Consider the following 72089-nt stretch of genomic DNA (forward strand, 5'->3'; position numbering starts at 1 on the left):
CCTGCAGCTTACCTGAGGAGGTTCAAATTATGAATTAGTATAAGCACATAACAACAAAGTGTATTGAACGAGTGAGCCATTTAAAGAATTTAGGACAATTTTGACTAGGCAGAATGCTTCTGCACCTTTTGCTTTTGGACAGTTTCTTCGACTGTATGGTTTGGTGCCACATGACTGAATAAATCTCAAACTGAATTTACCAGGGCATGGAATTATGACCTGACTGTGAATAATACAAAAGCCCCTAGTTCTTGCAACTTCCTATAATATTGATTTCTAACCAATTAAAACCATAATACCTTCATATTATTTCTAGTAACTTATTAAATCATATGGTAATGCTGAATAGATTTTATATACATCAATTTTAGCTCCCTATTTATTTCTTCATTATATACTTTGAAAAAAAAAATCCAATTTACATAATATAACTCCTCTAAACTCTCATTATTAAGGACTTGTGTATGATTTAAAATTCTAGTTTTATTTTAGTTTTCACTTATCAGTGATGAACTCATGAATTAGATCAAATAAAGGAATAATGCAATTTAATTGGAGAAAAGCTTCCCTCACACCTTCTGTGATCTCAGATTAAGTTCATTTTATTACACTCATTAAAAACTGAGTACAAACTCAGTTAAGATTATCAAGCTATTTAAACTCCTGGATCAATAAACTTTGCAGAAGTACACATCTAAACCTATGTTTCAGTTTGAACTAGCTGAGAGGGAAAGAAATCTGAGGTTTCAGTTTTTTCTCTCATTTCTACTGCTTTTTTTTCCCTGTCTGAAGTGATCAAAACATGCAGCCATCCTAGGAAGAGAGATTATGCATGTTAGCACACAGTTCTGAAGACTCAGGCAGAAATTCCTGGAAGGAAAATATCAAGAACCACCTTCCTCCCACCCTTAGTAACCTCAGTAACCTTCCATACACACACCCCTCAGCAAAGGTTACCTAGTTCTCAGTGATGCTATAAGCCAGTTTCTGTGTAAAAGCATGTAGTCTCATCCCAATGACAGTACTATCAACTGCTTTAGATGTCATTTAGTTGTTTCTGTCACACACTAATACAGCTTCAGTCTCTCTTTAATAACACAGGACTTCCCTGTGACATCCGCAGAGCAGGCCCTTGATCTAATCTTTATCCATCATTCTAAGAAAGAATAGGGATCCATCTGCCTATCCCAGAAAGCCTATCTAAGCAGCAACCTGAAGGAAGTAGTTCCTTTCATCTCCCGCTTAAACAAGACAAAAATTAAATGAAAAATTACTTAAATACAGCAAAGCTGACAATTGGAAGAGACTCATAAGGAAAGCTAAGGGAGCAGGAAGGAGAGATCTATAAAAAGCTTCAGGCAGACCCTAGAAGACTGGCAAAGCTCCAATCCTCTGAAATAGAAAAATCAATTAGATACACCAAGCAGAGATACTATGCACCAGGAAAAAAGGGAGAAAAAATCATGTTCTACACAGAGGCAGAGATAGAGAGAAGTAAATATGCACCCACATCTTTCTCATCAGGAACAGTTTGAGGCAAATCCACACTAATCACTCCAAAAAACAATCAGATCTTTGTGGACTTCTGTGCGAGTCTCAATAAATTCACAGCTCATGATTTCAAACTCTGAAATGAAGGCATTCCTTGCAGCCATCAAATGCCTGCACTCCTAAATCCTCCAAAAGACAAGCTAAACTCTTTATTTGCGGAGGAGGTGGTAATAAAGGTAATTAGATCAGGCAGACAGAAAAATCAGCCAGCTGGATGACTTGTACACCATACAGAATTCTCTTTAACTCCTTTCTCTACTCAGAAACTGTAGAGAGCCACATTGCAGCCACTATTCCCTAAAACTTAGAAAAGAATAAAGAACTTTTACTGACAGTCATTCTGTCAGATACCACAAAGAACTGAATGAAGAATTTGATATTAATAACTGAGTCAGCAACTTTAGCCCCCTTCTACATATTCAAAATATCTGCAAAGAAATGTAACACTTAGTATTAAATAAAGGGACTGGAAATGGAATGCAAATGTGCAACCTCATGAGGAGCCAAGGGAAAGAGTGGGGTCTGCTTATAGCAAAGCAGACAGTAAACTACTACTGGATAGTAAACTATGACAGACTTTAGACATCTAATGCACCCTGAAACTTGGCAAGGTATAGTAAGAATTCATCCTTCACCCAGTACCGAATTCTGCTTAAGAGACATACCCAAATCGTTATTTGGATTCTCTGTGGAAGAGACAAGTACACAGATTAAGATGCAAACTCTGTAATTATGTTTTCTGCACAGAAAACAGTTACCTACAGTGTCCCATGGAGCTAAGCATGTCTGAAGTTTTTAAGAAGCATTCTTATTAGGTGTCAAAGTTCTGCTTCAACACAAAAGCTACTGCACAGAAAATTAATGCAACTGTCTTCTTCATAGGGCTGTTTGAAGTTCACAGTTTGGGCACTGCTAGTGCTAAGTTCTCTCATGGGCCCTATTGACTAGGCATGCTCTGAGCAAATCTAACATGTATCCACAGCAGTGAGTTCAGCAGAAAATGCAACCATCACAGCGCATTTTATTCAGAAGTACAGACAGACATCCTTGTCGTATGGGTCGTCCTGCTTTGTGATCAGAAGCAACTTCTGAAATGGGGTTAAAAGGAGAGCAAGCCATAGCAAAAGAGTAGTCCAATTTTGTCGTGTAAGCACTTTTTGAGAAGAATGAGACAGTACATCTCATGTCTGTATTATGGATTATATCTTTTTTTATCTAATATTTGTCTAACCTAACATACATAAAAGATTTTTGGCACACAACAAGCATGCACCACTTTTAACTAGATGGATAACTTTTAGGCTATTGCATCAAGCTTCCTCCTTCTCTCTCCATGGCAATTGTATCCCTTCTTTAGGAGGGCAGTGTCCCTCCCCAGTCCAAGACTAGCCCTCAAAATGTATTTTAGGGCACTCTCCTGAAAAGTAGAACTTGTGTGTTTAAATTCCCCTGATGTGGGAGTTTAGACTGCTATTCTAGAAGCATTCCATTAGTAAATACACACAAGCATACATATATATGCACATATACATATGTGTGCGTGGGTTACATATGTGTTACTGCAGATCCAAATGCTGAAGGATATTTTAAATATGCAGGACTGAACTGCAGTTTCGCAGACACAAAACTTGCACCTAAACCTATGAAGAAGAAAGAGAATTTTGGAGACTTTCACCTTTTTAACATTTCTTGTTTTTTATTTACAGTGTCCTAAGGTATAGATTATAACTATGTTGAGAATTACATTCAATGTGGAAGAAAGTTAGGCAACAGTCTAGGACTATGAGTTCTGTTACCAGTCGTGGAGACTTAATTTACAGTTTAGGCAAAAACTAACAGCAACATGCAAATCCCTTTTTATGTTTGGCTTAAGGTATCCAGTTCTCACTGATGTCAATAGGCAAAGCTAGGTGCTTTGCTCCCTTTTTTTGGCTTTTGAAAATCACCCATTAATGTCTTAAGGTAAAATAAAACATTGTGGGAATGAATTTTGAACTTCACTGTGCATAGAAATAAAAAGCAGGAAACACTGCAAGGAACACACTGCTCTTCTACTATAATACACCTCCTAACATTCCCAGTTCTCCTCATTTTCCACTTGCATCTTAGTATCATACATAAGATGTAAAATACATATTCTTTTAGCAGTTCTATACACTTAACTGCTGTTTAAATGGCCTCTAGTGCTAATGAGTGTATGCTCCCTAATTAATGAATATGATAACTTTTAGTATTTATTGTACGTATGACATAGCATTTCCCAGTATTTTACAAACATTATTAAATTAATAATTACTAAACATTATTAAAATTCATTGTCATAGCAGATACAGTACTGATTCAATTTCCTATTTCTTTTTCATCGTTAGGCCTGCAGAGATTCCAAGCTTGTTTATTATATTTCTAAATGACTATCTACTCAACTTTATGTACAATATTTTCAATTCCTTTAGCAGGCATGTAAAATGTAGACACAGTATCAGCCAATTAAGTCACCAAACACATTTTTGGAAAAGGCCTAACTGAGCACAATACATTAATACAGATAAAAACAGAACTTCTGTCTTTCCACTTTTAATTCCTCTCTTCCTCCAATATCATAGACTGTCTCTTTTTAGGTTTTATTTTTTCGTTTCAAAGAAATGACATGAAGTGAACTTTTTGTGGGTAATTTGAGTTGACCTGCCAGCTGTGAGTAAATATTTACTTTCTGCTGTACAGAAATAGGTATAGCTATACCTGCCCATCTGCAGTTTTGTAGAATGAGTCCTTACTCATAAATGTGGCAGCTGGCTAGAGAAGCTAAGGTATGTTTTTTTTATGACTTGCTAGGTAAGCGGGAGCATAAAACCTCTGCATTAAGTCACCAAGAGATTAGTTACTGCAGCTTCAGGGTGCAGCAACTTTTGTAACCAGCTTTTGTCAGAATTTCTCCACCTTCCCACACACAAAAACACTTTATGTGGGAAGAAGAGCTCTATCCATTTGTGGCATCTTTCAATTCTGAGCTTTAAATTTGAGAAGGGAAAACATGATTTGCATAAGTATTGAAGACAATTACATTATACACTCTGATAAATGAAAAGGAGATCAAAATATGCTTTTTAGCCATCATGTTTTAGGCCTCATTCAAAGACCATTCACCAAAACCACACAATTAAGTTAAATGTTTACAAAGACATGGTGGCTCTGTACATGAGAGATTCTCCTAGTCTGCCTGTCATAGCATCTTGAGTCATTAAAGAAAAATTATATTTGTTGTCAAAACACATCAAGACATTATTGCCATTAAAGAAGAAAACCACAAAGCCATAATACCGTTATCAGTGCAAACATGTGCTTGAATTATGGACACTGTTTGCCCTTTGATACCAATCTAAGGAAACGTTTCAGTGAACAAAAGGTGTTAACTGGTGGTTTGGAATTACACTGTTGAGTTACTATCAGAGTATGTAAAGTTTCCTTTGGTGAAGTTTGTGCTAGCAATTTATCCTTTGCTGTATTACATTGAATAATGTGGAGGGAGCAGGAAACAACTTTCCTTTTATTGTTATCTGGTTCGCACTGGCATGATCTCACACCTAAACTCTTTTTCTCCTTCCCTCTCACTTAATGACTATTTTCCTATTTCATTTCATTCCTTCTAACTAAACCCCCAGGTAACTCAGATATTTTCTTCCTCAAGTCTCACAGTAAACTTAAAAGTAACATAGCCCAAAATAAGCATCTTACTTCTCTCCAGTACTTTTGTCATTAATAATCTTCTGCTATTTTTGACAGCACTGCACCCTCTCCATGCTGTTAAGAACAGTCTTTCAGTCAATTGGTCCAAATCTAGTTTTCCCTCTCTCTCCTCGTTCTTCACACACTGTTTGTCTAAGAAGTCATTCTTCCTTTTTCTCTGCCCTGCTTTGATTTGTTTAGGCTCTTATCAGGCTCCATATTTACTACAGAGGAAACTCATCTCCTCTCTGTCTTTCTTCAAATCCACTGTATATTATCTTTATGCAAGAAGTCTTCCTAAATAAATCATTCTCATTATGCCACCATTCTTTTCAAATCCATTCACTGACTTCATCTCCCCTATAATTCATAGTTTAAAACTTCCTTTGCTTGCTTTCCAGGGCATAACTCTTCCTCTTCCTGTCCAGATCACTTTCTCCTTTTATCTTTAATCCTCTTGAATCCTCTTAGGGAGCATAGCTATAATGATCTGGTAGCCATTTTCTTCACTATGTTTTTCAAGATTGCATTCACTATGGAATGCAGATCTTAGATCAGGAATGGGTTGCTCCTGGTCTAGACTGGGGATTGCTGGGCTGATATTCTGCACTAACACAGCTCCCCTTCTCACCCTAGAGAAGTCAGCTTTCCATTTATAAAAGAGGTGTTAAATTTGTCCTCTATATTGATAAATATATCCAGTATAAATATACACATAAATATGTGTGCATATAGTATAGATATGATAATATCTGTAAATATGATGAGAGGTCATATAGATACATTAAAATTCAATTAAAATCTTTCCTTAACACCACATCTGACCCAATTTTTGGTTGGTGTCATGGCAACAAAAAGATTAGATTCTATATTTCTGTATATTCAAGTAAAAAGTAGCAGTGTGTCATCCATTAATGTGTGTTACTATAGAGGATAGGAAGCTTTAAAGAAAATAACCCCACCCCAGACTTCACCTCCTTTCTCTTTGTCGCCTGTCTGGAAAAAATCAGTTTACTAACTCTTTCCCCGTTATGGAAATACAACAATTTTCATCTGGAATTCAGCTGAGAAAGAGAAGCACCTTAAAATAGAATAGTAAATGGCCTTTCAGAGATAATTTACATCACTGTGGATTAACCAATAGTTTATTAGTTAAACTAGAGAGGGAATCTCAGTCTGTCTCTCACATCCTAATAAACTGTTCTAACATATGTTTCACTGGGTTGTCTTAAGGGGAGAAGCAAAAGAAAGAGATCTATTAACTATTTGGGAATGGTGCTTTCTCCTGTCAGAATCTTCCCTCAAATTCTGAAGGATCTCACTTCCATTTCAACAACTTCTGTTCTATCATCACACGTTTTAGAACAGCCTCCCCATTTGTATCTGTATTTCTATCCGTATTTCTGTGTTTTTACTCCTCCCAAGGAACTCTACAGCATTTGTGCATACTCTAAACTTTTCCTGGTTCTTTTATGTGGTGGCCTGAGTGGATGCAAAGATTTCTTTTCTAGTGCTCAGTTTTGGGAGTTGTTTTATGACTAGGCTCTGTTGACCACATTAGCCAATACCTCTTCTCTGTCAGTCACAGTGTTTTTTGTCCTATCCATGATATAGACAGGTATATTTCCTGCCCTCTTCAGTTCAGAAAGGTATGTCCGCTGCTGTGGGTCTCTCAAGTTAGCCTTCAAATATCTTAGCAGCGCTACTTACTGAGCTAATATCCATGCCTATCCTCTCCAAAGTGCCAGTACAAGAGAAGAAATACTTCTTGAGAAAGCTCAGATTCACTTCTCCCTTCTTTAAGTATTCCATCTACCAGGCTGGGGGAAAATTTCCTACCTCACTGCAAAAGTTGTTCCAGAAACATGAAATTCAGAAGTTCAGAAAGGAAAAGAGTGTTTTCAGGCAAGAGGAAGTTCAACTTGATAGCCCAGAGATGTAGGCAATCATGTGGAGGAGAAAGATCTTGGCTTTGGTCCCAAATGATGTTTATTTTATCCAACCCAACTTCAACGGTGAATATAAGAGTATTGTAGAGAGCTGGCTCAGAATACAAACCTTTCCCCCTTAGGTGAATGACCATAACACTACACTACTAAGTAGTTTTCTCTTTTGCAGTCTCTCCCTTTTTCTAGTCCCCAGAGTTTTGTATGCACAGACACATAGTTTCAACACAAGGGATGGAGAACATTTCTACCCTATCTTTCCATCTACTGTGAATATTTTGCCAATTCTGCCAGTGTGGTGGACAGATGAGTGAACTTTTGCCTTAAATATTTCTTGGTACATAAGGTGCAAGCAAACCATAACCCCAGACAAGCCATCTGTTCCCGGCGAGAACAGGACTGAGCTGCTGCAACCACCGAATGGACCGAAATGGTCTCCCTGCGACCACCCAGGACACACCGAGCCTGCGCTGAACCAGACCACGATCGGGCAGAGACTTTGGGACCTGGACTATAAATTACTGCTGCTTAGCACAACTTCTATAAAGCTTGCTTAGCATGAGTAGCTAAATTTGCTGAAGCCTTTGGCCGCACTCCCTAGTTCAGTGAGAAAGGGCCCCAGAGCTGGTGCAGGCAGGAGAGACAAGGGGGTTACCAGCAGTTTGCATTTCCATGCTTCACGCTGCGGTAGGAAGGATGTCAAGGCACTGAAGTGAGGCCTGCTTGGGCACCGGGACCCTGGGGAGCAGGGCCTCCTCTTGCTGCGGAAACAATGCTGATTGGGGGGTCTGGGCTATCTTGGGGTCCAGATCATATTCCCTTTGTCTGGACCTTGGGAAATAACACCTACCGTCACTGCTGGGGAAGTAATAAATTGTCAGGGCTTTGAGAGATAAGGGCAAGACCCAAAGAATGAAAACGCATCTGTCAGCAGAAACCACAACGGTAAACAACCTACCTAGGGACCCAATAAGGAGCAGGAGACCCCAGACCTAAATATTACTATTGGTCCAAACTACTGCGTGAAGGGCGGAGAGCTTAGATTGGAAAGTATAATTGCCCAGGGATTTCTTTGTTCGGGGTCCCTCTTCGGAGGCACCCAGCCTGAGCTGTAATTCGAACGGAGTCGGCAGAACATCTTCGGACTCGGAGTGGTGGTAGCTAGCTTCTCCTCTCCTTTTCCAACTTTATCTTTCCCCTTACCCTTGTTCCCTTCTTCCCTTTGTCTCCCCTTCGTCTTTCCCCACCTTTTCTCCCCACTCCGTGGAAAATAAAGTTAAAAGGTTGTACGATATTTGACTGGTTTTAGCGTCTTAATCTCATCCTTGGGATCGTAACGAAACCCCCCCGATATTGGATCGGGACAGCCAGACAATAGAAAATACAGATTTCTGTCCTCACAGGTTAAAGATGGTATAATACCACAAGACTCTGAATTCCTTTGAGTTATACATTAAAAAGAACAGAGTGAATTTTTATAAATACCCAAAAGATCAACTTCAGCATTGTAGACTTGCCTTCATGTTCAGGCATTATGAAAGTCATTCCAATAAGGAGTACTCTGAGTCAGGGTTTCTTTAGATATCATCCAAAATAAATAGGCAAATGCTGTTCATTAAACAGAAAACTACTACTATTCTTTAGAAAAGGATTCATTCAAGGATCCAGAAACAAACCCAGTTTCTGTGGCACATTTTGTAAAAAGGAACAATGTGATACCCTCCTTTCTGTCCAGGGTGTGCCCCCATTCAATTCCAGCTGATATAAGTCATGCCTTCAATAAGTCCAAGAAAATCCCATCACACAATGGAACAGGCCAGAGCTAACCGCTTTTGAGTGCATAAGAAGCCAGACATTCACACAGGTTCACAGTTTAGGATTTAGGCTCCTCTGCACCATCTTAACTCCAGAGACAAGACTCTGGACACACTTCAGTCCTCATGATGTCCAGTGAGTAAGCTTAACATCTTCTTGTTCATCCAGCAGCTATTAACGACTAACCCTCTCAATACAGTGTATTTGTAATTTAGACATCCAACTGAGGTTCGCAAATTATTTGCAGGAACTTGAGAGTCAGGTGAATACATATTAGGATGCTGAATAAAGTCCCAGTATAAAACTGAGTGCAAGTTTTGGTAACTCTGAGTAGAAGTGCTAATCATCTGATCTAGCACAAGACAGCCATATACTCGTAATAATGTAAACAAGTACGATTGTCAAACAATAAGAAAAATCCAGCAACTGATGGCTTACTCATGAAAAATGCTATTACTGCCTAATATTTGCAAGACTTCTTGAGGAAATACTTCAACATTTCTTCAAATATTTTTCAGAAAAATTCCTGAAGAAACTTTTTCCACTGGAATTTTCACTTCAATACTTTGTAAAGTTATTTTGACATTTGGCCTTTACTGACAGGCTGCATAATAGGACTAAAGTATGAATGACTTTTTACACATTCTTAATCACCATTATAAATAAATGTGTTTACTCACAGCATTTAGAAAAAAACATAGAATATTAATTACACTATAAAACAAATTATGAAAGGGAAAGCAGAATACAATACACACAGTACATTGTTGGACAAAGAAAAATATTCTTGGAGTTGTCAGCATGTTATGTAGTTATTACACTTTCACCCTACTTTTCAGTCCTAGCACATTCCCATAAATCACACTAGCACCTACAACTTTAAGAACAAATCTGAAGTGCATTAGGAAAAAGGTGGCCTTGGATCCCACAAAGGTATCATTTTCCTTTCAGCTGTTTTATGAAAAAATAAAAAAAAAGGGAAAATGTGTCTATATCCCATCCACAGTAACTAACTTCAGAGAATTAAAAATATTTATTTTCATTTCATTGCTGGGTTAATCAGCAATTCTTTCTTCTCTTGCCATTCTCCAGCAACATCTCCACTCAAAGCCTACCATGTAACTTGCTCAAGACTATATAAAGCCCAGAAATACTCATTTTCCTGTGCCGTGCTCCAAAAAAGCAGAAGGGAGGGAAGGAGAGACAGTCAGAGAAGACAGAAGGAGGCAGAAAGATATTTATAGTAGTCCCTGAAACTGAATCTGGAGCTATAATCATGTCCACCTGAGTGATTTCAGTTCAACACCAAGTTGGTGTAAATGTGTTCTTAAATTGATTTATTTGGAGAATTGTGGTGTATCGTTAGACCCCTCTGTGGTTTGTTTTGTTCCTGTTTTAGACTGTGACTCTCTTCAAAGGGAGTCTATGTGCATTTCTCAGTCATATAAAATACAGAGCATGTCTTTAGCCCTCAAAAAATCAGAAGTGAAAGGATATATTAACACTTCAGTTCTGGTATCAAGAGTCTTCATCTAAAAACAATTCCTGATGCAAATGCACATATAAATGATACATTTTCCTTAAGAGGCCAACAATCAAGTGGTGAAATGACCACTTTTCATAGGTCTTCATTTTGGTCAGACTATCAGGAGCTGTGGTATTTTAATAGCCGGATGACATTTAGAGCACAAGTTTACTTTGCAGTGATATATGATTGTGTAATATCTTTGCAGCTGAACTACAGGAGCCTAATGGCTTCAGAACACTTATCAAAAATCTGTCTATGAGTATTTCTACAATATGTGTTGAACATCAGGCTGTGAAGCTTTTAAAAAATACATTTATCCCTCTGGGTAGAGAAAGAAGAGGAAAAAGGATAACACTTCTGCTATATACAGAAAGATTTGTGCTTTTGTAAGAAAGAAGAAAGCTAAAAGTAGCATTTCCATATGGGAGTACATTTTAAATTGAATTTTTAAATTCCCTTGAGTAAACCAATGCCTATGTTTATTAAGAAACACATTATTCCAATATATGGAATGAAACCGGGTTTGTTTTACTTATTCTCTATTGATATCTGGACAGTTCTTTTTTTCTGTTCTCTTCTTCGTCTTCACTCTTGCTTGTCAGACAGTGTCAGAGTCCATTCTGATGACCTGTTTCCAGATGGTCCTCTGCTTGGCAGATTTGATATGCCACGTCACATAAAAAGCTCATAAAACTGAAGTGGCATTCACTCAATAAAATGCTTTGATTATCAGCATACATACAGGGAATGGCACAGCGTCTCACTGCCAAGCACTTAGTGCCCACTGGTTCCATCATCCAAGTTCAGCATAACCAAGTTTAACATTTTATACCTTTTTGTCACACTTATATCTGTTTGGCTCTTCTGAGTCTAAGAACAGATACTTGCAAATAAATGGCACAGAAAAGGAAGAAGAAAAAGAAAATATATCCAAAAGAAATAGTAGTTTAAATGAAACTTTTTAAAAACAGAGAAACCATGAGATTTTAAGTATTATCTCAGTTTTGACTTTCTTTTAAATCTTTATTGCAATGTTCAGTACTACCTACATTTGAGTACAGAACTGAAATTTGGAACACGTTCCAATATGGGCAGAACAGACTGTTGCAGACTTTTATGAAGAGCATGGCTACTTTTTAAAAGAATTTATCATTTATAGAGCTGGAATTTGAATTAATATTTCAACAAAAAATATCAGTAAGATGGTTCATCTTGTTGACTTTAGTTAAGCACTGTCAGCATTATGCTGGCTAGAGCAGCCTTGAATTGTTTACGTGGTATAATTCATTACAGATGCTTTTTGAAAATGTAAGCCCATTCTTTATATGCAGAAGCTACATTCTGAATTAGAGTCTGTTGCTGGAACTACAGCAGATTTACCTTTTGTAGATTTAACACAGTCCATGCCATCTTTATTGGCCTCGTCAAAGCACACAAGAATTAAAACAGCAGTGAAGAGTTGGCTTTCCCAGTGAGTACAATACATATATAAGTTTTAATACGTCTGTGGTGTTTGGTCTTTATAGGTCTGCCCCGGGAAGCAGGAGGTTTAAATGATGTAGGAGGGTCCCTTCCAAGAAATACATAGATTGGTAGCACTAAAAACTTGGATAGCTGCCTGCTCCTCTCTCTTTCCAACTACCTCTTTAGGCACTGAGCAATAGCTCTGAAAATAATGTCTTAATTTAGTGTTTCTTTAGTATTTCTGGCATCTTACCTAACCTTGGAAACAGATATAAATGCCTAATCTGAGGAGCTGACCTAAACTTGTCATGGAAAAACAGATAAAGATAAGTTCCCTAGGATATGATTCAGCTCCTAGGAAGTCATCCATAACTTTCTCTCTCCCCTGACTACATGCAGAGCCTAGGGCAACCGGGATCCTAACTGAGGTATTTCAATTAAATACCTAAACTTAGAGGCAATAAATCCAAGTCACGGAATGTGAAAGACAGAGAGACTAAATAGTTTAACCAAAATTCTATCTTGCTAATCCTATTGTAATGTGAAGCAGTCTGAAGATGGAGAAAATTCATCAGTGTCATTGAAATTATTGCAGATTCATGCTTATACAACTAAAAACAGAAGTGGTTTTTTGTTTTTTGTTTTTTTTGAGGGGAATGAGCTAGGAATGGCTTCTGAGTTGAAAACTAAACAGTCAAGAAGCGGGGAAACTATAAAGAAAAAAAGAAGGCTTCTTTCTCATTAAGACTAATTTCATTGCTGAACTGAATAATCATGCTCTCTCATCTGTACACCATGCATATTTTTATACCTGTCCACTATTCACCAATTTTGAATGCTAGTTAGACAATTTAGTCCTCAGATTCCTGCCCACTCTGAATATTACTATTGTCCCATTACTAATTCTATGTTCTAAAATCATCTGTTTTCTCATCTAGTAAAATACAAAGCTTGTTGGCACTAGTTGAATGAATATTTAAAAACAAATAAATAATATTTTGGGGTATATCAAGTCCGTTTTTATACAGATGGATCATAAAGCCTTTAAAAAACACTGTTAAATTATTTGCTTATTCCTGCTTTAGTGCTCTTATAGCTTCTATTTCTTTCTCCTTCAGTACCCATTGCCATAGCACCCAGGAATTTCATCATAATGAAATTAGGAGATACAGAGTTTATAGGAACATACTCACCAATTATTACTTCTACAGCTCACTTAGCATTTTTGTATTTCAAAGATGCCCTCACAGAGCCACAGTGAAATGCCTTACAAATAAGTTCTATATTGTGCCCAAGCTGAAGTCCATCAAGCTGTTTTGAAAAACATGTAATATGATGAGTACTCCAAAGAAAACTTCTACTAGATGTCTAGAAATTTCTTTACAATAATGTGAAATAATGACTGGGACAGAAGAAAGAAGAAAAAAGATGACGTCTCAAATGCAGCTAAGAAACAGTATATGAGCAAGAAGCAAGGACTAAATCTTTGCATTTTCAGTCAAGTGTGTATTCCTTTGAAATCAGAGGAACAATTTCTACTGCCGTTGCTGAACAGAATGGAGTCAAAGAGCTTTGGCTGGTTAAAGTGCAAGGATTATGGGTTTTCATTTAAAAATAAAGAAGAGGTAGATACAAAAGAGAAATGTTGACAGCAACATTAGGAGCTCTACATACTTCGAAATATCATGCAGATATGAGATCAATGCCTTACCTCTGTTGCTGCTGAGGTTACTATTATTAACATTTGAATGAATCTAATTCTAAAGTTCTGAAATCTATCTTGAGATAACAATTACACAGTAAATTAGTATCATTAAAGATGAACTACCTATTTCTCTTCCTCTTCCTCTTGTGTAATTGAATAAACTGAAAGAGACCCAAATTTTTTTAGATGATCAAAAAAGAATAAAACAATGCACAGCTGGTAGCAAGCACCACCTGTGTCCATCACCTTTTCCCTAAGAGTCTCCAGTTATAGACAATAGAAGGCAATCTCAGAGTAACTCAGAGTTAGGAACAGAGTAAGATCAGCAGCCTTGGCTCAAGTGTTCAGGCTCTTAATGAGAAGAAACATCATAGTTACTGCCTACAGACATGACTCTATTTTTGTCTGCATCAGCTCTCACTTCAAAATTTGGCTGTGTAATGATCTTAAAATCAAATATGTCAGATATGCACAGCTGTATGTGTCGCTGATGATCCATCTGTAGATTGTGCCATGTTCCAGTAGCTTTTTCTAAGTTGGATTTGGCATCAGGAGACATAATAGAAATATTCTAAAGAACAATTAAGGACTACAATATTTCTCCTCCTCTTTCATCCATAAATTATCAATCTTACTATGGATGCTTAGGCTGACTGATATGCTGTAACTCCTTGTGCTGGTAATTCCAAATGTAACAAATACCTACGTTCATTAATAAATCATTAGGTATTGGGGATTTTCCCATCACCCTACCCTTTTCTTCTTCAGCTACAAATAGCATTTAGCATTAATTATGGTTGCTCCAAGACTTATGGCAGAGAATAGCCTACTTTATCAAGTGTATATATAAAAGGAATTCTAATATTCCTGCCAAAGATAACCATGAGCAAAGCAAAAATCTTAGGCAGATCTACAGCTGTTTATTCGGCTGCAAGAAGGTAGGCAGCCATGCTTTAATGCTGGCTTATTATAGTTCCCACTTGACGTTACCTATCTTTAGCACATTCCTTATCTTCCATCAGTAATAACTATCTTCAGATGCCTCAGGCTTTTCTTAGACTGCTTTCAACTCTTTTCCCCATTTTTAATATTTCTATCTGCTCTCAATTTTTCATGACTTTCAAATTATCACTGAGTGTAATTACATGACTTCAGGCCTTTTAGCCTGATTTACCTAGAAAGATTTTGTGAGTGTATACAACTACTTCATTAGGTATTTCATGAATTACAACCTAATGTATCAGATATACCTTTCAACACATTAGTTTTTCATATCTTCACAAATAGAAAGAATACGCAATAGAATCTAGGGACTGATATGTTGCGAGTGACTTCAATAATGGGAAATGTGTGAGACAAATAACCAAAATTACAAAAGCAAGTCCAAGAAATTGAGGAAAGGAGTTCTGAGTGAAATGTTTCTGACTACAGCATATTTCACCTATCAAAGAGAAATAGAAGGTAGAATACATCAAAAATATTTCCATGCTCATCATATTTATCTAAGAAATAATATGAAAGAAACGAAATTGTGTCAAGATGTAGGCAGTAATATTTTAACATTATATCTAACTTTTTTTTCAGAAAATATTCATATGTATAAAAAGTTATGTATATAATGGAGAGGATAGATACAAACACAAAGAAAGAATATCATAGTGTCTACTTCCTCTTAAAAGTCTATTCTAGCAGCAGCAGATTTTACAAACTCTTATTACAAACTGCTGCAATGCAAGCATCTCTGAATGACATTCTATGTCCTATATTGTCCACAGTCTACACTTAACACAGACATCCTTTTGCTCTTTAAAATCTTTGAAAATAATCTTATTTATTTTGCTTCAGTATACATAGAAAATGCTTCAGAACTCAAAGTGGAGGAGTATCTGTCTTTCTCTCTGATTATGATTATACTATGATATTATGGAAGGACCGAAGTCTTTCATATGATATGAAAGATGTTTCAATGATATTGGTATACAGGGCCTAGCACAAAAAGGCTTTGATACCTTGTTAAATATCAAAGCTTGTTTGTGCTAATCCTTGTATATCAATATCATTAAAATATATCCCTTGTCCCCAAAATTTTAAATCTCGGAGTAAAACCTTAAAACCAGGCAGATACAAGAAACAGATGGGGAGAGCACAAGGTAACTGCTAGACAGTTATGAGAAAGGTAGGAAGCAGAGGTCACAGTACTCCAGCTGCCTAGACATAGTCATCTTTCCCCAAGTTTCTTTCCCTATATTTTAATAAAAAATAAGTGGACTGATTTTCAAAGGTCTTGAACAGTCAGAAATTACATTGATTTCACAGGCAGCTAGGGATGTCAGCACATTAGAAAATTAGGCCAAAAGTATTTATATCTTTGGAACTTCATATGATTCAGTCTTTAAATGGGAATGACTAAGGGGAAAATATTGATAGCTGTAGCTTAGAAGAGTGGAACAATGCAGGCTTCTGAAAAGCATGATAATTTTAGTATGCTATAGCTATCTTTCCTCTCAAACGTCTCTTTCTTCCCTGACATTGCATGTCATGCTTGACACCTCTCTTACTTATTTTGATTGAGGAAAGTGCCTAATAAAGCTGGCAAAGTTCATCTTGTTCTCTCCGCATTTCAGTGAAGTGTGGTGCTGGGCTTGGAAATTTACTTCCAAGTTGGACATTTCAGGTAAATTTCAGGTAAATCACCTAGAAATACTTATGGGATCCTCAGATATCTTTTATCTTTCTTCATATACAACATTTTTATAACAATATGACACAGAGAGGTTCCCAACCATTAGAATGGTAGTTACATTCTTTGCTGCATTACTGAAACCAATGAAACAAGAATTAAGGACATCAAGCTTTTGAAAAAACGCTACATGAAATTTACATTCTTATTCTGTTTTTTTGGAGGAAAGTTTTTTAAAGAGTGTTAAAAATCCATTTTTACTTAACTGCAGGAAAAACTACTACACTGGTGATAAAATATGAATATTCAGTAACATCTGTGAAGATGACTAAAAATAATATGAACATTAATATATATATATATACTGCTAATATTGAAACACACCCAAAGCTTGGAAGTAATGCTTTTCATGCGAACTGAAATAATTTCTCTTTCTTCATAACAGATTAAATTAAGGTAAGCATGTCCTATATTCCTTAGAAGGTTTTTGTAAATTATTATTTCTGGCCTACACAAAAGTTCATACCTTCAGTTCCAGCTTCTCTTAATATAACTCATTAGAGATGTTCCACCAATTACATCAGAAAATCTTCCAAACACGACTAACACTGTGACTTTGCATAGCAGATGCTGCATATTGTGGAATAAGTAGAACTCAGTTGGATCATTGTGTTGTCCCATGTTAGTATTTCATTGTCAGGGAAGGCAGTAGAGCCTTCACTCTGACAGATTACTTTGTTTCACTCCTTTCTATTTTCCAGTGTTTTGTACTTAGGCGTCTATGATTTTCTGAACCTCTGTTTCATTACTGGCTTTGTCCAGTATTAATGCTAATAGTGATAATATACCTCTCTTATACTATCTCGTATCAGAATAGTAATCCTCATAGCTTTTTAGGCTAGGATGTTTTGCAAGGTTCAGGTATCTATGGTCCAGTTTGAAGCTATTCACATGTTAGTCTGCATTACAAATAAAGATCCCCTAGGATCATCAGATACATTTTCTAGCTAGTAGAATTGACTGAACACATGAATATTCATGCAAGTAAAACAAATACATTCACTTCAGCTGTGTTTGTGACCCTTTTGTGTTCACTTTCTGTGAATGTTCAAGTGACTAGTCATTGATCAGTCGTTGCCTGACAAGAGTTACTGATAACCTATCTAAACCTGGGAAGGGATACATATTTAAATTTCAGCATTATGCATTCTGCGGTATCTGTTTTGCCTTCATATTTCAGATATGTTACAGTTACTTAAGCAATTTAGATAAACAGTAACTGGTTGTTTATTGGCCTGGGAAATGCAAGTGGCTTGTTTCTTTAATGCCTGTAATTAAGAAAGGAGGAAGTATCTCCCTGGACTTAAGTTGACAAACACAAATCTCTGTCTACAAAGCATAATCCTGCGGTATCACTTGACGCTATAAATATGAGTATTTTTAATATGATTTCTCTTGGTCTAAAGGGAAATACCTTTTGCAGATAATTTTTTAATATCGGCCTAAAAATCTGATGAACTCAGGCAAATGAGCATAACTTTGTCTTTAATTATCGTCAAACTTTTTACATTGTTCTCTATTCAGATATTAAATGTCATAATATGCCATTTCTCATTACACATTTGAATTTTTCTTTTTTCATCTTAACTCTAAACAGGATATGTTGAAAAGGTCAGAGAAACCAGCTGATCAGCATTACCAAAGGCCAATTTAATTCCTTTTGCAGTCAAATGAACTTAGAAAAGGGTGGTATTTAAAGCCTGTAACCATTTGTGATTCTCCAACCATCCAAAATGAGCATCAACTGCTTTCCAGCCAAAAAATAAAAGGAATTTTAACTACAATTAAAAAGTTCGTGGTACAACAGGTTATATAATGCTTTGAACAAAATATCAGAAAACTAGACAAAGTCACAAATATATTGATGAAATCTATATGTTCCATGTCATGACTTTTTGGAAAATAAAAATAGATGGGACACACAGTTTGCTTTGATTCAGAAGTCCTGATCGAATGACTTTAACATTGGAAAAACAAAGGCAGGTGATACATTCATGACATTTCTAGAGAACTAACCCTGTTCTAGTCATATTAGAACTATTCAGATATTTTTGTTTCGGGACTTTTTGCCTTCAAACTCCCACCCTGCCTAGAAAATGAAACAGAGATTATCGTGCTGGAGCTAATCATGGGCAATATATTGCCTATGCTTTGGCCACTTCCTCAAAACAAATGCTAAACTAATTTAATAAAAAAAATGAACAAGGTTATTGGCCATAGATGAAATAATCCAAAACAACAGTATTATGCACTTATGACTAATGTATAGTATCAGTTGTATATGACAATGACTTACAACTGAGGTGACTTATTACAATCACTATTTTTGCTGACATTTAGCCATAAAAATTGCTGATGAAATGTCATCAACATTCTCAATACATACCCAATGAGAGGAGCTGATTGCACCTTGATGATCATTAGTAATTAGTCCCCTCTGCATTCAAAATTCAGCTTCTTACTGTCTCATAAGAACCTAGAGATTTTGATACTATGTGGAAACATCATGAGCCAGTGTGGGAATGAACATGTAGAGGCAGGATGAGCTGACTTACATTCTCCACTATGTTCTTTTCAATACTGTTTTATAATCTTCCTGAGAAGCACTCTCTTTTCTGGATTAGCCAATCAGCATCCCAGTATAGCAGAGGAAAGAAAAAGTGCAAAAATGTACTGGTTTGATGTGGGGAATGTAAACCCACTATTGCCCAAACTGAAAGTGAGAAAACTCAGTTTACCTGTGTTGACCAGTCACAGATTCCAGCTACAGTTCCAAAGCCATGAATCTGCCAGGTGGTGGGTCAGGGAGACAAGGTGTTCTGATAATAAATGTACATCCACAGATCAGTACCATAGGAGCAATACTCACCAATCCAGTAGCCAGCTACAGTGGATGTCTGGACTCCCTAGGCACTCAATGCAGACAGGAATTTGAGGTGATTGAAGATAATGAAATCAGTCCAGCCCAGTCTTCTGGAGAAGCATCTCTCTCCACTTCTTGTGCAGGATAGCGCCTGGAAGGATGGTGCAGCTGACTTCAGCAACCTGCTTCTCTAGCTGAAAGTCAGTGGGCGATATCTCAGTTGTGACATTTAGCTGCAGTGGCAGAGTTCACCACTTCTGCTCATCTTGGGCAGCATAGTTTCCTACATTAGAGAAGCAGAGGAAACTGTGAATAGAATATCCAGTATAGTCATGAATCTGATACGGACTTTCATAAAGGGGCTGTGTCTGACTTTGATGATTAATGATCAAAGACAAGCACCCGAGAAATTTATGTAGTGTTTTCTCTTTTGGACAGCTATGCACAGTTGTGATTGTCTTTGTAGAAAAGGGCAGAAGTACATTTCCACACCAGCATCAAGCATATCATTAGTATAATGGGATATTTTAAGTTGAGGAGAAACTAACACTAGGTATTCATAATGAAGTTAGAATGAAGACTTGAGTATGTACATAACAGAAATTACTAGGAAATTACTAGGTTGCCTCATTTATTTATTAGCTCTTCAATCTATCTGTGAATCTGAACTTTCACTAAGCTCCATACAATACGTAAAATTATTGGAGAAATTCAGCTTTTGAAATGTTACAATTAAAAAGATTTATCTTCACAGTGCAATATCAATATTTCACAGTCAATGTGTACTGGATGGACTAAATTAGAAAATGCTGTAAAAAAAAAGAAAAGAAAAAATCTGGGTAATTCTAGTGAAACTGTTGAGATCCATCCTTTTTATCATGTAAACAAGCACAGTCCTGTAATATACTTGCTATAAAACCAGCCAACCTTACTCCATTTCAGTGAACATCCTGAGTAGCATGAGTCAAAGACTGCAATTTTAATTCTTTTTCATTACCATGTAGTCTCTCAATGGTGATAAAGAGAAAATGAAGTGGTGAAAAAGAGGAAAAATTCAGTTAAAAACATTAGGTGAAAATATCACAACTATTAGATATCATAATAAACAAGTACAGAGACACTATACAAAAAATGGAGAAAACAGAAACAGAGACTTTAATAAATAAATGAAAAAAAACCAGTACCACAGCCTTCAGAGTCTATGTCATAGAGCCTGTTTTGTTTATACATTAGCTTTGGAAGTTATTATTTTGGGTCATCTCTCAATATGGATAAAACCCACCACCAACAGCAGCAGCAACAAATTTGTTATCATTCCTTACTTGTAGCTTTCTACATTAAGACATGTCTTGAAAGGACCTTTTATTTTCTGCCAGCTACTACTGACCATGGTTTCTCTAAATATATGATCAGTAATAAGAAATGGTTCTCAGAACCCATTATAAATAGGTTCATGAAATCAGACATTAACTGTCTGTGCTAATAAATCATAGATTTTTCAAGTGTCGCTCAAATTCACCTTACATCACAGATATTTACATCTACACCTCCAGCGTAATTCATGGATAGGTACCTACAGTAACAGGAACTTGATCAATGTGATCCCACAGTAAGGATATTTTTCTATCAAAAGTATTTATTTTTAAATGTCTAGACTATGCATACTGTCTATCATGCATCCATTTAACAGGTACTCAAGGTTCAGTAGGTCTTTTTTTCCCTCTAGTTCAGACCCAGATAGTTCAGGCTTTGATAAGCTCAGGCTTGTCAAAACATCCATTTTGACATTGTACAAGGAAAACTTTTTTGTTTTCCTTAAAAAAAATCTCAATTTTTAGAAATTAAAAATTAATTAAAAATCAGAACAAAAATATACAAAACTGCAACAAAGCACTATCAAAACATGTTATGCAAAAGTCATTTGCCTATTCTTCTACAATGTTATTTAGAGAGAAATTTGCCACTTTTAACTAACAGGAACAAAAAATAATCACAGAATTCTCGAGAATGGAATTTCATTTTCCAATAAGATGTACTGAGTATCTCAATAAGGGAAAATAATAAAAAAAAAATCTGAAAACTTCTTTTTTCATTAACTGCTGTTCAGATAGCTTTTATTTCAGACGCATCATGAATTGAAATAAATCCCAGTGTGTATTTTCAAATCTATTGTTACAAATTTCTGTGAAACCATCTGTAAAAGCTCTGTTATGTCTCTGCCATTAGTACTCCTAGAATTTAAATTTGTAAGATTCTAACCTTTGATTTGTTTGACTTCATCCAAAGGCCAGGGTTTATCTCACCTAAGTTTAGACACTGAAGTGAGTAATTTAGAAACAAATAAAAGACCACTAAGGAATCCATGATAACTTTGCTCTTATCTTAAGCACCTTAGATGGCTGAAGCTGAAATAGGATAAATTGTCACCAGATGTTTTGTACTATACAAAAATTCCTTCTTTTTCAGTCTTAGTATTAATGTTTAAAATTTCTATCTTCCCTCTCCATTGATTTGCACTCTATTATATGCTGCCATTCCTCAATGTGTTTTTCCAATGTTAGCTGCTCTTTCACTATTATACTAGTATATCTTCTCACATTTCTTCTCACATATATTGCTTGAGTACTGCCTTTACCGAAAGGAAGAAGTAGTACATCTACTAAGTGCGGTAAGATGTTTGTTCAACCCTTAAAATAACATGGGATATTATAAAAATAAAAAGTGGTGTAAATCCTCCTTAGTATTCTTAGTATTAGGCCACAGGCTTGCAGAAGTCATTATATGCTCTAGTAAAAGTTAGCAGAACCAGACATTGTCTGTTCTATTGCAATTTTTAATCCTATACTAAAAGGACAGTGACAAAGTTACTGAGTGGCACCTACATGCTTAGAGATGGCAAACAAAAAGCAACATCTTTTACTGCCATAACTTGGATGGTATTTGGAAGCAAGTATGTATAATATGAAATCCGAATTACTCAGGAAATATAGATAGGGATCACTTTACAGTGACTTCTTTTGATTTTTTCTTCTGTTTTTCTGTTTCATTGAACTGAATAGCATTTTTCTGAGGCCTTGTCTCATTAGTGTCACCATCAATATCCAGATCACTTTCTCAAGAAAAGTAATTCTCACTGCGGCCATGTAAATTAATGCAGCACTTCCGGAATACCCTTGAATGGTGTGTATGTCATCAATAAGAGATGCTTTTGGACTTCTTTGCTGAATCTTTAACTATGAGAATGAGACCAGTATTGAAAACAACATGGTGATTTATTCAGTTTGCTCAATTAGCTTTCTCCTATCAGACCTGAGACAACTAGAATTTTTTTTAGCTTTGATGATGATGATGATGAATCATTATGAAATGACAGAGATCCAATAAATGCCATACTCTGAGTTTGCATTGATTTTCTCACATTTACTGACTTGTATTGCTTCACTTATAAATTCCTGTATTTTGGCCCATGCCAATGTCTTCTACATTTTTACTTCTCCCCATGTTCCTACTCCAGCCAGAAAAGACTTTTGTGAAATATCATCCTTATATAATTCTGTAGCATTCTGGCTCCTGATGCATCTCTTATTACGTAGCCTACACATGGATTTCTCTGTAATGCCTATGGCCAGAAACAAAAGTGGGATCTATAACATTTGGCAACAAATACCATAGCCTCATTTAACAGCAGGCAACAGTAGTAATCTTGTGGCGGACAGATGAGTGAACTTTTGCCTTAAACATTTCTTGGTACATAAGGTGCAAGCAAACCATAACCCCGAACAAGCCATCTGTTCCCAGCAGAAACAGGACTGAGCTGCTGCGACCCCTGAAATGGTCTCCCTGCAACCACCCAGGACACACCGAGCCTGCACTGAACCAGACCACGATCGGGCAGAGACTTTGGGACCTGGACTGCAAATTACTGCCGCTTAGCACAACTTCTATAAAAGTTGCTTAGCATGAGTAGCTAAATTTGCTGAAGCCTTAGGCCGCACTCCCTAGTTCAGTGAGAAAGGGCCCCAGAGCTGGTGCAGACTGGAAAGATAAGGGAGTTACCAGCAGTTTGCACTCCTATGCGTCACACTCCGGGAGGGAGGATGTCAAGGCTTTGAAATAAGGCCTGCTTGGGCACCAGGACCCTGGGAAACAAAGCCTCCCCTCACTGCTGAAACAGTGTTAATTAGGGGGGTCTGGATTGTATCCTCTTCATCAGGACCTTGGAAGATAACACTGTAAGTGTTAATTGCTGGAACAACACCTGTTTGTCAAGGCCCTGAGAAAGAAGGGCAGAGTAAATATAACAATGATGAGACCCAATAAGGGAGCAGGAGACCCCAGACCCGAAGATTACTATTGGTCTGAACTACCGCGTGAGGGGTGGGGAACTTAATTTGAAAAAGCTATAATTGCCCAGGGATTTCTTTGTTCAGGGTCCCTCTTTGGAGGCACCCAACTCGAGCTGTAACTACTGCACGCGTGTCATTCCAAACTTTTCAGCGGGAACCTAGGGTCGGACCCTGCTCGAGTTGTAATTACTGCACGCGCATCGCTAAAATTTACACCCAGGGTGAAGAGGACCAACGGGACGCCGCTGGATCCACGGGTGGTGATATCTCTTTCTCTCTTCCCCTTTTCTCTCTCTCTCTTTCTCTCTCTCCTCCCCTTCGCCTTCTCCCCCCACCTTTTCTCCCCACTCCATGGAAAATAAAGTTAAAAAGGTTGTACGATATTTGACCGGTTTTAGCATCTTAATCTCATCCTTGGGTTCATAACAAACCCCCCCCCCGATATTGGATCGGGACGAATCTGACCAGCACAATTAAGAAATGTTCAGGAATTTTGTCCATTCAGACCTAGGATTACATTTTTTTTTGAAACAAAAGATTGATCGTAGTCATTGTTAAATCTTGTGACTCCCCATATTAACAGAGTTCCCCTTTTTAAAATTCTTTATGAGGTAGTCAGTCTTTTGGCCCGGAAGTCAGTAAAAGAAAATTTAAAATAATTTGGCACCTTAATTATTTTTAATCATCATTTAGCTATACTGCTATATACATACATTACAATACCTACTTGCCTGGAAACTTTCTGCTAGTAAACAATATCCACAATATGCTCTGTATTTACTAAACAAGAATACAGATCATATATAAGCTAAACCACTTATTAATCTGTTGCTGTTTTCTTTTTATAGTCACTGATTTTTTTTTTTAATTGGCCTTAAGTGCAGTTAGAGTGCGGACCTATTTCTAGGTTTTCTTACATTGTTTTTACACTGCTTTCTGCAGCAAATTTTTTCATTATGTTGTTAGTATAAGCAGAGAGCTAGCAAATTCTTAGAGTCTATATTGATGAAGCCTGTCTGGTTCATATCCTAAGGAAATGAGTCTTACCGCATTACACATTTGCATGTATATCTATTTCTGGTGAGAACTGAGATTTGATATTAATACACATTAATGAGGGTGTCTACACAGACAACTATATATGCCCTAGGCATCTAGGCTTCCAGTATAGTCAGTGAGGCTCAGTGGAGTTGCCTACATTTAAGTATTCAGCGTCGTCTGAGATGCCCTTCAGTATCAAAGACATACACATGGGACTGCATGATACAATGCCGGACTTGCAAAAGACCTATGTCATTCTAGAAGGGAAGCTGGAGGCTAGACAGGGTGCCCTACGGCGTCCTAAATGTCACCAGACACTGAAGTGTGGGCAGTTGAAGAGAGCACAGGGGGTCTAGTCTGCACAGTCACTGAGTCTGGAAATTTATTCTGCTGTCTAGCCTCTAGATGTGTAATTCAGTTGCTCACACAGTGATGTCTAATGCCACTTGAGCTACCCTAGGCTATCTAGGACGTTGCCTAGGACAGTTAGATACGACACAGGACCTGGGAGAGACTCCAGCCCCTCTGAAGTACAACCAAAGGCCATGGAAGATATCTAAAGCATTGGAAAAGACACTAGACACCTATATATGGACAAGTGAATCACTGTCTACTTGAGGGTGAGCTGAAATATTGTCTGGGCTCCACTGAGCTTATTGACTAGATCTCTATTGACTATAACAGTATTTTAGACACCTGTGCATCTATAAACCCTTATACATAGGTACTTACATTTGGAAGTCAGAATTTAAAACTGATTCCTTTTTTATGTGTGTACTTCTCTCTGGCCTCAACCTGCTGGATATTTTTCTTTATATTCTGGAAAGATATTAAGTTCTTGAAAATTTTGAGAAAATAGGTAGTTGGCTGAAAGAGAGAGAGACTCTATTATTTCACTACAGAAAAGAACGCTTCTGTGTCCTTTCAAACCTTATTTGACCTCAGAGAATCCTCAACATGTGACAAATCCACAAGAAACTAAGCTTTACTTGTTTGGCTAGTCATGGTCCTACGTGCTTTCTGCATAGTCCTAGAAGTACTATAATGCACATAGTTTTGTGTTACTGCTGTCTCTGCTTTGCTATCACTTCTTTAATGTTAGTTTCCCTACTGTAAAGCATAATGAATGGTCTCTCTAAGTCTTGGTGCCTTATTTGCAAAATGTTTTCAATTGTTGGAACTTCTTTGGATTTCCATGGTTTCCACAATAATAGTCTCACTTCAGATATGAAAAACAACAACAATCATTATTGTGCAGCACCAAGAATAACTACTGCCTTTTTTCTGTTACAGAGAACAGTGGTAGATTAATACTCCTTCAGTTTCTCGAAGGGTTCCTTCGTGATGAAATGATTTTGCATAACTTCTAAAATATCAAGCTGTGCATATTCTTGATTTCCAGAGCTACAATATTTTGCACATTCTCCTGTATGAAAAATACTAGTGTTCCTTTGTCCACAGCTTCAATTCAATACTTTTCAGAGTACTGACCCTCCAGTAATCAGCCTTGTCACTTCACAGAAAATTAATATGAAGATATTAAAAATCCTAATCAGCCCACTACAACACTAAGGACTTTGAATAATGTCCAGTATTAATATATATCATAAGATGAGTTCAAATACTCCAAAACATGTATTCTTTGTGAACATTTGATTTCATAAATTTGGTTACACTGAGTTATTAGTGATTCTCATTAGTGCTGCTATAAAAGGTCAGTTTGCCATTTCCATTGTGATACCAATTTTTCATCACCTGGCTATTTTTTTCCCCCAATATCACAGAAAGTGTCAGCTCCTTTCAAAAACAGGTGATAATTAGTGAAATCATTCCATAGATTAAGAATATGAAAATTACATTTCTATTGATTTTAAATGTTTACAAAGAAAAGAGATTACATTATTATATTGAAAAGATTATTTCCAGATTTCAGTAATTTGTTCTGAACCTCTGATTTTTACAAGTAGAAAGAATTAAGATAGTTGTTATTTAGGATTGAAAAATAGCTACTGAGCATACCGAACAGATAACTTCATTACGCTTTACATTCTTCTGTAATAGCAATAACAAATCAGAACGGAACTGAAATAATTCTACTGACACTTGACTATTCCAGAGTCACCCACTTACTCTAAACCTCAATGGGGGAAAAAAAAAAAGTTTTCATTTTACATTGCCATTATACCACTAGATGTACAAGGAGTGGTTGCACTGACTAGCCAGTTATTTTGTCAATAAAGAAATACCGTATTGACTTTTTGGTTGAAGAGAGGTCATGGTGCTAACAATAAGAGAAACTCATTTTTGTATTGGCATGTGGACATGGTCATTGCAAAAGCTTCAGTGTGAGGAAGTCAATTTATTTCTGCGTTTCATCCTTTTGTATCATTAAGATATAGAAAATCCAATAAGAAAAGTTATTATGTATTGGTAGGGTTGGGTGTGGTTTAGAGTGAAACAAAGGAAAACATTCAGTATAAAGCTCTTCTTTTCACATTTATCTAGTGCTTCCTTGCTCCAGACATATGTGCGCTCATGGTGTCTGACATATTAGAAAAAAATTGTCTAACATATTACTCCATGCTCCATCTGTTGGGAGCTGGGGTGTGTGCGGGGGAGTGTCTCTTCCTTTTTTCACTGTTTGCCTACCAGTCTTTTCTCTCAATCAAAAAATAGGAAAGGTCCCTACAACTTTTTGGGGAGCCTATGTACTATTTGCAGCTCATTATAGTGCTCATTCTCCTTATCTTTTGCAGCAGATGTCAAACTGCGAAGATATTTTTCCTCCACAAATGCTTCTGGGTCCTTGGCAGAATTCTCAGGCATCTGGGCTGGCAGCTTTGCTGTTGTCACTTGGACTGTCATGTAGATATGCTACTGATTAGTTCTTCTTGCTACTGTATTCACCTTCATGTCATTGTCATTTGTCTTGTAATGTCATTTTTCTTTTAATATAACTTGTGCACTTTCCTTTTTGGTGGAGGCTTCTTTGCAACTACTCCCTCATCAGATGTGTGTGAGATAATTTTTATCTGAGCTTTTTAATAGCCTCATACCAGCAAAGCACAAGTATACAAGCATTGTTTGCTCATCTAGTTTTCTTTGAGAGTCAGAACTGAGGTCTTCCATTATGCAATGAAATGCTCACATAGTCATGTGTGCAAGAAAAACCCATTTTGCTGTGACTAGGCACTCAAGTTTTATCAGATGTAGCATATTTAAATGCACATTTGGGACTGGATGAATAGTTTGGTGTGATTCAAAACTCCAATTTTAAAAAATGTTTTTGATCATTTGCAGGGAAGGATTGACATAATACTGCAAGATGTAAACAGTGCAAGTGTACTGGCATGACTGCACCATATAAGTGAAATTGTCCATGTTTATGTCATATAGACATGGCATTAAAAGGAGAACACTAAGAAAAAAAACAAGCAAAATCATAATTTTCTTAGTCACTTAGGTTGTTCAATCATCCTCATATTCCTCTCTAAATTTCACAGATAAATTTTCATTCTGAAGTCACTAAATTCTGTCACTTCTTACCTTTAATAAACATATTTGATTATTCCTTACATTAAATTGTTGTTGCATTAGATCATTACTTACAGTTAAACTTGGTAATGGGGTGTCTGTAGATGCAGAACTCCAGGAGCAGAATGACAAAAAAAAGTTCTAAATAGGTGACTTCCACTTCTTTTCCCATCTTCTTTCTTAAATGCCAAAACAAGTAATCTCTTGTTAGAGGTTCATAAAATACCACATTCTGATGTAAGAGTCTCTAATTCAGATGACAGAAAAGCATTTTAAAAAGATAAAGATGATTAAATCTGCTACACCAAGTGTTGTAATAATGGCAGAAAGGCAAACTAGAATTTTATTCATCTACTAGTGCCTCTCTCTCCTCCTTTCTCTGTTATACGTAAACAGAATTTTACAGGGAATGACAAGCCAGTTAAAATCAGTGGAAAATCCTGTGATAAATTCTGATGTTTTGATATAAATCAGCATTTGGTTGAAGGGAAATGTCTGAGACTATATCTTAGGAGAAAGCCAAAGTATGGTAAGGTCTTCCTAGGAGAATCACTGAAGCTTTTAGCCAGCTGGCCCACAGGATTAGAGCAAAAGAATGTAGAAGAAAAAGTATGGTCTGCGTGAGATAAAGTGAAGAGATATAACAAGGACAGCAGGTCTAAAAGGCTATGGGGGAATTAATATAAAGAATAAGGACATTGGGGCTGCAATTCACATGTAGTTTACTTGTGAAAGGCCCATCAAAAGAAGTTTTTTAATATGGCTGACTGGGATGTGTTAATGTAAGTTTAAAAATGCATACTACTGTTACAGAGTGGAAAGACTGCCCGGTGCAAAGGAGGGACTGTAAAAGGGACTGGGAAATCTAAAAAGCCAGAAGAAGGGGAGACAGGGGGAGTAAAAGACGACACTCAGCACGAGTTAGAAGAGTAATGCTATAAGGAAAAGAGTAATTTAACTGTTGTGTGCTAATGGGAAAGTAGAAATTAGAAGGCAGGTCTTTTTTTCCCATGTACTGCACTTTTGGGAATATCAGCAAAAAATTAAAAAGCCTAGTGCTATCACTGAGCAGAAGGATGAGTAACAAAGAATGATGGGTATACTTCAAGAAGTGGAGGAAAATCCTTAAGGTTGAGAAAGTTAAAAGAGCTTGATCAGTTTTGTCTGATGCATACAGGATTTTGAAACATCACGATAGCATTAAAAAAAAAAAAATCCAGCAGTCAAAATCTGCACAAAGTATTTCAATCTCATTCACAGATTTTTTTTTCTTACATCTTGACGTATTTGATTTTGATTTATGTTTTGGGTTGTTTCATGCATTTTTTCTCCTGAATTTTTCAAAATGACAAAAGCTTTCATGAGATAAGAAAACCATTTCCCTACCAGGTCTAATTACGGTGCATAAGTACTTTCATTGGTAGAAAACACCGAACTTTTATTAATGAACAGTGAAAAGCATAACAAGAATCAAGGGCTGGAAACCGAAGCCAGACAAATTCAAATACGGATTTTTAACAGTGAGGATAGATAACTGCTGAAATTAACAACCAAGAGAAGCAGGAGATTTTCCATCCCTGGAACACTTTTTTCTTTAATCATGATTGAGGGCCTGATTCAGAATGCCTGCTTTGGTTACCAAGCTGTGAGGACCCCTACCTAGTGCACCGCTTCAGCACACCTAACTGATTATCCTTTCTAGAAAGCCAGGTAGGAATACTAAAGGCCTAGGTATTTTTTGATGGAGTTTGCATGTTTGTAAGTGCTAGCCTTATGAATCAGTGTGGTATTTAACATAAGTATGCAGTATGCTGAGTGACTCAGTTAAATAAAGGACGCCTAAACACAATACTGATGTCAGGGATCATTCTCCAATCCTGACAGGAGCCACTTAGCTGTAATCAACAGAAAATACAGAGGCACATACGACCTCCTTGCCAAAACGCTAGATATTCCTTCCACTTCAGATTCATAAGACCAAGACATGCCGTGAACATAGTCACCTAACTGATCATTATTCAGCTGTGGAAAGTACTGCTGAACCATGAACCCAATACTATAATAATAAGGGCAATATTGTTGGGGTTTGTTCTGAGTACAGATGCCCAGTGTAAGATGCATATATAGCTTTGGAGTAACAGAGGCCAGAACACAGACTAGAGCTATCTCCAAGAGTGCTTTTACTATGAAACTGTAGTGCTTCCTCTTGTTTTTTTTCCCACCATCTAATCCCTAACATTTATTTTTCCGAATCAATGTGTCAGCTTCAGCAAGAAAGGTGTAAGGTTGTCCTGTCCTATTCAAATTATTACATAGCCTGTGGTTTGGTTAATTTACCTGGGTGGTGTATTTGAATTATTTGTACTTCTGCAACTGCTTCAATCACTAGATGATTATGCAAATATCTGAGTGGCACTTTTTGGAGTGAAAATAGTTGGTTATTGTGCTTTATCCTTAAAAAAGAGATCATCCTCTGTGTGTTTTGAGTGTACCAGATCAGATACTTAGCCACACTAGAGGTCTCTACATACTGCATCTAAATGGAGATGGTGGTCAAACCATATGAGTCGTATGCATACTCAGGTGCCGCTGTTTAGGCATTTGGGGAACTCTTCAGTCCAGAAATCACAAAGATGATTTAATTTTTGCAAGCAGATATTTTTTGGCAGCAAATAGCTTTTACTGATTACTCTATTAGTTATAGGGAGCCGTGTCATTCACCTACTTCCCCCTCCCCGCCATCTTATCTTGGGCTGCCTTGGAATCTTACCATGGCTGCTTTTCTAAAAAAATATGCTTTAGGCAAATACATATTGTTCAAGGCACGGATAACTGGCTATAACTTTTCTAGCCTCTCTATTTGCTTGTAAACAGTTATCCTCATAAAATGCAAGAGAATAAATTCCTAGTTCGTGAAGCCAATATGCAATTAAAATAAAGCTTTTTTTCAAAAAGAAGATTCAGAAGCAAGCTAACATCTTGATTAGATCTTGTATAGCACTTTCATGTTTAATACTTAAGGTGCTTAGTGAATAAATTTGTGATTTTACATGCCAGGAAATGTTTATCTTTATAAGGACTTATCTTTCTTTAGTCTCATAAAAATCCAGTTATCTGGATTTCCACTTTTATTATACATGCACTTACGTATGTACATGCACATTCTTTTGTTTTGTTAAGTATGTTTGCACATCACTAATACACATTTGGAGTATAGGGTAATTTGATGGTTTTTGGATAGGTATCCTCCTGACTAAATTAATTGGCATGCCACCTACTGAACAAGCTTCAGGGTTCACCTATTTCAGTGAAGTGTCAGAATTTTCTTAAGTCTTTGTTCTGATAGGATGTGCTATGGAGGTTGTTGGTTGGCCGCCTGTTTTGTTTCAAAATATTCCCTGATATCATCACACACCTTGAGGCAGCTAAGGCCAAATCAGCCTTCTGCATCTCTTTAACTACTTGAACATTGCACTCCAAATTTTTATCAGCTAAAAGTCTGCTGATCTGAGTATATATCAAAATGCCTGTGCAGAACTTTTGAGTTGTGTGTTCACTGCTACTTAGCAGCTAGAAAATGGAGATTTTAAAAAAGTATAGCAAGCCCCAGTGAAGAAGAGATGGCTATATCTTGTTATGTTTTCTGCTTTATAATTGCTCTTTTAGAAGAACTGCATGAAAAGTTACAGATATTTGGATCATCAGTACAATCCTCTTCTGCACCCAGAAGTTCTAAAGCCATTCCAAATCTCTAAAGGACAAACTAACCAACATCAACAGAAATGGCAGCCCAGAGGCTCAGGCCTGACCTGCACTGCACACTACTCATTTTTCAAACATAGTGTTTCTTTGTTCTTGTTAATGAACATAAATAATGTAGGATGGTAGCACCCAAAGGTCCAGTGAGAATAGCGCTGCGTGCTGTACAAATACAGATAAAGAGACCGTTCTTACCCAGCAGAGCTTACGATCTAAAAGCCACAAAGAGATTGAGGGTTGAGAACAAAGATACAACTTCCAAGCAAATGAAAACAGTGATGACTGGCACAGCTTTGGTGGCTACATGCTTTGTTCTTTGTTTGTCTTTTTTAATAGGAGTAGAGGTCAGATGAGAGGGAATGACAGGACTATGGAAGTTAAAAAAGAGAACAAAATATGAAAAGGAAGGAATAATTACAGTTAGTTGTCTGTCTAGTTCTGTTCTACATACACGGGTTAGTAGGGATGATATTAGAGGGAGTTTTTAGAGAACTAAAGTACAAATTCTTAGGTTGATCTTTATATTTGAGCAGCACCTTTCTTTATAATTATGGAAGTAACAGGTTATCCTGAGACTCCAAGCTTCTGCAAAAATATTTTCCTAAACATATAACTAAGTAAATCGATGGGTAAAAAATATATCTGATCAAACCCTCAGACTCTAAATGTGAATTCATCAAATTGCTGAATAACACGCTTCACTTTAGACAACCATATACTCCAATCCAGTCTATCAGCAAAACTAAAAATAAAATAAACCTAAGAACAAACATAATTTTTAATAGGCCTCAAAAGGCAGAAACCATTAGTTTAAAAACATTAAACAAGGGAAATACCTTCTAGAGCTAATTTAGAAACCAGTGGATGCCAGGAGAGATTGCCATTTCTTCTGTCTTACCATCTGGGACCTATTATAATTCCTTTAAAGACTCCTCTTCTGTTAAGTTGCTGATGTGGGTTGAAATTTGTACAGCTAGTACATCAGAAGTTGGAGGGCATAGTGCAATACAACCATCTGGCATTCAGAAAGGAAGTTGTTTAGAGCTAGCCAGCAGAAAAAGCTTACAGACCACTTCCTTCCTGCACACAGGTTCCTCAGTCTGTTTGAGTGACAGTAATAATCTTGTCCTTGGTAATCCTTTAAATGGAGTTTATAAACTTTCAAAAGCCCTCCATGTCTCTACTTTTAAAGTCATGGTGACCACAGTACCTCTTCTTCCTGATGGTTAGCGTATCTGTCCAGGATGCAGTGCACAAGAGTTCAAGCCCCTCTTGAGGCTGAAGGGGTTCAAACTCACAATCCCATCTTCTCTAATGAAAAGAATGCAAATTGTCACAAAAATAGTTAGACTGAGGTGGTAAAGAGCTGATCTAAACACTTCTTGCTAAATCTTCTTTACCATGAGGAAGAAACACAGATAAAGAGAATATCACTGTTTCATGGGAATGGAATCAGCACATCTTTATCCTGGTGCACAAATACAGAAGGATGCAGGTCTGTGTAGCCATACTGATAAAAACTGTATGATAGGTATTTTGAAAAAATGCCTACACCTTCCCTCTACATCAATACAACACTGACCACATTGATTTCTTGTACTAAATAGCAAAACCAAAACATTAGCCTAACTTGCCAAAGGTTCTCATTTTAATCTTGTTAATAAAAAATAATGCAGTATGCTAAAGTATGTCAACATCTGAAGTGTAAGTAAGTTGTTGATAAATTGGAGTAGACTGAATTCCTAAACTACTTACCAAAAAAGACAAATAATTTCAAAAGTATTACAGTTAAACCTGAAGTAAAATAGATTTGTATTTTTTTCTGTTGTTGTACTTGAACAAGGGGAGCAGAGAGATGCATTAGCAGTTCCACCATATATTAAAATTCTCTTTTATAAGGGATCTATTTACAGAACAGATAAACAAAGGAGGTGTTCTCCTTTCCTTTGTACCCATTTCTGTGAACATATATAGCATGTGCTGACACTTTTGAAACCAGTGTTATCTTAAGTGGTTATCATCTAAGCTATTTCTTTACGATCTTTCCCTCTCTGTAGGCACCCTAGGCAGTGCAACATTAAAAATTACGTTACAGATTCACGCAACAAAGGTTAGAGCCAGTGAAAGAGTTAAAGGACTTGAACATTTACTATATCAAATACTGGAAAGTCTAAAATTTAGACATCCAGCTTGAGAAGAGAAATCCATAAACCTGAATTAAGAGCCTAAGGGTGTTGTTCACCGGTGCTTTCCTCTAGTGGCAAAGATGTAAGAACCTTCTTCTCCCTCCTCTCTCCCAGTTATTTATTCTTAACCTTCATGACACTATGCTGTTTTCTCAATTTGTTCTGATGCAACTGTGTGTGCAGAATATTGTAAATGGGTTCACTGGGTTTAAAAAATGGATGCAACAATAGCAACAACAGTAAAGAAGATTTTTTTAACTCAGGTCACTTCAGTGATCCAGTTTATAATGTAGCCCCACAAACCTTAGCTCAGCTGACAAGACAGTGAACTATGGTGTCAGGATGGATGTCATAAATGCAGAATATTTTCACTGCTGAGCTGCCAGAGAAAATAGTCCCTGTATCCACATCTGAGATAGGATTCAAAAGAGGCAGATCTATGAAGGTGTGGTTCTGTAATCATTTATATCACTTCATAATTATTTCATATTGCATCTATTGGTGGATCACACAGCACTGCAGATCAGCTATGAGCATAGGACTACAATCCTGTCCAGCTAGTCAGGGCACATGATGTGAATTTGATGCTGACTTCTTACTTTTAACCAAGCTTTATGCTTGCTGTAAGAGAGTAGATGATACCTGGACCAGCAAAAACACAGTGGTACAGATAGGTGATGTATTATCTAGCCAACAAAGATGAAGTAATTCCTTCAAAGGCTTATAAACCTACTTGGTGAAATAGTCATGTGGCTTAAGTCTTTTGATCCACTAGTAGGTACTCTAAAGCCATATTTACTATCCTATCAAAACACAGCATGAAATGGCTTAAGTCAGCACTTAGCTCAGCCTGCTGGAGCTATTAAAAAGGGGTCTGACTGATTCATTCACACATAGCAGGCCAGGTCAGTCCTTTGTGAAGAAATTTTTGCTCTTTTCTTTGTAATAATATCCAGTGATGATATGTTGCTTCCCTGCTTTGCATATTAGCCTAGCTGTTAAATTATCTGAGCAGACACTGGAAATTTTGATCTCAAGTTTATCCTCAGGCTACAGTATTGAAACTTGTAATTTAGTATTTCCCTAATGCCCTAACCAAGAAGCTACAGAACAGCCTGACTGGACTGTTTTGGAGCTGCACAACTGGGCAAGCAGAAATGAAAGACACATTCAACCAGAGAAGAAAGCAGACAAGATAATGTCCACACACAGCCTAAAGATTTAAGAGCTCTCAGGGGCCACCAGAGAGTTCTTGTACTTGCTGCTAACAGTCTTTGTGACTTTTAATCCAGTGATTCTTAAAAGCATAAGGTGGTCTCTGGAATCCCAGCTTTCCCCTTCTGTAGCATTTGAACTGCCAGTATATTAGTGCACTTTGTGCAGAAGTCAGGAACCTATAATATGCCTGTCATCTCCAGAAAAACAGACTTTTTTATTATTGGGGTGGTGACTTCAGGACCAATGATTTGCCATAAGACAAACAGAAAAAAAAAGTCTACTTTTAATAATGATATAATTGCTTCCTAAATTGTATTCAGTGTTTCCCTGAACACAGGAAGGGTGAACAAAACCCCATATGCTTCCTTTTCCTGTATAATCCCTTTCACAGACCTACAAACTAGCAGTTATTTCAGCTAAAGCCAGAGGTGACTCCTTCCAGACCTCATTAGTGCCATAGGCTGGACAAAGATGATCAATAGCAATATGAAGGGCTTATTTCTCACATGGACAATACAAAGATAACCCTTTTCTTCTAGAGGTGATTTTATGCCTGCTTAGAGTCACAGTCTGAGACAGCCCACTAGGACATCTGTAATATGATACAAAAAGCCTGTACTGACAGGATAATAAAACTATATGCTACCTAGAGCACTTACTTGGTCTCCACCAATATAGTATATTAGTCTCACAAGCTCAAAAAATGTTTAGATACCCAGCATCTTTCTGAGACAGGGAAATAAAATTATCCCAATTTACAGTTGGGGAATGCATACTCATCCCTGTTCCAACTAGAGTGAAATCCATAGCTTTAAGTATCTGGGATCCCTATGGCAATAGTTAGATGCCCTAGAATAAATTTAAACACCAATTTTGCACCTAGCGCAGTAAACAGATGTGGGAGGAGAGCGTGCTAAACCAGCCAGGTCATGGGTATTTGACTTTAGCATTAGCATGAACACCAGTAACATGTTATTCTTAATATCTGAGAAGTCATTTTACAATCAGAACATAACTGGATGAGTAACTATTTTGTTTTAGAACAGAAGTAGTTGATGTTCTTAACGATTAATTTAGTGATCTGAATACTTACATAGTTTATAGGAAAAGTGAGTCCAGTGGCTTCATCTACCTGATATACAGCTTTCATTTCCCAGAAAATGCTTTATTAATGCTTTAAAGCAGGGGTGGGAGGGAAGCCTTTTGCCCTTCCTGTTGAAACTGTGCCATTTGGCACAAGGAAATTGAGAGCATTTTTCTGGCTCAGTGTTTAGGGCATTCACCTCAAAGAAAAGGGATTTTCATTAAAGTATCAGCCTGAGGTCTCTATTATATATTTTCCCTGATGCAAAATGCATGGAGTGATGGTCAGGAATAAATGACTGAAGAAGGAAAGGACTTGATCAAACCAGTGAATCACATGCCATGCTACTTATGATGTATCTGTGAAAAAAGGGAATGTGATTCTAGAATGTATCAGGAGAGGAGTTTTCAGTAGAGAAAAGGAAGCAGTGACAATATTGGAGAGATCTAATCTGAAATGCTATGTACTACTCTAAACAGAAGTAAGGCATTTCTCTTAGATGACTGTCATACAGAGTCACACTCCAATACATCTATTCTCCTTCTGAACCTATGACTTTGCACGACCCACGTTTTTGTAAGGATCCATGGTCTTTTCTTCCCATACATGGCACAGCTTCAACAATACAAATGAAGAGTATCTTTCATATCCCCATACAAATAATCATAGAATCACAGAATAATTCAGGTTGGAAGGGACCCCATAAGGTCTCTGTTCCATTTTTCTGTTCATGGCAGGGTCATCTATGGGGTCGGACCAGGCTGCTCAGGGCTTTATACAGTCAGGTCTTGAAAAACTCCAAGCACAGAGACTACACAACCTATCTGGGCAACCTGCTTTAGTGCTTGGATGTCCTCATGTTGAAATTCTTTCCCTTACATCAGATCTGAACCTCCCTTCTTTCAACCTATGCCCATATGCGTCTCATCCTCCCACCAAGCACAAATGTGAAGAGCCCAGCTCTGTCCTCATGATACCCTACGTGTAGGCACTGGCAGGCTGCTGTTCGGTCACCCCAAAACCATCTCTTCCTCAGGCTGAACAAACCCTGCTCCCTCAGCCTCTCCTCACATACCCAGACCACCTTGGTGGCCCTCTCTTCAACTAGCTCCTGTTTGTCAATGATGTTCTTGTACTAGGGATAACTGGGGTAGCCCTGCAATTTGGTATTGCCATTGCTAATAACAAGCCATAAGCTTTGTACTGAGTTTGCAAGGCCTCGAGGCTGAGGCTTTTCAGACTTGCTCTGTCCACGCTTTTCTTGACCTGCCTACAACTCGTTTTACTTGGTTTAGCTGTGACAGTAATTTCTCTAACTAGGTGTCTATGGTTTATTTGCTCTGTTGTTTTATCTTCATATGGTAGAATGAGATATTTATAATTCTAATACAATGATGTAGTGGAGAGAAACATAGGCCTGGTATGATAGCAGAGACATTGAGAACTGGAACCACAGGATGCGGTGCAGGAGAGTACAGGTATGGGATGACAAGAGATGTGGCACGGGCTGGCCCTGGAGACCCCAGGGGTATAAACGACTTATCAGTGGTCAGTTAAAGAAATGCACACCTGGAGCTGGACAAAACTGGTTCTAAGGGTTAAAAAAAATAGTACCTAACACATGTAAAAGCCACCATATATAGCAAATTCAGACATAACATGGAACTGCAGACCAGTGAAGAGAAAAGTATGAAAGTGTGTTAGGAAACCTAAGAATAACCTCAAGTGGCTTTTAGAATGAGGAACAAACCATCAACATGAACGTCATATTCCTCATAGGCTGACAACTCACTGTAATACCCTATCCAGGAGTCTGAAGCTACTGACTCAGAGCGACAGTGAAAGGGTGAGTATAACACCAGGAAAAGGGGTAGAAGTTAAGAAATGCATGTATTGCAATTTTAATTGTATTATTATTACTATAGAGACTTTTTTCTGTGTAGAAATATTTTTTTCCTTCCTGTAATAATATAGACTAATAACGATTTTTGAACTAGACTGTTAAGATTTTGATCATACGAACAATAAATTCTTGGTTTTACATATTAGGTGTGTTTCCTCTTGCCTATAAACAAGATTTTGAGCGTAACATGGGAGGATCAAAACTGGACACAATATTCTATATGTATTCTAATAAATGCTGAGTAGATACTCCCCTCCATCTACTGGTTGTCCTACTGTTGATACAGTCACAGATGCTGTTGGCTGCCTCTGCTGCCAGGGCACACTACCGGCTCATGCTCAGCTTGCTGCCCACCAGGACTGCCCCAGTCATTTTCGACAGAGCTGCTCCTCAGCCAGTCAGCCCCCAGCCTGTATCATCACAGGGGTTCTTCCTTCCTAGGTGCAGGCCTTTGCATTTTTACTTTAATTAATGTATTTTTAATTTAACTTTTAAAGATTTCTTTCAGCCTTTTCCTCAAGCCTGTTAAGATCCCTACAGAGGGCAACCTTGGCCTCAAGAATATCAACTGGTACCCTCAGTTCTGAATCAAATGCGGTCTTTATGAGCAAGCTCCCCATCATCTCCTCCAGGTCATTGATAAAGACATTAAATAGGACAGGTCCCTATACAGGACAGGTATGCTACTTGTTACTGGCCTTCAGGTAGAGTACAGCCTGCTAGCCCTTATTCTCTGATCCCAATGATTCAACCTGTTTTTCATCTGTCTAGTTGTTCAGCCATCCCCTCCATAACATCCCAACTTAGATACAAGTATATTGTGGAAAACAGTGTCAAAAACCTTGCCAAAGTTGAAGATATCCACTGGTATCTTCTTGTCTAGTCATTTTATCATAGAAGGCAATCAGATCTGTCAGGTGATTTACCCTGGTTAATGCCATTTCCTCGCTCTCTGGATTCCACTGGGATATATTGAGGAACTAGGCATCTAACTTCTTAGATTGGAGTAATTTGGAGTACACACAGAATACACAACTTTAGAAAACAAATCAACATAATTACTTCCAGGATAGATGCTAAGTGAGGCACATATTGACTTTAACATTTTTTCCAACTTATGCACGTAAAATTTGATAGAGTTTTTATTAAAAAAACCCTCCCTCCATAAAATCATTTGCCCCATTTCACACAGGATTTCAATAGTGCAGAAGAGTAGTAGGTGGCAACATAAAATGATGTCTTAGTCTGCTCCAGAAAAGCTAGATTCAGAATCAAAAAAAAGATAGTCATATTAGGGTAATGGGATACTCAAGATGATTGCCTCTGCTGAAAGCTAGCCCTTCCTTCCTCTTCAGATGTTTCTTCTGTTTCTTAACCTTTTCTCGTAACCATGTGTCTGGGCACACAATAAGATCTTAGTAGAAAGCACCAGTAGCAGATTTGGAGTTCAGTAGATGAATCAAGAAAAATAAAAATAAGACTTTTCAGTTTTATATGACCTGAACTTGCATATTTGTTCTGCTAGCAAAATTAATCAAATTGGAAAGTGAGACCTTTTAAAAACATGAAGTTTTGAAACTATTTGACTGCAGTCAAAATGAACATTAGATTTGAAATTAAAAATATAATTTATCTTTCATCATTTCATTGCTTATTCTTTAGAACCCATTTAAGAAAAGTTTAAGTCAATTTCGAAACAAAAAAGTTTGAAATTGCAAGTCAAAATATTTTTTTCCATGTAGAATTTGGGCTTTTCTTTCCAACTCAAATTCATAGATAACTTGATGACAGTAACTTTTGAAGTTATTTAATTGCCTGCAAAGAAAGAGAGAATGCTCAACTCTGCATTAACTCCAACATGCATACCTCTTCTTTTCAAAATAGAGTAAGGGAGAGAATTTAAAACACACACAGAGACTCCATGAATATAATAGATTCAGACCAATTTTACAATGATCTCACTGAATGTAACTCTTTGCACAATCTCACCTTTATTACATGTGAACTAATTAAACTGAAAGAAAGGAAAGGACAGAACAAGTGCACACAGCTTTCTGTAGGAAGGAAACCCACCAAAGGGTAAGTCTTCAGCCCAGTAAACACAATCTTTCACTTTGTATTGATCTGGCACCCCATAGAACGCTTTTCTCCAGGGGTTTCCGAGGCACCTCAGCCCTCTGCAACCCCAGGCTGGGGCTCTCAGATCCCCCCCGGGAGAGACGGTCCCAGCAACAGCCCCCGGGGGCAGGCACTAGCAGCAGGACCCGGCCCAATTCCCCAGCACCTTCCCATCCTGCAAGACCCTCCTTGGGTGCCCTTGGACTCTCCATTTCTGGCCCGGGCACGACGGGACCACCACTCCCACCACAGCGCACCATCACAGGGCCCCAGCACCAGCACCAAGGCTCCTGTCAGAGTCTCCAACTCGCCACAGTTATTCCAGTCCCAGGCCATGCCCAGTCCAGGCGCCGCCACATCCTCCAATCATTGTTGCGGGCAAAACACTGTCGACTTGGCGAGTTGGAATTGATTTACTGGCAATTAGTGAACTTTTAATTATTGATGTAGGTATTAAGAAATGAAGAGGGCATAAACAAATACTTAAGGAAACGCTTCTCCTCTCTCCTTCCGCAGGCTCAGCCCAGTGACCCTCCTCCCCACCTCCCAGTCCCTGCTCCCCTCCGTTTCCCCGCACGTTGCACTCGCTCCCTTCACGGAGGCAATGGGCAGCGCAGGCGGCTGCGCTCAGCCCGCAACCACCGCCCCGCCACCCCGCACCACCCTCTTCTTCTGCTGCGGGGCCCCCATGGCCCTGGTCCCCTCAGAGGTGGCCCCTGCGCCCCCTTCTTGCCTGCCTGCGCCTCCTCCCCTGCCCGCTCTGCGGCACCTCCTCCTGCCTCTCCCTGTCTCTCCCCCTGCCCCAGCACGGCGGCTCCGCCCGCCTCGGAAGCAGGTTTGAGCAGCGTCACCGCATGGATGAGGAGAAACCCCAGCGGACGCAAGACAAGAGGCAGAAGAAAGCCCCACCATGGACCTCATACATCTCTTGGCAAAGACCTCAAGATGCTGGCAGCTCATAGTAAGGACCCTACATCCATTCTTCCTCAGGAAGATGGGAAAGTCAACCTTAGCTCCCAAAAGGTCATTGGAAGGGTAACCAAAACAATAAAACATCAGGTGGACACTAGGAAGTTTTGGTTTTTTTTTCATGTATAGCAATTTTAGGTGTATTATTAGTCATCTAAAAATGGTATTTGTAACAGCCAACTGAAAGAAGAACAGAAATAGCCATTGGAAACACTGAAAAAAAGGGTCTAGGGTTTAAGCACATCTCTGTAGCTCTAAATTAATCACGTATGTGTCTTATAACTCACAGTCCTCTGTTTTCTCTGTTAATTAAAGAGACTAAAGTGATTTAACAAGTCATGTTAGAGCAAGTACAGAGCACCAGCCTAGGTGGTTACCGTAGTGTAGCTGATAGACGACAACTTGCTATGTCAGATAAGCTCAAATTACTTTTGATCCTATGTCCATATTCACAGCTTTTTAAAAAAGAGTTAAGTTCACTCTTTAAGAAGGAGTAGGTAATGCTCCCAGTCGGTCAAATACTTGCCAGGTGGCTAGAAGACTGTCCTAGGTAGTGGGCTAAGGAAAGATTGCTAAGAAAGCTGAGGAGTGATTGGACTCAGGTTACTTAATTTCCAGGTGAGTGCTTTGACCTTTACAGTATTATACAGAAGTTAGGCACCTTTTCAAGCCCAATTCAGAAGAAAGTAATCACTATTGCAATTTCCAGGTGGCCTATTTCTGCTTTTATGCATTGGTTAGCTAATGAGAAATTTTTGCAGGATCAGGTCTTTCCAGAAATTTGAGCAAGGAGATGCCTGTTCTTGTGTATCTCAAATGGACTTTCATGCAAGCTGCGCATACTGGGACTTTTATTGCTGGACATCCATGTCTTCCTGCTTCTTTCAGCCACCTTTATTTCTTTGGCTTTCTTTTCATAATGCTTGGCTTCATTTTCACATTGCTTTTCACGTTTACTTTTCACAAAGCTTTATAATGTCCTATCTTACGTTAATGTAGAGGTGAACAGGACATTCAGTGTCTACTGCCATGGTCATTCCACTTACTTGTGTAGCGCTCCTTAAGGGGTAAGGCATGCTTCTTTTTAATGCCTTCCCAGCTCTCATGCACCTAAGCGACATGCCACAGGACTCCAAGTTTCTTGTCCAGAGTGAAATCATTAGCAGCCAGATTAGTTCACATACCTACAGTTCTCAGTTTATCTGCTTATTCTACTTTAAAAATAAATTGTTTATAAAAAATGGTGAAATGTATCAGATTATCTACAAATACATACTTCCATCTGTTGTGGGTTAGCTTCCATTTCCCAGAGAGATAATGGTGCCACTGATTCCAAAACATGGCATATCAGTCATTTTTTAGTACTGCAGTTAGTATTTGTTCTGTAAAAGATACACTACAGAGGCAGAATTAGTGAGAAAGGATATAAAATGTGTTCGCAGTAGGTGGGTGAAAGGAATAGCATTGGTGATAAGAAACCTGATCCATACTCATTTATTTGCAAGGATGACTTATTAGGTACTTGGGGGGGTGCAACATCAGGCGTAAGATGTTGACTATGTATCTATTTCATATGCTTTAGAAAAGTCTTCCAATTTGAAGAAAATGTTTCTTACGATTTACTGACTAAATCTGCTTGTAAACAGCAATTTTTGACAATACTCTTCAAAGAGAGAAAGATAGGTCTTTAGTGTTTGGCTGGATTTGGATTGGGGGGTTGTATAACTTTATTTTTGTGATCAAGTTTAATTTTGATCATTTTTATTTTTCTTCTTGTAACAATATTCAAACTAATTGTGCTGCCTTGTACACAGAAGGAATATGACATGCGTATATTTGAGTTCAGTATACATCTCAATTCAGCAAATGGTTGAAGAAATGATTTACTTCCTCACAAGATCAAAATATAAGGATTTAGTATGCAGGGGGTTTCAGGAGCAATGTCAACATGAGGTGATAATTTTAAACTCCCTCTTAGGTGTCCCGTATAATATAATTGAGTAATTCTCAAAATGACAGTTTCTAACTTTTATCCTCTTTTTTGTATGGAAGAGTTTAATAGTTTGCCCCAATTACTTTCCTGCAGGATGAGTTTAAGTCACCATACTAAAGTTGTTCTGTGTAATGTGATATCATTGTGTTAAGATCTAATGAAAAGTTTTACAAAAGATGATGTGTGTCTTCCTTCTAAAATCTTCAGTGCAGCCCACAGATAAACTCCTTTGGATAAGGATGATAAGGATTAAAAGGGTTTTTCAAATATTTTCAGACTGTTGTAGACTTACTTGCTTATGAGGATTTAGATCACATTCTAATGCTTTAAAGCCTGTAAAGGTTATGAGTATGGTACGTTTTCAGATACCACATATGGTTAATAGATCATTAATTATTCACTGCTGTCCAAAAATATTCTTTCAGGGTATGTTCACATGCAAATTATTCTATCTGAAATAGTATATGTTCATGTATGATGCTAATTTTCATATACTGAAAAATTTATTCCATAATGTTTAGGTTTGGTAGAATAAAATAACACTCTGGATAAAAGTGGTCATCTTTAATTTTCAGTAATTCTTTTTTTTTTTTTTTTATGGTTTTGCAATGCATAAAAGAGAACTTAACACTGCTGAAATTGAAAGAAATACTCCCAGATTGTGGTTCTTGTGACATCAGTGCTCCACATAAGTTTTTCTTAATGTTCTCTAGAAACCATTTAGAAAAATATCAGGATAAGAGGTGATCTTCCCTTTATGAAATGAGAATCACTAGAGACTACTTTAGATGTGAAAATATAACTGCTTAGAATTTCCTAATTAACCCACAAAGGCTAAGGACCAGTAAATTCTATATCACAAAAATTTCTTTATATTTAAGGATAATTGGGCTCATATTACCCTATATACTTTAGTGTGCGGTTTAATTCTAAAGGAAGTAATTATTGTATTTTCCAACCAATTTTCTAATTCTAAAAGATTTAATAGTCTGAAATCTTTTCAAGGTCTATGATTAAGCTTAGAATACCTATATGAAACTGTTTATAAGCTGGGCATCAAGGCATATTGTGTGTCTGTGTATGTGCATGGATTATATCAAGAAGCATATTGGTTCTGTTCTCAATTCTTTACTACTTTTGTGTGCTAAGAAGAATAGTTATATAGCAGGATTGAGTATGTTCTTGATGTCAGATAATTAGTGTTTAATATCACAATATTTAATATATTGACTCCAATAGAAAGAAGGTAAGTATAATGTAAAACATAAATTAATATTACTAAGAGGACATCTGAAATGCAAATAACTAAAGAGACGGAATGTGGAATTTATCTGAGCAAAAGTAGATCCCTATGTTTAAGAAAATCACCCTAGACTTCGTTTGTAGTCAGGGCGGGGGAGGGAACCATTACTTTTAAGTAAGATTCATCTCATGATTTTCATAGATATCTAAAATAGGTCAGGTGGTTCATATCCTAGAGCTATCCAATTCACTTTACTGTGAATCTGAGGTGATTGGATCAGATATAGATGTCATCACTGTAGACATCTAAATTTAGCTGAGATGAATCACCCCCCCACACACATCTTCTACTGTTACTAATGTAAATAATAAATTATTATGTAAATATATCAGAATGTGATAAGATTTGTTGTTCACTTAAGCTACCAGGGAGAAAGTGAATAAGTAAAATACAGGAACGCTATGCAGAAGCAAAAAAAAAAAAAAAAAAAAAAATCTTTACACTGTTTTTATTATAGATGGTATTGAAAATTTGTAATATACAGAGCTGCCCTTCAAAGGTAGAGAAATGTAGGCATTATTAAATACAGAATCAGCAAAGAGTATTTACTACAACATATCTTCACTCATTTCTAATCATGGCTTTGATGCAATTAATGAATCAGTCGTCACTGCTCATGTTGATAAATCATCTTCTTGGGAAACAGTCAGCTTCTTAGGTGCCTATGGATTGCTGACTGGGAAATATCCACCTGTAGAATAGAGCCTGAAATCTTTTGTAGCAAAGCTCCGAGGAAGTTTGGGTGCATGAGGAATGTGGTGGGTGCCTGAGGAATGCGAGGGTAGGTGTTTTCTTGTCTGACTATCACATTAATGTTTTCACAAAATTCTAGGGGAAAAATTGCTGTAATTTTGGCTACCTTAGCAAGCAGAAAAAAACAGAAGACAGCTATGGGTTTTCAGCCCCACCCATCTCCAGAGCTTGACCATTTTCCACTGCTTGGGTTTTCTGAAAGGAGGTGCCTTTGACATTTCAAAAAAAAAAAAAAAAAGTAAGAAAAAGAAAAACAGTTTTTGCTGTTGAAGTAGAACAGTAGGAGGAGCTGAAATGTATTCTTGTTTTCACCCAACAGCTGAAGAGTGACATTCTCTTTTAGTTTGTGCGAATGCTGACCTCAAGGTCTATCTTTACGTTACTGGTTTCAAATCTGGTACCTCAAAAGTACTTTAGCCACCAGCTTTATTGTACTCTGGAGGAAGGATCGGAGCATCCTTGACTTTCCCTGCGCAAGTCCAAACCAGTTTCAAAGACTATATTAAGAGGCTGTGAGTCATTGAGCTGAAATAAACAAACAGGGCTCTGTGGCTTATTTGCTTAGACAGGTGGCCAAGTCTGTTTTGGTGCTGACCTTAAGGGTTGCTTATAGATTTTACATTATAAAAGCACTGATAAAATATTAAAAATGGGTGATGGACAGGAACCCGTTAGTCCTCAGATGAACATACTAACCAGTAGGCAAGAAAGTCAGGCTTGTATACATCTCCTCTGTTTGCAGTGCATCCTTCTTTATCATATACAAAGAAAAACAGTTTTTTTATGTTGACTTAATAGTACTGCCACCTTAGAATAAATTAATTAGGGATGTGGGACGATAGGGATTGGGGTTATGGATTTGAACTACTATCCACAGACACAAATTGAGCTCAGGCATCTTACGGTGAATGGTCTGATTGCAGAGCCATGCTAAAAAAGAGATCGCTATAGCTTTGTTTTGAAGAGACAGGTTTACAGTTCACCTACAGGGAAAGCTATCAGTTTATGCTTCAAGAAAGATGGAGAAATGCTTAGTTTAAAGAGTCTGACAGAGTTTACTTTTGATCAGTCAAGCAATCTCTGCTGTCAAGACCAAGATAATTATATATGCAGAAAGAGTATTTCTGGTACTTTAGTAACTTTAATATAAAACTGTAAGAGCTTAGGCACCTATCATATCTCTAGGTATCCACGTGCAGATTCCTGACACTTTCAAATGCTTTGGGCTTTTGAAATCAGGCTACTTAAACTTAGTTGGCTGTATGTATTTATCTACAGTTTCACTAGATGTCTGAGCTCTTATTATGAGAGTTTAATGCTCTCTTCCTAGAGTTACCAGCCTTCTCTTGGGCCAGTTTGTTTAGGCATCTTTAGCCAGGCACAAAGAGACTCTACGAGCAGGTTATACACACCTTAAAAGCATAAAGCAATTATGTGCTGGTTAACACACATAAAGATACGATTTAATAAGTTATTAGGCCCAGCACTAACATTCCCACACTGTGGCATGGCAGCTGGAGAGTCTTTGCAGGCCAGGCAGGTGTTGGTGAGGAGGGAAAGGCTGGCTGCCACGGCCTGTGGGAGCAGATCCTGAGCGGTGCGAAGCTGCTGCCCTCCTCCTGCTCCACCAACACCGACCAACCTGACTGCTTGACCCCAAGATCCCACAATTCCTCACTGGCCCTGACTAGATTAACCAGCCACTCTGGATTTTTTTTCCCTTTAGGATTTTATATCTTTTGATCTTCAGTCCTTGAACTACTAACAAATTCATTTCAACAATTCTACCTTTGTAATTTTACCTTTCTGTTCTCTATATAGACTTGGGCAATTGAGTCTGAGTAAATGAAAATGATGACTCTCATTTGATTTTTTTCTTCACCTGAGTGTTCATTAAGGTTCACACATTGCAAAATGACTTAACGAGCCGCCCTGGCCACTGCTAGTTGATGGTAGACAGAAACAAGGCTAAGGGTAGCAACAAAGTCTTCAAATCGCAGTTAGTAGCTGCATGTAACTCTTAAATGTAATGCCTACTCTAACAGGTCTATAAATACAGCCCTGGTAATCATATGGTGCTGGGATTGGTAGTATGTCCAGAGCTCAGAGGTGGCTGTTTCACAGGGCAAATTGGGTTGCCCAGCAATCCAAAGTGGATCATCAAGAGTAACACCAGTACCGGATGTCCAGGCCAAAAGGGAAATGAAAAGAAGTACTGTGGCTGCGATGAAGCACTACCAGTATGGCTCTCTCTTTGTGAATGTTTGATTAATGTAACCTCTTGCTCCACTGGGAATCCTGCACATCAGCTTTTCTTGGAAATAAATGCAGTGGCATTGCTCCAGTAAATGAGAGACAATCACCATGCGTGCTCAGTGCAGTTTGTGAGGTCATATGTAATATGTGAGGACAGGGCAATGGACATGTCTCACTGCCTTGCAGAATATTTGTTAATAGACTGAACCAGTTCCCAGCTGAAATGCTCCCTGTATTTGCTAAAGCTGGGTGTGAAGAAGCCCTAGGAGATCTAGTGAAGTAGTCTTTACTCTTTTCCCCTGTTGTTTCCATGAGTCTTTTTTTTTTCTTGCAGTGTCCATAGTTCACTTTGAAGATGGACAGAGGAACAGAGATAGACTGTGTGTGTGTGTGCTTCTCAGAACCCCCTTAAAAGTACAGATGCAGCCTATAAAACTGAGTTTTTTTAACTAAGAACTAATCTCTTTTTTTTCCTCACTTAATTTGCATGATAGGCTACTAATTTTTCTACACAAAGATACACTTCAGTAAGCTACTTAGACTCAGTGTATTTCTGTCTTCAGAGTTGTTGTATTTAATGGGAAATAATTCATTTCATTCCAGACAGCCACACCAAATGGAAGTAAACTACCCAACATGCTTTCTGCTAAGTTTTTCATCTCAGTGTATTGATTTTAAAGCTTGTACCGATTTCTCCCAAATTAACCTTTTATTTTCTTGAGTTATATAAATAAATAATGTGAAGCAAAGAAAGTGAAGCTGAAGGGAGAAAAATCAACAGCACTGCTTTGAGATCTCCAGCAAACTACTCTGAGCTTTCTTCAAGGAAAAGCACTTCTGCATCTCTCATCTCATTTTGCTGTTAGATGTGTCAGTTTTACTGATTCCAGTAATATTAACCTGACCAAAATATAGCAAAGATAAATAGAGAAAGCACACACATAATACATGCATGCATAAATAAGAATGCACATACTTTCCTGCTGGAAATATTTTATTTTGATATAATTTTATGATATTCCTTAAGATATTCATTTCAAATGTGAAACAGATACAGAATTTATGATCAAAAAGTCTGAACTATGCCTCCTGTGTCTTCTGATATGCCCTTAAAAGAACAGATCAGTACCCATTTTCTTAAAACAGATGCTGATATGTAAGCAATCTACTCAGTGTTATGTCCAGGTGGTGCTGTGAATTCTAGCCATGAGAGAAATGGAGATTACAATCAGAAATGTTCTACGGCATGCCTGCTAGAAGAATTTGTCAAATACTCTGGCAGAACTAGTCTAACCTCTTGCATTTAACCCTGTGGTGGATCCAAAGCTTCTGTCATTTCCTATAAAACTCCTAGGTCCCTTATTTTACCTTTTCTCATCAGAGAGCCACAATGTCAGCTGTCAGTGTCCTTTTTCTCCTTCTTTGAAGTGAATTTTGTTACTTCAGGGCAGTATGGTTACTTCAGGGCAATCCCATATTGCCTTGTGGAAACATGGCTTAGTAGAAAAGTGGGTAGGTAGTTTAATAGCTGTCAGTGCATCAGGAGGGGATACTGGACTGTTTGAAGGGCAAGCTCCCTCCCACATCATCCACATCCAGGCTTGGTTTTCATCACAAAGGTATGGAAAAATCCTGTAAAACAGGAGGGAAGAGAGAGAAGAATATTTGGAAGGCTGAAGTACCTAACGATAATTTTGATTTGATAATTTTTGATGGGGAGCAAGGCTTGAGGAGGAATGTGGAGGCAGAAAAAAATGGGCTTTACTTAGCTGGCCAAGAATCTCTCGCATCCTATTATTTTTTTGTTCTCCAAATTATCTCCATTTTTTCCACTTGTTTGTATTATCTGTCAGTCTTTTTCTTACAAGTATTCCCTTGTAGAATCTGCAGCACTTTACAGAATAGGGTCAGATCCAAATTATTTTACCTTTAGGCTAATGTTCTGAAAACTTTTCTGCTTCTGACTCCACTTCAGGGTTTGCAGTCCCCATTTCCATGCTTGAGTCTGAGGTCATTTCCAGATTTACAAGCACACTTCTGTTTACATGGTTATACTTATTACCCTAAGTGGGATCATGACTCCTTGTGTTTGAGAATCACTGTTCTAGGAACTACTGCAATATAAAGGATAAATAATAATGAGGTAAACAAAGAGAATGAGAAAAATATCATTGAGAAAAGCAAGGTCATACTGGAACAGACAGGAGAAACGTGACAACTGAACAGAGAAAGCAGGGAGGATGAGCAAAACTAAAAATAATGAGATAGACATATATGAAGAAGAATACTTAACATTTTTAAGAGTGTGTCTTGAAAGTGTGTCTCTTAATATAAAGTCTTTCTAATTAGCTTCTGGAACAAACAACTGCATATCAACATCCATAAATATAAAATCTCTTTCATATTATTTATATAGAAATAAGCTGCATTGCCTCCAATAGGTCTGTTTATTACTCATACTTGCATTGCTTTGTACCCTAAATGAAATACCTGTAATCAGGCATAATTCTATAGTATATCACATTGCTTTTAACAACAAATTTCTTGTATTTATTCATCCTGAATTAGTTGGCACGTATTTTCTTAACACATTTACAGTATGCTTCTGATTCTGATCAATGTCTAAAATCCAGGATGAAAATGTGAGCCCCTACGGAATACCTCCATGTTCTCAATCATCTTCTTCAAATACTGCTAAGTGATAGCTAGAAGTCAAAAGATGTCAATCATGTCAGCTTGCAGGCCTTTCATTTGTTACTATGCATATTCAATCAAAATACCTGTTGGTACAAATACTTCCAATGCCAAAGACTGTTTTATGTATGTCAGGGTTGAATTTAGCAGTATGTATGATGTTAGAATGATCACAGAAAACAAGCCCATTCATTAATGGTTCCTGCTTTTCTAAGCCTTGATTGACTTTGTATCAGCACACAAAAATATTTCAAACCAGTAGGATAATGGCTTTATTGCAGAAAGTAAAAACTGTTCACTTGCCCCTATCAGTTCTGGTGACGCAATCAATAATAAGTGGAAGTAAGAGATCTTTAAAGTACTGCCTGTGCAGTTAAGACACTGTTTCTTTCCAACAAAATGCATATCTCCTCCTGAACAGGAAGAGTCTTTAATTTCCATAGATATCATGAAAGAAGAGGGTCCTCAGCATCTTAACCTGCACCCTGTAAAAGTGTATACCTGTTCTTTCATCCTGATCATATGCATCTTGTGCTGGGCAGACTGTATTATTTCTGAAAACTGATTTTCAGTATCTTAGACTGATTTTCTCTCAGAACCAGAATATTGAAGGACTGTGAAAAGAGTAAAAAGGAAACCAGCCATGATGTATCATAAACACTTTGTAATTCTTAAATGAACTGTGGTGACTGTTGTCCTGGCAGTATTAAATAACTGTAAAAAATGAGTGCAGATGAGAATTTAAAACTCTGCTTTTGAAAATGAACAGTTAACCAAGGCTTTAGAAGGAAATACTAGCTGAAGGAAGTCTCGCCACCTCTTCCAAAGGTAGTTGAGCCTGTGTGATCCCACTAAGTAGACCTACACTCTATTTAAAGAAGGCACAAGCAAAAACAGCAGGGTAGTAAAGCAGGTGTTATGAGTAAATCTGTCGTCCCTGCAAGCAGAGTTATAAGTGCTATTCCTTCCTCCACTAATTATATCAATAGCTACCAGCAAGCTCATGGGTCAGACCCTCTCCTCCACCTAACAGCCCTGGAAAGGAAGCCTACCTGTCCAGGCTGTGCACTGACCTGCTGAGGTGGGTCCCAAATGCTAAGACTATTAGACAGGAAAAGAAAGGCTGAGATAATATACAAAGATTATGATTTTTTTTTTTTTTTTTTTTTTATGCTGAGAAAAGCTGGTCCTATTATATATGCTGCTTCAGTGAGCAAAGCAACTGAGAGCGTAATAAAAGCCCTGTCCAGCTTGCAAATGAGACTTCAGATGAAGAGGGTGAACAATATCTTGTCCAAGCCAAGGATGATAATTAACAATTCTAGTCAAAGAATTGCAATATGAATGATTTACAGCATTGCATAAAGCTCTCTCCATCTTCAGGTATTCAGATACGAAGTAATTATTTCTCCTGGCAATCCTGTGAACTAGACAAAGAGCTCCATGCTACATGTAGGGAACCTGGCAGACAGAAAGAGAGTATAGTCAGCCAGTCACAGGTGACTGAGGTTTTGCTGTTTAAGAAGCTACTGCTCATCATCTCAGATGAGCTAACTGACTGCAAGTATATTTCCTCACTCATTCCAAGTCATATAGTTTAGCTCAAACGCTCATGAAGCTAAGATAATAAACCCCTGAACATGGTGGATCATTCACAATGCCAGTTAGCTCATCTTAACTGAAGGGTAATGATTTCCATTTGAGGGATGCTGGCCTTTTTAAATAGTTCTAACATCCTTTAAATTGTGTATAACCTATCAGAGGTCTTAGAGCCAGGACTAGGAGTTCATTACTGATATTTATGCCTTTCACTATTAGACCATATAAACCACTATTTTCATAAATATATGTATATATATAATCTCAATGCAGAGCAAGCTGAGTAAGAGCTCAAAGCTGTTCAGCTGAATTGCATCTCTTGCATCAGGAAAGTTTGAATCACAAATTCCAAACTATAAATTATGTAAGGATATGAAAATGCAATAAGAAATTAAAACACACACAATTTCTATCATACAGTGCATATCTTCATATTTACAAAAAGGCCATTGTGCCTTGAAGACTAGCTCATACAAAGCCAGCTGTTCAGGTTGAGGTTAGGTACTGTTGAATTAGAATTAAGAATATGTTAAAGTACTTTGCTGTTCAGAGCTAAAATACAATGTCTTTGATATTTCAGCCTACAAGTACAAAATCGTAGAAATTGGTATTAAAGTCTCCTCTGTTATCTTGTTATATCTTACAAAATAAGCTTACTGACTAGCTCAGTGGCTAAATAGGGGTCTGGTGGGAAGTGGTCTTAATGCACAAAAACTGTAAGTGTCTATGCTCTGATCAGAATCAGATCAGATATATATAATGTGTCAGCATTGTGTTACTGTTGACTGTTGTGCAGCTAATTTGTTTTAGAATAAACACAAAGAGAAAGTTTGGAGCTCATGATCCTTTTGTATTTTGTATAAGACAGAACTTTTTGCTCATCTGTTCAAAGAACATCCTCATTCAGAATACCCCCGAATATGTTATATTTCTTGAAAATATGTCCTCTGATATGCTTGAACAGAAAAAATCTGCCACATTCTAACCCACATTTGGCTACACTTCTACAGCAAGTGAAGTAAACTTGGATATTCTTCATCCAGCCTGTAGGGGTGATTTAAATCTCGATTAACAGATGCTAATATGTGACTTTCAGAACGTTAGCAACTATTATTCTGTAGAAGAAGAAATAATGACTAATTCTTCATAACAGCTTTAAATGCAAAGGAATAGTATGTTAAATGTGTGTTTTTGATCCATCTATCAAGATACTTGCAAGTAAATTACATGAAGGTATAGTTTACATACTGCAATATGTGTTCACCTACCCTTGGAGTAATATTACAAAAAAATCTCTACAGAGTAATTTGCACAAAGCCAAAATTGTATTTCAGAGTGCAGAATATACAATCTGTTTTTTTCTTGATACAAATACAGACTTTGTTACTATAGTATTTGAATGCTTTATATTAATGATTTAATTCCTTCTGATATTTTTTTCTTGGAGGAAGAAATGACTCATTGTCACTGCTGTACACATGACAGACCAAGGCTCTGCAACAGACTTAAGAATATGTCTAATTCTAAGCATGAGAGTGATCATGTTGACTACATTTGCCTATTCACTTATGCAAAATTAAATGTATGCTTAAGAATCTGCTGGTTCAGAAGCTAAATGATCTGTCTAATGACAGAAAATTTATATGCCATAGAGTCTATTTATTTTAGATATTTAGATAAATGATAAATCATCACCATTTTATTTGAGCACCTCACAAATCTTAGTCTCTTTGGCACCCACTGAGACTTGAAATACTCCCGCCACATTCACGCAGCATTGTGTTTAGAGATAGGACATATTAGCGTGGGCACATGCTCATCAGGCTACATTGTTATAAATCCCGGAGTCATCTCTGCTGGACTAACTTGAATATCTCCCTAGTCTGCAGTAGCAACCGGCAACCACATGCTTAACCTCACAGTAGTGCCTTTTCCACCCGTTAATAGAAAAAATATATATATTTATGTACAGCTATCTTTGATACATTTTCCACTGCAAAAGTCTTGACTGTGATCTCTGGCTATATACCTGGCTTAGACCTAAGCTAGAGGCTAGACCTCTTTCAGAAATGCCACTACAGTGATTTTCAGTATTTTAATTAACACTACATGTCAGATTTGATGACCTGCTGATGTGTTTTGCTCTCTGCTTGATGACCGCTATCTAAGGAACACAGTGCAAGTTTTGTATTTTGACATTGTCCTCTATCAATCATGCTTCATTAAATAAAATTGTTTGAAGGGGGCGTCAGTGTCCTGATGCTTAGACAACTGCCATTTCTCCTTTACAGAATTTTCTGCTATGGATAGGTTGAAGACTCATTAAATTAGAAGTTTGTCAAAAAATATCCATCATCTTCCAAAGACTGGAAAATACAGAAGATTGCACAAACAGACTAATTGTAGCTTCTGCAAGCTATGGAGCAGGGGTCCTGATTTCCTTTTCACTTGTGCTGACAAATTTAGGAAACAATGTAGTTTTGAGGGAATGGAATTATTCAATAATACAATGAGAAGAGACTCAGGCACACATTTTCCAGTCTTTTTCTCTAGCATGCATACTCTCTCCTTGACTTTGAGGCAAGTAATATAGCTTGCAGTGTATTGATTCATAAGACCTAAGGCTATCTGGAAAACAAGCATTCTGTCTTGACTGATTTTGAAGTTTGTTTTCATTCCATCTCAAAACAAAATGAAGTACTTTTGTAATTTTCTGAGAAGGCAGCAGTGAGAGGGTAAGATGGATATGCATGCAACAACAGCTTAGTGGACAGGTTATTCTCAGATTGTGAGGAGAATCTCATTGAAAACCCCTCTTTTGAAGCAAGCAGAATGGATTAATATCATCAGTCTGTTGGATAAGTCTGTCTCTGCATGAACATTTTAACTCTAGACCTGTAACTGGTTTTGAATCATTGTCATTTGCTGACAAATGTTGAAGAAGTCTCAGTTAGGTTTGAAACTATTCAAACTTCCCTCATAGTTCAAAGAATTTAATCACCTTGCAAAAGCCTTTAAGTGAGTGTTGTGATAGTTGGCTCCTTAAGTGGCTGGTCTCTAACAGAATGAATTTGTAATTGTTTATTTTGAATTATTATTATATTTACATATTATAGTGTCAGATTTATATTCATAGCTTTTGTTTTGCTGTTCTACTTACAAATCCTTGGAGCTTTTGTTACATTTCACTCTGGTACCTTCTGCAGACATATTAATTCGTTGTTTTGAAACAGTTTGCTGCAGCAAAATAATACTCTTTTCCTTCAGTTCATGAACAAGATTCTATCAGTGATGTTAAAAGCCCCGAAAACTCATTTGCTTGGTGGAAATACATTCAATTCAAAAATATCTGCTCTGTAAAAGCTTTGTAGTTAAGCATATCTAGTAGAGCTATCCCTTTCTTTGAGAGTCAGTTTAATGCCAACATGCAGTGTTTACACATGCTGTTGTAGATCTTATGCGATAGCCTTAGGCTGGATTGCTATAGACAACTAAACAATACTCCGGAGCAGAAAGAGAAAACTTAGAAGACATGAAGCCATTGTATATTAGTTTGGTCATTTCATATTTATAACAATCAAGTACAAAAAAAAAAAATTCAAAAACATCGCAAGTTCCTTTTAGAATACAGATATTTAGAGCTGAGTAGTTGAGTTCAATGAGGTAACATTAAGAAAGTCCAGATTAGGGTTCATTCTCTGTCTGCACAGGAGAAGGTCTCTGGACAGGCAGGAGGACGCACTGCATCACAGCTAATAGTGACTCAGCACTCCTTGTGGAATAATCTGTCCATATGTAAAAACATGTCATACAAATGTCAAAACTGCATTTGAGAGTTCCAGAATATTGTACAATCCATTAGTTCCTTCCCCTGCCTGGACACTGCACGTTCAGTTGTGAGATGGTAGGCTTTTTATGTGGGAGATGTAAAGCATTTTTAAGGATTTGTTTGTTTTCAAAAGCAATTAAGTGATAAGGAGTTTATTCTCCATTTTCTGATTTGTGTTTGCCCAAATGACTACATCCACTTTGTCTATAACTGCCTTAAAAATAACTAAGAAACAAAATGTCTCCTTTCAATGACTAGAGATTTTCCCTTTGAATCTCCTTTACAGTTTTCTGCAGTGAGGCCAGAAAAGTCAGAACAGAGAGAAAATAAAAAGGGAAGCCCTGTTTCAATGTTTTTGTCATAGCCTTTAAGTCACACATAAGGGAAAGTGCCACTGGATTACAGTGAGATACTATTACCATTCATGTTGGTAGAAAAACAATTATGTTGTCATTTTAAAGAAGGATGAATGTGTGATGTGACTGATATGTCTGAGTCTTTATGTTAGAGAAAATGATATCTAAATGGCAATTCCAGAAAGAAAAAGAATCGTACAGTCTGAATAGAACATGTATGCTCCTAGATTGGGGCTGCAGGTCTTCAAGTACTGCAACACACATATAGCTTTTAAAACTTGAACTTGAGAAGTTGTAACGGGAGTTGAGCAGTAAAAAACGAGCCTAAACCACCATACACTGAGGATGTTTGATGTTATGCCAAATTACTGCTTAGGGTAAATTAAGTGGTTCAGAAATACATGTGTAGGAATATGCTAAGTCAGTGATACCTCTGCTGAGTGGAAGGAGTCCAGAAAACACTGACCAAACCTGTAACTGTAACTACAAAACTGTTAAGTAACAGGGACAGAGAATGGAAAAGGGACATATGAATCTGCAGGATGGTACAAATCTGATTACAAAATTCCTAGAAAAATGAAAACTTCTAACATGCTTCTTAGGCATTTTTATTCCTATTTTGACAATAATTCACAAGCTGCAAAATGACCCAAACCAAACACTCTGTTCCATTATCAATCAACTTTCAACCAAACACCAGTATCATAAAATACTTTAAAAAGCTCTATGCCTGTATATGCTTTCACTGATATGTGTAAGCTTATCAGTTACCTTAGATGCAAAGACGTAGAATCTAAAACCATGGTGGCTAGTTTCTAAGTTATCCTCTGCAGAATGAATATAATGTTCGGAGGGGAAGAATGCATGTTGGCAGGCTTATCTCAAGGGCAGAATTTATATCTCACATCAAACCCGTGTAGTAACTGATCACTTGAAATATGCCCTTTTCAATAAAGTGCTAGGATGTGTCCCATCCCTCCAATCTTTCCCACTTTCAAGTCTGATACATTCAACAAAATGAAATGCCTTCTAGGAAAATATGGAAGCATAAAACAAAACTACTGAAGTAATTTTACTGAATTAAAAAATAGCACTGAAGCAAAGAAGGGATCAAATCAAACCAAAACCAAAACCCCTCCTAATATATCCATGATAATTCTGATTTGTTTTGATCGTAAATGTTTTGACAGTAAATATTTCTACACTTCACAAGGAGGCAAACAAACCCTCTTTGTTCTTTTGATTTAGAGATGAAAAACAAAAATAAAAACACCACAAAGACCTAAATACTGATCCTGATATTAAAAAAACATAGTTTTACCAAAGAAATAATTATTGCTCCTGTTTCCCATTTCCCTACTGCAAGAGGTTGCAATTTATACATGTTCTGTGTAGCCCTGTGGCTTCTCTTTGGCTCTTCAAACACACATGGCAGATGTAGTTAACCTGCATCTCGGTCTGCAACCGTGTGCACTTCTGAAAAGGGACAGAGATGCTTCTCATCACGTGACATGATTGTGGTGGTAGAGTCACATATCCCCTCACATCTCCATTTGCTCTTGCGCTGCATCTGCTTCTCAGTATGGCATGCTACAAAACTGGCAATGAATGTCTATTCTGTATTAATTGGGAGTTATCTGCTAACCAGCTTATACATACATTTAGTATTAATGTTGCTGACAGCGTTCCTGCAGGTAATTATTTTAGCATTTGTGGTAAATATGGAGCATCTGTCTTCTGAAAATAAACATCTGGGTTGCCGTATATATTTGTTCTTCCAGTTTACAAGTCATTAGATGAAGCAAAATCAGAAAGTCCATAATTGCCAGTAGATGATCTAACACATGGAAAACCTATCTAAATACATATATGTAAATAAACTATATTTATTTAAAACAAACTTTGTAGACCTATCTTGTCGTATATATCCATATTAATGTATGTCTGAAATCAGCTGAAAGAAACATCACTTGTTCATGTAAGTTAGGATGAACAGAAGTTTCCTAGAAAAGTGAAGGATTAATACATCAAAAGTCTCCTTTTCTTCATGCTATGATTCAATAGATGACTTTCTTCTTTCATTGTTTGAAAGTTCAACAGAAGTTGCCGGCATAAGTATCTCACAGGTCTACACTAGATAGAGGCACTTTTTAAAATGCTAATTTTATAATGGCAAAACTCTTTGAACAAAATGTACAGGCAGGGTGCCCGTACAGTGGGGACACAAAACTACCCTTGAAAACACGGTGTTTTTTTTTTTTTTCTCATTGAACTTTTATAAGTTGTTTTAGCAGAAGAAAACCTTTCTTCATAAAGGACAGGGGGTGATAGCGTAATTGTAACAGCCTGTCTATTCCAGCAAACGTTTCTGATATAAACCTGGACGTAGTGCTCAGTCTTGAAAATACTTATATGCACAAGTAGCTTTGTTCTAGTATTGGTAACAGCTGAACTCAGTATGACTCATCATACTCATATATACTTTTTTCTCTGAATAAAATATTTTTGGAATCAGTCTTCAGTGCTTTCCTGGTTATTTCATTATTCTAATTTAGGGAAGACGGTGAAAAGTAAATTTCATTTCAATAAGTAACTTTGTTGCTGGGACAAATTATGTATTTCAGTAAAAATTTACCTTGGATACAAATCAAACAAAATAAAAACAAATGAAACAAACAGACTCCTTTCTTTCAGAGCTTAATACTTAGGTATGTTAAATAAAAAAATCTACCTATCATTCCTGGGCTCTTGAGGTTGTCTCAAGCAGTATCTGATCCCCCAGTTATCACATTGATCTCTGTGCAACTCTAAATTGTTAAGCATTAGAGTCTTCTACTGCAACAACAACCAAATAGCATTTTTAATACCCCCGAGCAAATTAGTATGCTGGGAGGGTACTAGGAAGCAGTAACAACAATGAGGAAATTAGAAGTGGCAGAAATTTTCCTGTTGCTAGAAGTAAACAATGGGAATATTTCCAAAAGTTGTTTCAGAGATTGATTGTAACAGTATTCACTCTTCTCCCTGTTAAACATTTGCTAACAGATGAAATGAGGTAATCTTTTTACCTTATTTAGAATAAATCTTTCATTAATGAAATGTGGACTTTTTTATCTTTTGGGTTTGTGTAAGGTCTTAGATCTTGATGAATAGTTTTACCAGATTGTCATATTTGATCTTTGTTTTCATTTTCCTTTAATGTAGACGTCAGCAATACAGATTCTGATTTGTATTGTATCAGATACAATCAGCGTTACAAAGCTATGAAGTGCATTGGCTTGTAATAGTATGTTACTTATTAACTGATATTTTGGGAATGTGCTTAGCATAACTGTGATTAAGAAAATGTATTTTAAAATGCTGCTATGTCCAATATAAACCCATAAAATAGTCAAATGAAAGCCAAAATTACTGTTTTCTCCTTTGCTCATCCTTTTTGTCCCTCACTAATGTAGAAGATTCCTGATTGTTTTAAGTTTAACATCCTACTTGTATTACATTATGCAAATATAACAGAAAAAAGTAAAAGAAAAATAGTTTGTGTGTATGAATGTGTGGGAAAAGGGAATGATAATACCAAAAACTGTGTATATTGAAACTGGCAGCACATCTACATTAAGTGACATGGAGAAAAGGTCAGAAAGCCTAACCTCTTAACCTCTGGTGCTTGGAGATTAATGTGAAACAAGTGCTACATGTCTGTAGGTCTGTGGACATCTGCACTTTGCATGCTCTCTTTGGCTGCCTCTTTTTCTGAAATGATGGTTGGCTCTGTGGCTACAGTGCTCTGGTTTCCATATTAAATTCAATAGCAGGCATGAGTTCAAAATCACCTCATTTCACTCAGACTGCATTGCATTGCCGTGGAGCAGGAATCATTATCACAACAGAGATGCTTGAAAACCCTAATATAATCAGTGGGACAGGGTCTTGAGTGTATTATCAGCTGAGATATTCCTGACAGAGAAAAAAAAAAGTATTAGTTTACTTTGTTTCAGTGATCAACAATAGTGAATGCCATAAGCAAAAAAAAAAAAAAAAAAAAAAAAAAAAGTAAAAAAAGAGATTAGCTTATGTGTTTTGATAAAATAGCTAAGGTGTGGAGCTATTGCAGAACAAATAAACAATATATTGCATTTTATTAGTCAGAAAAATGTCAGGGTACATAGTACCAAGCCAAACTTTGAATAGTTTGCCAGTGTTACCCAGTGTGAATGGATTAGACAATTCCCCGTAATGATTTTTACCTTTGGTTGATTTAAAGTCTTGAACTGACATTTTGAGTATTTAATGTGTGCTAGATTTAAGCACAAATAGTACCACAGATGTTAACATGCCAGTTAAGCATGTGTTTAGGTGTTTTATTGGATCGAAACCTCATGTTCTGTTGCTCAGTTGAATAATTTCACCAGTTTCTCATGAGGCACGTCCTGCAGTGCAGTTCAGTGACAGACTTTTTTTGCTGTAAGACCCATCAAAACAAACCTTTTTTTTTGAATCATCATGAAGATGAGCTCCACTGAAAAAGCATATTATCTGTTTGTCTGAGTGTTTAGTTATTCACCACACAGTTACGCTTCCCAGGCAGAGCAAATGGGGTGAGTTTAGCATCTTGCCCTTTTCATAAGGATTTCTTTAAGAATGTCAGCTTTGAAACTAATGACAGTTTATTTCATTTAGAGTCTCTGCTGCAAATGCTGTTTTTGTATACTGTTCTCCTCCAAATCCTCATCTCTGAGGGGTATTCACAGAAGCTAATGCTGGCCTCTTAAGATTAATTTCCCTGGACGTCTTCCTTAGGCAAGGGAATAAAGATAAGTTTTTCCAAATGGCAATTCAAAGTTAAGTTAGACACCTTCTCTGAATTACCCTCCCAAGGACCTATCCTTGCCCATGGATTTCTGAGGAAGCTGAGGGAGATTAGCCTCATGAGGCCAGTTAGCCTTTATGATTACTGCCTGTAGCCTTATATTTTATCTATATATCATGAACCACAGCTGAGCCTGTGTTGTCAGGTGATGAGACTTGGACCATTAGTTCAGAAGACAGTAAATTACTTCTGCTTCAGATCACCTTCTTTGTTCTGTTTTTTGAAGGACTACAAAAGAAACATGCACATTTCATTCAATAAAACAAATATATATTATGCTACAGTTTATTCAGAAATTATGATGTACATTCTATGCTATGCATTTGTAGCCCTGCATACCCACACACAGTATGCTAAAAATGTAAATCTGCTGAAAACATATAATTTTGAATTACAGCCACAAGCATGAAGGCAGTAGTCGTTGCTATTATTTGAAAGACATGAAGATTTGGAACTGAGTCAAAAGCTTCAAGTGGCTTATCATCTTCAGAAGTTTCAGAAGAAGTTTATAATAATGATAAGTAAAACTGTGGGTCTGGAATAAGCAGTATTATCAATAGGAGCATATCAGTTATTTTATCATAAGCCTAGGTCTTTTATCAAAATCATACATGTATTGTAAGAGTCGTATTTTCCCTAAGCTCCATCCTTAAGGGAGAAAAAATTCTCTTTTCCAAGGGGGAATTCATGATTGTTAGACCAGACATCTGTTCTAAAACACTCTCCCCAAAACCTGTCTTCTTTCCCTGATTAGCCAAAAAGTGCAAGGATAGTAATTATACATGTATTATATCTTTAGCATCTTCTGTTTTCACATAGGTATTTCATATGCATTTTGTAAAGAAGACATACATTCACATGCTTTGTATATAATTAAATAGGCTAAATTTTCCAAAACAAAAACTATATAGCACACACACAGTATAATCTATATGCAGAATAATCTATCATTTAGAAGAATGAACAATGCAAAATCTCCTTCTCATGTCTCCAAGTACCAAATTCCACAATACATTTCTGATGTCAAAGTGCAGAGGAACTGTGAGAAATTTTACTGTTTTTGTCTCAGCCTGTAATGACCTCTTTTCACTTAGAAAGAAAAAACGCAACAAAACACAGCACTTTATTCCTCGGTCTGGATATACCTGCATTAAAGCTAATCATGCAAATGCATTGCACAAAGACACAGTAAGCTTTAACTACCTAGTCTGAGCACCATTAACAGTTTGGCCGTGGGATCTTAGATTCCAGCATGGGTCAAAAAAGACACTAGAAATCTTTGGCACTGCAGTGGTATTCAACTTCATACTGGCACTGCACTGATACTAAACTTCATGCTGCTGTAGGTAGAATGCTGGTTTCTAAACAAGCTAGTTCTACATGAAACTAAAATATATCCTTAAAAGTACATGTGCTGAGATCCTCACACTGGTTGGTGAATACAAAAAACTTACATTCTATGAAAATATGCAGCTGTTCATAGCATTTGTTTAAGTATGTAAATATTAAAAAAAGAAATATTTCTTTTCTATTTGTTACCTGCCTAGAATGCTACAATGCTGCCAACCCAGTGCAAAACAAACAAACAAACAAAAAAAAAACAAAAAACACACAAAAAAGCTCTTTTTTACTACAAGCATTAATAAGGCCCATGGTTCTTACACACTCTTGGAAAGTACAGTTTTTCATGCCGTGACACTGATAGAATATCTTTATTTTTAGATCTTGTGCTGTAACAACAAGCCACAAACGTTAAAAGCATCTTGTCTCATGTTGGATGCCTGCAGGTTTGATTCAGATAGCTACTGACATGGGTCAGGCAGTGTAGTCAACCAGGGTCATGCTGCCCAGTCAGCTGATTTCTTTCTTACCCTTGTACTCTCAAGAAATATGAACCCGTTCAGACCGTTCTGTGTTTTGATGGAAATCATTTCTAATGGACTGTGGTTACAAGATGTTGCGGAAATATATGCATCATTCACCACCAGTAATACATCTTTTTTCCCACAGAGCAAACAGTGCCCCATTTAATGAGAATGGCCACATTCATCTTGATCTGCCTCTGCTTCATACATCACATAGCTACAATACTGATTTGCTCTCAGAAAGTAGCAGCAACATTGAAAAGAGGTGTCTGAAAATCAGAAAAAAATTACATTCTTACCTACTGAAAAGATCCAATATCATGACTCATCGTTTGCATAGGAGCTGGTCATACAAAACAAGACTTTTTATTATTATTTTCTATTTTTACTGCCAAGCAAGTACAAAAAATATCACAAAATGTACAAATTGAACTAATATTATAAGCAAACTGGCTAGAATTATATGTGTAAAGCATCCAGCTAAAGGGTTTGCATTGTCACATTGATTAATGCCCAACCTATGTGCCAAGCAAGGCTGTAAAACTCTTTTGTTCAAGTCCAGTTGACAAGCTGGTGTGAAGCATAGGAAAATAGGTCCCATCTTGTTCGCTGAGGAATAGCTTTGCACATGGCCATCTGCATTCGAATTTATTTCCCCACAGAATCTACAGGTTAGTGGTGACATTCCATATTGCAATTCCACATGGAACTTCACAAGTGGGAATAGTAAAAACATCTTTTGCTTCAACATGATCTGATTGCTTGACCTTTATTTAAAATGAAATTTACTTGAATGACTTCAGTATTTTGGGATTTCACTTTATTCCCACAGCTTTTTTTTTTTTATCCTAGCTTGAAATTCCATAGAAAAAATGATTTACTCAAACAAAAGTAAAAGATAAACATAAAGTATTTGTAAGAACTGCAATTATCAGAGTTTTAAAGCAAATCCAAGGAGCCTGTGATTAAATTTAATGGCCAACTCTGTACGATATAATTCGTAAGTTATACAACGGTTTTCTGAATTCCAAAAGTTTGTAAATATTTTAAAACTAATTGAAATGGAATTAACATTTACTATGCCAATTGACATTTCTTTCTAAACACTAACGTCTTTTGAAATTAATGCAAGTGTAATATCAACCTAGCTTTTAAATTATCAGAAATGCTGTTTGGTAAAAGATTAATCATTTCATATTAATTTACTAGTACTTCAGATACACAGAAACTCCAACTGTACGTACAGAGAAAAGGTTTGACTGTAAGGAAAATTTAATGAAAAATAACAACAGAGAATGGTTTTGTTTATAGGTCATCCTTTGCAAATTAGACTGTTTTTTTTTTTCCTGGAATGCGTTGTATATTTGTAGATCTAATTTATTTGCTTTTGGATCTTTGTTCATAACAGTGAGGGAAAACTGCTGAGTCCTCTCTTCTTCTGTTTGCTTTTCGGTTCCTGCAAAAGGGAATCTTGATCCTACAAAAATGTGTGTGTTTAACATAAGTGGTCTCACTGATGTCAGTGGGACAATTTACCTGGAAAGTGGAGTATATGCATAAACATTTGTTGATTCAAATCTGTAAAAGGTCAAAAACAATCCATCTCTTATTCATCATCATTTTGTTTAGTTGTCTGTCAAACAGCCAGACAAAACAGCATACAAAGTTTGTTGTTGAGAAAAATAGAAGGGGATGATTGTTGAATGTTTTAGAAATCTATGCTAAAATAAATTTCAAGTCCAAGCAACAGAAAATTGTTTGAGAAAAAAGAATCCAATGCCTTAAATGCAGTAATGTGCTTGAAGAGTCAAATGAAACACTGTTCAGATTCCTTTGTGAATTTGGCAGGAATATTGAGGTAGTTTTTCTTGATCAGATGAAGTTCTTCAACTCTGGATCATACCAATTCTGACTGATATGAATGATATGAATATGAATTCTGTTATCTGCTAAACACTGCAGCTGATAAAATACCTCTGAGGAGTAAATTTTTTTGCCTTTCTGATAAATTGCATGAGGGTCAGACATAGCTTGCTCTTTGAACCATGCAGCTTCAGCATCATGGTAAATTATCAGTATGCACAGAGTAACTTTGAGTAAAAAACTAAAAATTATCTGCAAATGTTCTAAATAACACTTTATTTCACAAGTTATTCTCCCTCTTTTCATGAAAAAGACTAAAAAAGTTTATAACTTTACTTGTAAAAGGACCAGATTCAGTTCATCCCCATAATCTTTGCCTAAATTTCATGTATATAAAACCCAAAAGCAAGATTTTCTCCTTTATTTTATGTGTGATTTTTATGAAGCCCTGTGTTGCGTTCAAACCACAGACAAGCCTCAAGGGTGGGATGTTAAACCAAACATGAGCATTAGAGATATTTCTCTTTAATGACAATTAAATATGCAATGTTACAGAATATCAGGATCATTAATTCCATATAACCAGTTCTGAAACAGTTACACCTGCACAATTAATAGTTTTTGTGTGGTATACTTCCAGCTATGCCATCCATTAGGGGCAGCTTCATCAGGCTGTTACACAATTCTGTATCAATAACATTTTTATGTTACAGTCCTGAGACCTTTTGTACCATCCTGTGCCTGTACTTTCAATGCCTCTGGTGATACATTTGCTGGCTTCCCTGCTAGTCTTGAGATAGTACACTTCCACATATGTTCTTATTCTAGAGCCTTTGACAGTTCATGCTACACACCAAGGGGATCTAAAAAACTTGTCTGTGTATACATATGCAACACTTCCTCAACTACTTGTTATTGATATCTAACTACAGCAATACTAATGGTAATCAGATTTGTTCATTTAAATCATTTGATTGTCTTCAAGTTACAACACCCTTTATTAAGATGTTGAATTCATAGTACCAGTGAAGAGAATTATAATAAACCATTATACAATGAACCCTAAAACAGCCAACGTTTTTAATACTGTATAGCTAATGTCCAAAAGCTGCTGTTTCTGCATTCTGAAGTGATTATACTTATGTTCATTTCCAGATGATGGAACAAAAATTACATGACAAGATAATGCCACTTAAAACTTCATCTTCTAAAATTAAAAAGGAGAGCTATACCTGAAAAAAGACAATAAGCATTAATATATTTTATTGTACTTTTGCCGAGGCGCTCTTTAAAAGGGCTACCCAAAAGCATCCAGGATAATGAGTCTAAGGATAACCATACTTTAAGAAATATGTACAATATAATCACCTGACTAATTTCAGAGTTTTTCTGTCCTTTACTTTTGTCTACATTAACCATTTTTGGGGGAAAGTGACCATAAATTGCATGAACTGTTGATTCTACATGAAAATGTGATTTTGGTATGTCCGAAGTGAGGAAGACCTATGGGTATTTATTTGCTCCATAAGTCCTGATTTGTACAAGATGGAGTAACCTGAAGGTTCATTAATTTATATATCTCATTTTATAAGGCCACTATACACTATATATTAGAAAATATAACCTGCTTACCATAGGTCCAGTACTACTCCCACTGAAATAACTAGATGTTTACCCATTGACTCCAGTGGGAGTTCAATGAGAGTCTTAAAATAATTCCTATTCTTTATATACATATATATATATATAAATATATAAAAATTTTCTGTACTCCTCTTAGGTCAAATTATCCTCCCCACATAATGAGAAAGTGAAATACTTAAAGAAGTGTAGGAGAGAGACTACTGATATTGCATATTTTAAATAACACAGTCCTCTAATTCTACAATAAAACTTAGACAATGTCAAGTACTTCTTGAAAAGAAGTAATTTTACCTCTAGTTTAGTTGCAAGTATTAAATTGACTAACTAAAGATTTTATCCTGCCTTTTTACTGCCTATTTTGTAACGATTCATTCTTTTTCTATGAGTTTCTGCTGAGTTTAATATTAATGTACTTGTAGTGTTTTCTGTTCACATGAATCATTGTTAATTACAGTATTAACGTAGAAAATACACTGGTTATAATTATCTTTGGTTCATTCACGATGATTCTTATTGCAGGGACAGCATGGAAAGAATTAGTTTTTCCATCTTTCCTGTCTATCAAGTTTTTTATATGGTACATCGAGGTCTTGTTCTGGTTCTGCAGCAGTAGTCAGTGCAATTTTCTTTTGTTTGCGCCATCACATAAAAATAGGCCTTTACCTTTTTCCAGTTACAAGACAGAAAGGAATCTGTGCAATGGCCTGAGACCATCAGTCGCTCCCACAAGCAATACTCAAACATGGAGTGGTGGTTAGTACAGCAAGAGGCCATTCCCAAGTGTCAAATTGGATACAACTGCCCTGCTTTGAAGTAACAAGTTTAACTGAATGGGTACAAACAGTGTGGTGTCAGTTGGTCTCTCCACTTGAATAGTGCCTGACCCCTTTTATGTAATAATGCACATTTATTCTTTAGCACAACCATTAAACAGAAGACAAAAAATAACCCAAGGAAAAGGGAACAAACCCCAATACATGTATCTCACAACCGAGTGCCCTCAAAATATTTAAGACTTTTAAACTTAGAAAGATGTCTCCAAATCTAAAACTCAGTTCACTAAGATTTCTGACTGTAGCTCTGAAATAAGTTGTTGTGCTCACAGAGGACCATGTATCAGACACAGCAGCCTTTTTAGAGTCCTTTTTGGGCTAATTTAAGCATTGCAGGACTAAAGAAGCTAGTTGTTTGGAAAGTTATGCCAGAATCCCAGAAGTGCGCTGTAAATTATATAGAAAAATTGGCATCTTTGGTAGGATTCATTTTATTTCAGATCTGCAGTGCAGTTGTGACATCTGAGTGTTGACTCTGGGCTCCATTTATAGTCAAGAAGGGACTCTTTATGGTGTGAGGGTTTGAGTTATCTACTGTCTAGATTAGAATTTGTTGAATTGCACTCTGGAAATTCCTCTTTTGCCTCACTGATTATGAAAAGAATTTAAGTCCTCAGCTCAGATATAGATATCTACATCCATTGTAACTTAAGCTATTGAAGTTGAGAACCTATATTCTAAATTTCCTATGCCTTATGTTACTTGTGGACTTTGTTCCCTAAAGTTGACTAGAATCAACACAAGCTTATGCACAGACCTGGCTGTGACAGATCTGTATACTGTGAACTGTGAAAAAGTGCAAATACAAATTCATTTCTGGGACTCAAAGAATTTTAAAACTTATTTTTTTAAAAAAATTGCTCAGATCTCCATGTTTGAAATTAATTGAAAATGAAATGAAATACACAAGTTGTATCTGTGATATGCTGTCAAAAATAGAGCTGGTTAAGAAAGATATGCATTTTGATGAAAGCATTCACTAATGCTACAAATTTTTACCAAAGGACTGGTAAAAGAAAAATCCACCATGGGAATATGAATGTTTTAATTAAATTTTGTACTAGGCCAACCTGGTGGAAACATAAGCTGGTTTTAGTCGGAAAAGCAAGATTTCATACTGGCATCTATAGAAAATTTATTTAAAGCAGTGACAAAAGAATTTACACTCCTAATATTTGAATTATGGGTGTTCTTTCCATTGTATAAATCAGATTATAACTCAGTGGTTTTAATTGGTTGGAGTGGCACTTAAATTCTTCAGACAATTGTATTTTGCATTGCCTAAGTTTTTTCATTTTTGAAAGATCTGTTTCTAAGAATTAAAGCTGCTCCTAAAGCCAATATCCATAACGCACTGGTGCCAGTCATTCCGTCTGCCTGTAGAAGGATACCTTTTTCACAAGGCACAAGAAAAAGAGGAAATACTCCTTTGCATTGCATTTTTCTTACCAACCTATGGACTATCCCTCTAGAAGAATTATGTGAACACAGGCTCCAGACAGTTTGTGAAACAGTCATTGGCTCTCTCTCTCAGTGGCTCAGTTTTTTCACATAACACATTTCATTTCTTTGGAGCCTAAATTATTACCTTTGTTTCTTTTCAATGAGATTAACGCAAATGGGTTCATGCACTACTCGTCAATCTCATCTGAATGGAAGCTAAACCCTTGTATGCATTTTACATTTTAGCTCAAGCAGCAGCCTTATTGAGAATTCTGACTTTTACCTTTAATCCCTAGTATATTACTGGTCTCTCTGGAAGCCAAAGAGATCTGATAATCACTCTACCAGGTCTCATTAGGCCACTTCACAGTTTTCAGAAGATTGGAGATTTACTGTTGCTTTCACTAATGAGTGTCCTTGAAGTAGGAAAATTCATGCACCAAGGTTCAGTTATGAGGAAAACAATAAAGTAAAAGGAGATTGTAGGCTGTGAGTCGTACACTTTGGCTCATTCAAGCAACCTGCAGACATGCTGGAACCATGTTTTTAAAATAAATTGAGTGACTTAGAAGTGGGAAGGACTAATAGAGCACCAGATCTGTGCAGGAAGAATAGAAAAAGAAGTTTCACAACTCCAATTTGGAAACAGTCATATTTTGGATCTTTTTCCAAAATGAAATCACTCAATCTTCAACAGCTTTTTGTCATCCTATGATATAGCTATAGCCTGAAATTCAGGCAATATTTATTTCACATAATCTTTTATTTTCACTGCCCTACCAAAGTCCATTGGGCTGATTAGCAGACAAGAAACTTGGTTCTTCACACTCCCAGATCCTGTTTCAGTAGTGATTGAATATTTATACTTCATTTACAAATTCAGAGGAAAAAATGTATTTACATAGGGAAAATGCCAATAGCAGAACTACAGCAATGCCAACACACAGAGTAATGTTATTAATAGCATTATGTTAAAGCCAGTTATTAGCTGATTTATAAATTATCTCAGCATACTTGCCTTTCATGGGCAATAAATTTTGCAAACACTATGTTATTTAACAGTTATTCCTATGTTGTGGCCTGGCATTTAGTAGTTCTAATCCTGTGCCTGTTACATCATCCCAATCTTCCTTTGATAACTGACATCATATTATTCAGAGATAAGTCTAAAAATATCTTTCTCAAAAGCTCAGTGTCTTTTTGAAGGATGTAGCCTCTCCTGGATGTATACGTATTATTCCTAATAAAATTAATGGTGCTTTTATATATTCATTGATAGATAACATAATTAGAGGACACTAAATATTTCTATACTGCATAGATAACAACCATATCTCAAAGTGGTTAGTTCTAATCTTCTTTACAAGGCTGCTCTGTACTTAGGGTAGTTTGATATTAAGATTTACTATTCAGCTACAGAGGCAAATACACCAGTTCACAGGCTATTCAGAAATAATCAGCCAACTTGGTTATAACCTCCATCATAATCATCTTTCAGCAATAGTCTTAATTTCAAAAAACTGGGACACATCCTCAGCTTAGGTAAATCAAGGTTGTGTTCTAAAGGACTCATTTCTCATGAGAATATAGTGGAGAAAAAAGGGAATTCAAAATATAATAGTGATTCAGGTTGTTTCCAGTCTTTCCAAAATTGTTTCTCAAAACTTTGCTTTTTAGTGCATAGATAAAACTCCTGTTGAAGTCAATGAGTCATATCTGTGCTGATGTACTCCATTTAAATCAATGGAACTAAGCCAGGAAAAAAAAAAAAAGGCCCAATAGAAGCCTCAGTATGTGTCTTGGAGCAGACTATTCATCTTCTAATGAACCCATCACTGTTGCATTTGTGTGCCAATTTGACCCAAAAGGTTATTTCATGAATGAATGTGTGCATACAATTGAAATATTTAAAATTACTACCATAATTCATTTTTTATTGAAATAAGTGATTCAGCAGGTGTTGTGTACATGTTTTGCAAGGTAGAAATACATGTGTGTCAATAAGGAGCTCAAAAATCTGTCCTTTCTTCTTATTAAATTCCATTTCTGATTATTTCCTTGAGTGAGGACGCTCACTGTTGTGCATGCATGTGTGTGCCTGGGGGTCTGAGTGCCAGCAACGGGAGCGGGACCATGAGTCACAGGGCCCAGGTCTGTGGTGTTGCAACTGGGGAGACTGGAGTGTGAGCACAGTGTGTGGGTGCTTGTGTTGGTGTGTGATTGCTAGCCAGTGCGTAGAGTAAGAGGCTTGGGAGCCAGGTTTCGGAGCTGCCATAAGTCTGGGCTCGATACTGGAGAGATCAGAGGGTCTGCAAGTTGGCTACTGGAGGGACCAAGAGGTCCCAGCTGACTGCTGGGGGGGCTGAGGGTTGAATGAGAGACCTGGCTGTGAGTGTGTGTGTCTGTGTGTGAGGCAACAGGAGACAAGCAGATTCAAGGGCCAGTTACTGGCTAGGCTAGGTGTCTAAGGCCCATTACTGGGGGATCCATAGGGCCCTGGTGTGTGTCTGTGCATAGGTGTGCGTCCATGAGTGAGGGGGTCTGTACCAAAAGCTGGAGTGGGGCTGTGGGCCTTGAGGGCTCGTATGTGCAGCAGCAGCTGGAGAGATTAGGGAGCCAGGGGCCAGCTACTGGGTAGACTGGATATCTAAAGCCAGCTACTGGAGGGATCATATTATGTATATTATGTATATTTCCCACAGACAGAGTTTCATCCTGATCAGCCAGCAAGGGGAACAGGATGGCTGTTGTTGTTTGAATTTGCGTGAGTGCTGTGTTTTCTGTCTGCGTTGATCTGTGTGGCCAGCCATGTGTGTATGACTATATGTATTGCATGTATGTGTGCATGTGCGCCTACTGGGAGTACGTGCTCAGCCTCGCTACTGCCTGGATCTGGGGACATGGGGCTGTAGTAGCTTCACCTCTATTGGGCTACGGGATTTGGCAACTCGTGTTGCTTATGTTGCACTCATATTACTTACGTTGCACTGTTTCTGTGTCAGCACCTGTAGCTCCCAAACTCCAGTCCTAAAGAATTAATTTCTATCCATTAACCTTTACAAGAACGGCTGCAGATTTTGCACTTGAATACCAAACACTTTTCAGCTACTGTAGGTTATTTCTTCTTGAGAAATATCCATAAAGTATATCAAGGAATGGTTTTTCATTAAATTCTTTCTCCTCTAAATAAGAGTTTTAACTTGAACTCACAATTCTGATCCTCTTGTAGTTATTTACAGCAATATGTGAATTTGAAGTGGATTTTATATATGCTGTTAGATCAGAATAACAACAG

The sequence above is a fragment of the Dromaius novaehollandiae genome, chromosome 3 (genome assembly GCF_036370855.1).
Source record: "Dromaius novaehollandiae isolate bDroNov1 chromosome 3, bDroNov1.hap1, whole genome shotgun sequence".
Lineage (NCBI taxonomy): Eukaryota > Metazoa > Chordata > Aves > Casuariiformes > Dromaiidae > Dromaius > Dromaius novaehollandiae.